At 40.7% G+C, this 72,089-nt stretch overlaps 1 long non-coding RNA gene across 1 annotated transcript; it reads right to left on the bottom strand.

Moving 5' to 3' along the window:
• Positions 1-26,808: 26,808 nt before the first annotated feature.
• LOC130593002 (uncharacterized) lies at positions 26,809-40,986 on the bottom strand. The gene is made up of 3 exons (XR_008970729.1): positions 40,897-40,986; positions 27,831-28,143; positions 26,809-27,061 (listed from the first exon to the last, which is right to left on the bottom strand). It is a non-coding gene; the product is annotated as an uncharacterized LOC130593002 (long non-coding RNA).
• Between the last annotated feature and the right edge of the window lie 31,103 nt (positions 40,987-72,089).

The raw sequence follows: 72,089 nt of genomic DNA, 5'->3' as shown, positions 1-72,089 counted from the left end.
GCTCCTGATTTTGGAGGAACCAGAGCCCTGGGAATGGATGCATTGATGGCAAGTCTGGGAGACAACATGCAAAGTTATTCTGGGATTACATACAGATTTAAATGAAACAAGAAGGCAAATCAACAGCCCATAGGCTTCCTTTTTCAGATTACTTCATTCCTCATTCTTTCTACTCTGTGCAAAGTGGGACGGTTCAAGCCTGAGATGACAATTATAAACAGCAATCAGTGGAGTATGATGCCTGCTAACTTTGTCACAGACTCTGTTATGAAACAAACTCTTCATACATAAGGAAAAACTGTAATGCTTTAGTATCTACTGTGTGTTAGCACTTCTGCAGTAATCCATTTCAGGCACAAAATGTGAAGTGCCATAGAGGGAGGAAAATACCCTGTTATTTCCTTCCAACAAGGCACTGCAAAAGCAGGAGTTACCTTCTATATGTTTAGGTATAACACAAAGCTGTTTCTAATATAAATTTCTGGTTTTTTTTTCGAATCTGTTTTTAAGAATGTGTTCAAATTTGAATTACAGAAAGAATTAGAAATCTGTAATAGAGAAGCTTCATCCTACATCACTCATTGCCCCTTTTTCTCCAATGACTGCCAAAGGAACCAAGATGATTAGCTCAGATGTAGAGATGTTCATTGTAGCTATTTCTGCTTGCTCACAGGCTTTCCACCTCCCAGTGAAATGGAAATGACTGGACTGAGTTTATTGAAAGCAGTCTTCTGCTGTTCACTCCCTTCATGCTGTTCATGTTTTATGTTAAACATACAAAACATAGTAAGACTGTACCAAGACTGTTTCACCATCCCCTTCTCACACTAAGAAATGGTGTGGGTTTGCTAATTCTCTTTCTTCGTGAGAACACCACTCATAAAGTAACTCTCAGTTTGCTTGTAAATGAGTTTATTTCTTTTTGTATTGGTACTTTCTATCAGACTGTATTCCCCTTAGGGAACAGAAATATCCTTCACATTTGTTTTCCAATCTACTGTGCTAAACACACTTTTCCTCTCCTTTACTTGTTCAAGGCCAGGTCTAGATCCAGACATCTGTTTTCAACATCACATATATTGCATGATGCTTCTCAGATTACACTCTGTGGGAGCAACAGTGGGTGGAATGTGAACAGTTCAGAGAGTATTTAGAGAATAGGTGACACCTTTCTTGCTTGTTGTTACAGCCAAGTTCCTAGAAATCTCTCCATTTCCAGCTTTAATACCAGAAACCACTTCCTTTGGAGATATTTGAAAGTATGGATTACTTTGGTGCTTAGCTTTTTATTACAAATGTTTTCCTGATAAAATATCATAGGCTTTCCATGAATGCACACAGACTAATAAACTCCAACGTTGCTCAAGCACAGGAGCTGTATTATCAGGATTGCAGGATGATTTCACACCTGTGGGCTAAAAGCTATGTGATACTGTGTTCACAGGAGATAAATTGCTATGGCTCTTTGTCTGATTATGTTGCGAGACAATATGACATGCATATATTTGGGTGCAAAGATACGGCACGCAAGGCAGAGCATCAGTTTCCTCTTTGCTCCCCTTCTACTGGTAGGTCCAAGAATGACCAGCTAAACCTCATTAATAATAAGGTTTTTACAGTGCTCTGGTGTTTAGGATAGTACTTCAGTGTTCAAATCCCCATCAGAAAGAATGCTAAGCCTTACATTAAAAGTCTGAAAAGGATCTTTACCTGGATAAAGAAATTCATCCCAAATTTTACTTGATTTCTTTGTTAGATGAATTACACCATTTTCTCTTGACCTTCATGTAACTCTACATTTAATGATTTTTCCCACTTCCTACTTTTCATGCTTGTGTATAGAATTAGAAGGCCAACCTTTTGGCACAGTAGCAGCTCCATCTACCATGCGGTAGTGCCTTTTCCAAAAGAGGACTGTGATGGTGGTTTTTGCTGGATAAGGGGAATTCACATATAACCTTTATGACAGAAGTATTTGCTTTTGAAGCCTAGGAAGCTGCCTGAAAGTAAGGAAGAGGAAACAGGAAGCAAAATCACTGTTAAAGGGCAAAATCGCTGTTAGGGCGGCACACTTGAGGTAGGATAGGAACTCCCCTTAGACATACAGTTTTTTCACAGTTCATTATACATAGAATTAAGCTCAGAAGTGCTGGGCACAATCATCGAAAAACTGTAACTGACTTTCCCTTTTCTGTTTCTCCCCAGCCTGGAGACGTGAGCACTCACTGTGCTCCCACCATCACCGCAGTAGCCCTGGCACCAGCAGCAGGATGCTGAGAAGGAACATGGAACCCCTTGCAGGGACACAAAAACAGGTTTCCCATGGACACTTCCCAGTCCATACGGATTTAGTAGGAATGGTCAGATCTGAAGTGAGTGAGAAGTAACAACAGAAGTTTCAAAATAGCAGGAATATTTTTCAGACTGTCCAAGACTTCAGAGCAGCAGCAGCCTGCAGTGCTGCCTCCAGCCTGCCTCCCTGCTCAGTCAGGCTGGGCATGCTGGCCCTAGTGTGATCCCCTAACCATGGCCCTTCTGAAGGGAAGCACTGTGCAGTATCCTGCACTGATTTAGCATTCATGCACCCCAATTCTCCTGATAGGAGAGTCACATCACATTACAGTATTTCTGTACAGAGTGGACAAAGTGCAAAGTGTTTCTTCTAAAGTCTGCTGCACAAAAAAAGGGAAAAGATACAGACTGCAGTGCAGTTCAGCAACACAAATATCCTACCGTGCCTTTGTCAGGACTGAGATAAATCCCACAAGGTAGACACTGACTTCCTGTCCTGCTTTCCCATCTTGACATTTTCAGTTTAGCCAGAATATTCATGAAATTATTATGAAGGGCAATGGGATTCCTGTAAGAGTTGATCTATATTTACATGAAATTCCATTGTGAAAGAGTCTTCTGAGATTAGAAATTAGCTGTCCTCACAGTGAAACAAAATAATTTATTATTTAATCATGAGATTTAACCCTAAGGGCAGAAAGGGGAAAATTATTATTTAGTTCCCAACTAAGAAAAATATTAACTAATCTTACACTTTACTGTCTCCTCTGCTACTGCTTCCCCAATTTGCCTCCTCTTCTGGCAGGCCTGTTTAGATGTTTAGATGTCTTTTCTTTCTGTCCTGTAAAGTTATTAACAGTGACATCAGGAACCCCTAGTTGATACACTATGTACATTAATATGTTACATATATGTTATATATATAATAATATATAATCTATACATATTATGCAGCAATGATTAAGTGGCCTTCAGGGCTTAAAATACCGCCACCTTCCACATTGCTATTGGCTGTAGTATTCTTTGTGTGAAATGTAGGACTCTGTTTTGCAGCATCTCTTCAGTCCTGGGAAGGGAGAACGAAGGGAGGAGAAACCGGAACTTAATGGCTCTTTGGGCAGAGCCTCTAGTTACCAATAATGTAAGACACAATAACTTTTGAGACAGCCATGGTAGCGACATGGGAAGATCCTCTCTATCGTATTTGTGGGCAGCTGTACAGATGCCTGACTGCTCTCTTCTGCTCCACTCTCAGGCTGGTATCTTTCAGACCCTCCATTAATCAATACTAATCGCGTATGCCATCTGCCAGGCACACAGATTACGCAGCAGGACTGGCACTTTCTGCGGGGCTGGCTGAAGTGACACAGATATCCCATGCCTCTGGAAATCGGGCTGCTCAGCACTCAAAGCTTCCTCTGAGCACAATGAGACCCTGAGACTTGGGAACTCACTGCAGTCATAGGAGTGACCTGGTTTAATTACAGCTGAGGTGTCCTGTAATACTGGTCCTTCAAATCTATATACTGTTCAGATAAGCCATCAACAGAAATAGGAGCAGGTATTTCCATGTTGATTCTCTGTTTCCATGTGTAAGGTAAGAGCTCCCTGCAAACACTACGTATGAAGCTCCCAAATCTACAATCTGACCTAAGAATAACCCGGGTGATATTGTCTGTTAGAGAATACCTTACACCTTAAGACAATAATATAATTTATGAATGTATTTGAGAGCAGAATTCAGAAACTAAGGTTTATCTAAATTCCTTTTAACCTTCAGCTTTTCTTTTTTAGCAGTTTTATGAGACATTTATATTCCTGCACATTCTGCAGAGAAGTAAACATTTTTTGTTACATGCTGTAGTTCAAGGGATTATTGTTCAAACGCACCAAAGTGTCCATACATGTGAGAGTCCAGAATTTCTTGTTTAAAGGTTTAATAACTTCATTTACTATAACACTCAAATTTTACAGTGCACATTATATGCAACCTTGAAGCACTGCATAAAATATTTATACCATGCTACATTTCTGATTGCAGTTTTATTCCTGTGTCCTGGGTTCAGCAGTAGTAGTCATGTTTTTCCTTTGTGTTAGCTGGTGCAGTGCTGTGTTTTGACTTCCAGCTTGAGAACAGTGCTGGTGAAGCCAATGTTTTCGGTTGTTGCTAAGTGATGTTTACCCTGACCAAGGACTTTGTGAGGCTCATGCTCTGCCAGGGAGGAGGGGAAGCTGTGAGGAGGCAGAGACGGGGCGCCTGACCCGGGCTGGCCGGGGAGGTATTCCATACCACAGAACGTCATGCCCGGGGTGGGGGGTAACTGGGAGTTACCAGGAAGGACACGGGCTTCCAGGGGGGACTCGTTTTCTTGGCCGGTGGTATCGTATTCTCTTCCCTTGTTATTTTCCCTTATCATTGTTGTAGTTGGTAGTAGCGGTGGTGATTTGTGTACATTGGTTGCTGGACTGTTCTTGTCTCAACCCGTGGGAGTTGCACTCTTTCGATCCTCCTCCCCGTTCCTCTGGGAGCCCTGGGGGGGAGGGGGGGGGAAGGGACGGACCTCGATTGTTGTCAGCTTGACACCACTCACTGGGAATGAGTGAACAAGTTACCTGACTGGGTTTAAACCACGACATCCTGTTAATTATAAATCAAACACACAGGGGTGATTGGTGGGGTTTTTTTTTTTTGTTCCCTTGGTAAGAATATTTGCTATAAAACTGTCTTTGCTCAATATCCTTCTGACAGCTCAACAGGAACATCAAGCTTCAATTAAAAGAAAATTCCCATATAAAATCCAGGTTTTATTCCATGGTAGTTTTCAAGTCTCTTCATCTTCTTCAGGCCCACCACTTGATTTTGGCTTTGCATAAATTGTACAGCTCCATTTGAGTGGAGTTCATGACAGGTAATGGCATCTTAACTCTTTCTTTACTGGTACTCTTCTGGATTGCCTGTTTTTTCTGCTACAGTCTGCCTGCAGCTCAGTCATCAGCAGAACTGTGTTCATCCAGTGAACAGGCAGCACCCATTTAGGTGAAGGCTATAACTGTGTTCCACTGAAAACTAACCTACTTGCTTTGCTAAAAGTAGGGATCGCAAAACCCTCACTTTGAACAGTAATCTTGACTCATTCTACCAACGCCAACAGCTCAAAAATGGCCATTTCATCCCTTTCCATAAGTATCTGAAGGCCATTTTCTGTTCCTATCCTACAAGTTGTACACCTGTGTAACTTTACAGTCTATTCTCTGTTTACAAGTATGACTGTTTCAACCAAACAGAAATGCAAACTGCTCTATAAATTATAGAGAAGGACATCTGTGATAATGCTAATGTACTTGTTATAAGTCAGCTGTACTCTTCTGCACTGGCTTCAGTCCTATTTTAACTTGCTCAAAGTGCACTGGCTCTACAGCTTCACACTTGTACAGCTGCAAAAAAAATTGTTTAGTCAGATTTGATCTTCATAAATATGTACAAATGGACCATCATATACTCACTGCTGCTGAATAGCAAATGCATAATTAGTGTCACAGTGCTAAAAGTCTTCACAGTGCATGTATGTAAGATTGGATATCATTATTTTAATAGCACATGCTGCTTTTAATACAGCACTGAAACTTCAGCTGAATCCCCCATCTCTCAGAGGCTAAGGTAAAACTTTGTGAGGTTGAATGTCCTATTATTACAGGACATAATTCTATTAGAAAGATAACCTCCTAAAATGAACTTTTTAATGAGACTTCTTATTTAATTATATGAATTTTGTTCCTAATTGGAATTTGTTAGTCACTTATGTAATTACTGGCTATATCTCAGTTTGATTTAAAAAAAATCAGTGAATTATTTTGGCACATAAATAATTTCTCAGCACTTCGTTATAGGTATTTGTTACTTCAAAATCAAGATGCCATTTGCTTTGATTAGAAACATGAGCTCTTGTACCTTAGAATTTTTCTGATCCTTGATTGGATAGGCCAGATTCCTAGTACCATGTGTCATATTTGGCTTATTAGCACTTAAGTGAGGCCTTGATAGATATTTTTTCCCCAAAAATGCTATTTTAATTTTACTGTAAGCAAGAGAAAAGGCAGTAAATAGGTACCTGATACAGGCATACTCTTTTCTGTATTCAAATGTATTAAAAAAGATGAAGTTCCATTTTCCATCCTTTTATGGCTAAACAAAAAAGCACTGCACAGCACACATCACTATTTAACTCATTAACACATTAACACATTAACACATTGAGAGTGATTCGGGTAATACAAAGATTAGTCACTAGCGAAACCACCTCATGATGTAATCACAGTCTCCCCACCCCATTATAGAAGTTTTAGGCTGAAATTTCTTGAGTATTAAATAATCGTGCAAGTAGAAACACCCAGCTCATTGCAAGTGTTCGACCAAAATTCTCTAATGCAAATCAATAATCAAGGCTGTGCAGCTTTTCAGCTTGTTTTAGGAACTGGTTTTAGTCAGTCTCTGAAATAACGTGTATTGACATAATTCAATGGGCCAAAGTTGTTGTTCTCCGTCTTGTAGATGAGTTAGCAGTGGATTGTAGATTTATGAGCAAGTAGCTTACGGTAGATATGGCTGCATCAGAGTATAACTATGCATTCCTGCACAAAAAAGAAAAGCAGTCTGTATGGGAAGAAAGTAAGTAATAAATAACCATGAATCAAAATGGTTGTCCCAGAGGAGATAGCTCCATCCTTTAAAAGCATGGTGTATGATAATGTTTGACCATCAATAAAGGCAATAAAAGGCAGCATTAGCACTGCATTTTGAGTTCCCATGCCCAAGTTCAATATGAAAGCTTTATTTTTATAGAGAAATCTGGGTGTAACTTCTTGATTTGCTATGTCAATATTTAGAGACAAAACTTCTACTCAGGAAAAAGAAAAGAGAATAATGAAACCCACATGCCTGAAGGGTTATTTTGACGTGTTAAACCAAAGTAAATTTCAGGTGAGGCTATCTCAGCTACCTGTGCAAGGAATGCACATAACATAATCTTGCTGGTGAAATCAAAATTGAAGGTTTTGTACCTGGCACATGAGGAGACTGAATTTGCTACTCTCCTGCAAGCAAGCCCCCCTGTTATTGTCAGAGGTGATTACACCAGATAAAGAGTGGAGGTCTGAAGGGTGCAGCATTCTGGGCCATGGGGTTAGGAGAAGCAGCAAACATGGTTGTACCCCTCCTGCCTCCAGGCAGTGCTGGGAGCTGCTCCTCCATGGAAGCCCTGGAGAGCCTCAGGGTACAACCTCTGCTTGCTGTTGCCCCCTGGTGATGGGTTTCATACCCATACAGGCTGTCTGGCAGCCCGGCATGTCTTCCCCGGGATTTTCCCCTTCCATCTCCTGCCCCTGCCAATGCTGAGCAGTGCCCTTGTCAAGGAGAGCATCTCCATAATGTGGATTTTAACTGGGGAGAAGGGTACAGAAGTGGTTTAGAACAAAACCAGCATAATCCAGAAGGTATTTCGTAGCTGTTGCATGGACAGAGCTCACCTTCAGTTGTGTAAAACTGCTGTTCCCATGAAGGACAGAGTTATGCCAGTTCAACCCATCTGAAAATCTGATTCAGTCTCTTAAAGCTGCCACCCCAGCTTATATGAAGAGGAATTAACCAAGAATGTGTTCTGTCTTTGGGGACCAGAAAAGATCTTGAAAACTGAATTCACTGCAGTTAAAAAGGACTTTCGCAGCATGGAAATGTCTTTGCATCTATTTCAGCTGGGAGCTGAATTCATACTGCTCAGAAAGGGTGAACCGGTTCTTACACAGCTGAGGGAAGATTGTTAGCTACAGAAAACAAGTCATTTTGCATGCTGGTTGCATGTTATTCTGGGGATTAAGTGCTTGAAGAGAATCTTGTACCCCAGGTGTCTCCGGGTTGGTAGGAAAATGACAACTGCAGTTGTACTGAGTTTCAAGTGCATGTCATTCTGAGAAAAGAGACTTGAATATCATGACAGCTGCACCACTAGAAAGCAAGGAAATCTTACAGTCAGTGAGACAAATTGATCTTCTACTTTCCTTCACAGAGAGGAAAGTCAGTCATTAGGACAATTAATTCCTAGATTTCTAAAAAATAACTATATTATAAAAGAGAGCCAAAAAAGTCTCTTCAATGATTAAGTAACTTAAAGTGTTTAAAGTATCGAGACTAACAATAGAAGAATGGGTTTCTGAGTCAGTTTTTATCATAATTATTCTGGTGGCAGCAGGGGAAAAGGAGAATACTCAGCATTCAGACAAGTTTCGCTGTGATCTGAGCATGACTACTCCCAGTCCTGCCTAATATGCAGCAACAACCACAGCTCTTTCAAATCCTCCAAATCAATGGCAAGTTGGGTTTCACTTTAATCAAAGTTCATAAATTTAAGATTCTTCTATTAGGAAGACAAATTGCACAACCAAAACTGATGTGCTGTCCGGAAAAGAGCTAATTCTCTAAAGCAGGAGACTATCACAAGCATGAATCTGAGCTGTGCCCCAGCCTGGAACCTGCCTGGGTGTTAGCAGCAGGGAGCACCCATCCCCTCAAGTTACATGTGCACAGGAGGACAAAGTGGAGTCTGGCAGAGAAGGATCTGAAGACAGTCTGTTCTGCTGACTTGAAAAAAAAAACAAAACAGCGGAAAACAATCACCAAAATAATCCCAAACTAAAGCAATCCAAATCTCTTGACTTTCTAAGTGTTGCATTAAGGGTAAAGGGAAAAAAGGCGAACCTACTGGTACTTACACCCTAACAATTTATTTGCCAGCACAGTAATTTTGCCAGTGATTCCTAAATTTATCACAAATGTAGACTCCTGGACCAAGTCCCTTTCATGGGGACACTTTACTTTCCCTAGTTCTGGCTGCCAACCAGGTTTTGTCAAAGCTGTTTTTTCTAACTCCCTTTCAGAGATCTAAAGCCCTAGCAACAGCCATTAAAGCCATGTGTGCTTAGCACTTGAGAAAGGGAGGACACATGTGAGCAATTCAGCTTATATTTAGAAACCTCACTTTAGTTTCCAAAAGACTATTGTTACCCCACTCAGTGAGCCTGAACTCCTGCTACACTGGTCAGCACATCGGGTCCTTTTCTCCAGCACGGCCATCCTTTGTTTTACATAAAACAAGCATCAGCAGTGCCAATGCTCTGCAGCACCAAGCACTGTACAGCCAGAGCTGCTCGTCTCTGCCATCCTGCCACGAACCTCTGTGAGTCTGCATTTCAGGCCCATTGAAAAGGAGGGTACAAAGTAAAACAATGCCTGTGAGAACAGGTAGCACATGGAAGCTGATACAATCTGTATGGCTGTAAACACAGGAGACTATTTTTTCACACATTGCACAGAACAAATCATTGAAAGGCAATGAAAGCAAACACCCCCAAATAACATTTTTGTTCTGTATGAAAACATCCCCATTGCAGCTATTTTGAGAAATGAAACCTGCAGCATTTCCCACTTTCCCCCACCCCCCTCTTGCAAGGAAAGACCATTTCAGGACAATGTGGTTTGGTCTCCAAACTTAGAAAAAGGGGACAGACACCTCCTGTTAACTTTTCACCAGCACAGTGTTTAGTGCTTATTAGTAAATCAAACTTTAGTAAAATTAGTAAATCGTATTTGCCCCATGATTTTGCTGTTTCCATTGTTAGACCTCAGAGGAAAGAACCTCCTGGCTCTTCCTGTACCTTGTTTTCCCCCAGCATTGATTGATCAGACAGCAGCGATGAAGGCTAAGAGAAGATAAACTAGCATGACTGTCCTTACCCCATAATGTCCTCCATACCCATAAAATCAGCGTTGTGCTGTACTCCATTTCACCATTATGCTCTTCTGGGTTTTGCATCTGCTGCCCCTTTCTGCTCCTCCAACTGAATAAAATTTGTTTTCCATTGCAAAGCCTGAGGAGCAGGGATGGACAGCAGAGATTTGCAAAAAAGGGAATCTTATTCATAATTGGTCAAGTTATTCAAGCAAATGCTAAGTTAGTGATTGTTGATCTAACTGAAATCATCCAGCCAATACAATTCCTAGTGTCAGCCTATGCAAAACCACAGGCTCTGAGCATCATCAGAAGACCAGCAGCTTAGGGAAGCAACAACCCTCTGATATCCAATGCATAGCACCTCATGACACAGAGAAATAATATTCACTGTATGAAGGAAGTTTATTAGAAAGCTACTAGCTTATTTCAACTGGCCTGTATAAACAAGATGCATTGCTGGAATGGAAAGTACTCACCAACTTCTGCTTCTCTGGAAATTTATCACAGTAAGAATATTCAAGCAACTAGTTTCCTTGATGCTTACCATGAGCTTCCCTTTTGTAGCACGATTTCTTCCTAACAGTGCAAGTTACTGACACCTGTGGAAAAGAAACACACTGGTTTCAGACCTCCACACTGGTTTCAGACCTCCTCCAGGCCTATTACTTTTTAATAAAGAATCAAGACACTAAAAGAGTGTCTCAGCACCGGAATTTTAAAATCCTGTTCTAGCCAGTTTAAAGTTCATTGAAAAAAACCCAGAGAGTGAGGAGAAGCTGGCTGGGTTATTTAATCCTTTACTGTCACTCTCTAGGGTCAAAAATTGCTGTTTGTGTTACCAGAATGTAAAAACAGCTGGAAAAGTAAATGAAATCTCAAAATATATTACTTGGCAAAAGATGTCATGAGAAAATTCAAGAAATCCTATTGACTGCAAAAGTCTCAAAATACAAAACTCTCCTCCATCTAATGAAAAAACATCTATCAGTTGCTTCCTCCCTTTTATATTGTGTGGCTTTAATAAACTCAAGGATACTGGTGGGGAGGGGGAACCATACACATGCGCAAACATGGATACACAGCTTCAAGCTTATCTCTCTGTAAAATAACGAATTACATTAAATCCATCCCCTACAATATGACCCAGCTACCCTCACAAGGTAGGGACAGTGAATGGGTTTCCAGTGCTTGATGGCTTCTTAATCATATTCTGTGCACTAAATGCCTTCAGAAGTCTATTTTACTTTGTATTGTGTTGTCTGTTCAGAATGAGCAATTCATTCAGCACCAAATTAATACCAGTGGGAATAAGAGTCACAAACCCCACTGAATATATCCGTGCAGACATGTAAAGCAAAAAACCAATCAACATATTTTGAATGTTAAGTTGCTTATATGAATCTGGAACACAAAGACATTTGTTATGGTAGCTTGGTAGCACAAGCAGAACGTTATGTTTTCAGATTACTAATTCTGTGAAAAAAAAAAAGAAAAAAGAAAAAGCAAATATATTAGCTCATATATATGCTCTATTTGTATGATTACAGCATTAGCTCTTAATTTGTGTCTTTTCCAGTTATATTTCAAGTACAAAGTATATTTCAAGAACAAAAAATAAGTCAGCTTACTCATTTTGTACAATTATTCTACTTTTGCTCCAATGTTTTACCAAAAATTTGATCAGATTTTCATTGCTTGCATTTAAGATGCTAATAATAGCTCATAGACTGGAAGAACTCAAAAGTGGAGACAAGACTCATGTCAGGCACGCAAAATCAATTCTAAACAGACTGCAGCCCATCCCAGGCTAAGTGGTAGCGTATGGATTATATCACTATCCCATCTTCACTTAAACAGAAAAGTGGAAAGATATGAGCTCTGCCTGGAATCATAAAACTGAGAACTGCACAAGTATATCCTTTAACATTGATTTTGGTCAAAAGTTATATGCTATAGAGAGCAATTCATCTAAGCCAGAGCTATAAGTAGAGTCCTGGGAGTTTTCTTTGCAAAGCCGCTCCATGCCATTGCTTTTCCCACCAGAAATCACACAGGAGCAAGACAAGACAGGTCACCTCTTGCCCCAGGGCTGCTGTTCTCCCTTTAGTATGTCAAATACCTGAAGGCCTTCGATGAACTTCCTGATGGGGCAGTGTTTCAATGACAAGTCATGTTACTCTGCTGAAGGGAGCTCAGAAGATCAAGAGGGTCTAAGAGTTGGAGGAAAGAAGGTAGATTTAGATTAGATATTAGGAAAAAAAATCTTCACTATGAGGATGGTGAGGTACTGGAATAGGTTGCCCAGAGAAGCTGGGTTGTGGATTTCCCATCCCTGGAAGTGTTCAAGGCCAAGCTGGATGGGGCTTTGAGCAACCTGGGCTAGTGGAAGATGTCCCTGCCCAAGGCAAGGGGGTTGGAACTGGATGAGCTTTAAGGTCCCTTCCAACCCAAACCATTTTATGATTCTATGACAGAAGGGAAGAAAAGTTGCCAGGAGGAGAAGTACCTGGCAGTGTGAGGAGGAGAGCAAGGGATGAACTGCTGAAACACTCCTGTACAATGCTGGTTTCGAAGATACTTACCAGCCAGGGAGGGCTGAACATCGCACACAAGCTTTACATGCTTGTATTTCATTTCTTTTAAAGCCAGAATTTATGCAATTGCCAAGTGTCTTTCAGGTTCACAGTATATTTTCTTTATTTTGTCTTTTTTCCCCAGATACTATGAACAGCTCACAGAAGTTTTAAACTGAGTGAAGCTGGATTTAGATGCAGAGAATTTATCAAATTATCCAGAGTAAATAAAATAATTATACTTTAGCTGAAGGATCAAAGTGTCATAAAAATATCTCTGCATGTGTGTGTGGTGCATGTGTGCATATCTATATGTATATATACATACACAACCATATTCCCCTTATAAGCCCTTCAGTGAGCCTGGGAGGTTAACACCATTGTGAACACGTCACAAAAAGCAGTCCTGGAGCTGTGGATGTCATTCGGCCATCCTACTTAATATACACCCAGTGATGCATTCTGTGTTTATCAACGTAAAGTAGTGGTATGTGAGATTAAAAGAAGTGAGATTACAGAAAAAAAGAAACTACCTAAACCACTACATTATCATTTTCTAGAAGGAAAGGAATAAAACATTGCAAGTAGCTCTTGCCCTCATGAGGTTTTCTTCGATGTCTTCAAATTGGCAGGGGGCCAGCCTTGTCCCAGTGCAGTGCAGCACGTTCCGTCCCCAGACAGAACCCACTCCAGGAAAACATGCTGCCTTGGTGGATCTTGCATTTGGCCTCATTGCACTGCTCTGCTGCAGGAGGCCAGCATTACTGGTCAAAAGACATTTTGGTTTCAGGTTTATGGAAGAAGAACTGTTCAGGTGGATAGTTTAAATTCTGAAGTAAGGCCCTGAGGAACCTGCATGGAGCAGGGCTGAGTATAATCAAAACACTTGAGTTGTTTCCCCATGGACTTGGTGTTTGCAGTGTTTGCAACCTCCAATTTCTCATACCAATTTCCTTATTATCCTAAGGAATTCCTGTACATAACTACCCATCTCAAGACATTACTTTGTGTCAGCTGTCTGATCTTACACTTTCAGAAATGCAGTGCCTACACCAATAAGGGTCACTGTATAGAATTTAAATTAAATTGGTCATGTCTAACATCCCAGGGTCATCATGGCAGGTGATCTGAGACCAGTGTACAAGCACCATAGGACTGTGGAGGATAAAGTCAATACCCAGTGTGCTGACAGTGTGTCCACCATCATGCTAACTAGCTTAGAGTGTAGCTCAGAGGGTGGTGGCAACAAAGCCAACTTAAACTTACAAATTCTTGCTATTCATACCCACAGCCACCTCCTTCTGCTCAAATGCTGCAGTTTGCGGTCACTTTGATTATTTGGTTAGAGTCCAGCTCTTCAAACATTCACTTAACACAACAAATGAAATAGGACTTTATAGAAGAATATGGAGTTTATGGAAAGAGATGAGTAATCGCAGATAGGGAGAAGGTAATCTTTGACCTCAAAGGCACTGTGTCTGTATATACATACATATATATATATCTCATGTCTGTATATATATATCTCTCAAACTAAATCTTTTCATGTAACACAGAAAACACGTTAAAACATGTCACTTATTAGCTAAAAAATGCAACACCTGTGCTGAAATGTTCCCTCCTCACACCAGTCTTTAAAAATAAGCATAACTACATACAATACGAAGTGTTCAAAGAAATGCCTAGATTTCTTATTCTTAGAAACGCCACAATACAAAGCACAGAAAATGAAAACTTTATTAGACAGCACATCCTTTACTCCTGTATTACCTAAAAAAGTTAAGGAGATCAGAATGTTGAAATTTAATGAGGTGATAAAAAATATTCAGGCAGTATTAACCATTCCAATATTACAGCACTGAAAACCTAACAACCACCATTAACTTTCATATGATGCAACATTTAACATGTAGCCAAAATGTAGCAGAAGACTACTTTTTAAACTGTTCACACTCAAAGTGAACCCTTGACGAACACTTTAACAGGGTGTCAGCGCCATCAGAAGAAACCAAAGGAATAGTGCTAAAACTTGCATAAAGCTCCACAACATTTTTTCTGCAAGTCTGTATTTACTACAGAAACCATTCCACACTTAACTATTCTAACAGCCCCTTTAAAATATTGGCAACTCCATTGAAATCATACTGGGATCCTTTCTTATAGAGCTTTGCCAATGAGGTAAAACAGCATAGAAGCTTCTGTGGGACACCTGACTGTGTGCTTAAGTTAACAAATAGCTGAACTTGATGTAAATATTCATGTGTGTACAGTAGTGGCTTTGTGTAAATACCTGGCGTTAGGATCAGTTATGTAACTGTGCCTGGTCCTCTTGAAGCAACCACCCATTTACAGACTGCCTCATGGCAGTTCGATCTTGAAGATCAACACTTTGGCTCTGCTGGTGTCTCCAGGATAGTGGAGAAAAAGTAGCGGTTTAAGTCTTCTTTTTCTAACCCTCCATGTTCTAAAACAACAGACTTTCAAACTATAAAATGTTTGTCTGCAAAGAATGTAACCTGCTGTGGCTCTCACAGAGGTATATTATGGGGCAGAAGAGGAGGAGAAATACTTCTTGTATTTGGAGGTGAAAGCCTGCACCTAGTCATCTGCAGCTGCACTTCACAAGACTAGCTTATGTGACAATAACATAAACTCATGGATTGGGGTGCTGAGAACAAAGGTGATGGTGGAAAATCCAGATAAAAGCATGATAATATAAGGACATTTCTGTGTTTTGGATTCAGTATGAGAATAATGCGATAACACGCCAATGTTTTAGTTCTTGCTAAGTAACACCTTTTCAGTGTCTCTTGCTCTGCCAGTGAGGAGGGGCACAGGAGCAGGGAGGGAGCAGAGACAGAACACCTGACCCAAACTAGCCAAAGGGGTATTCCATGCCACAGTGTGTCATGCTCAGTATATAAACTGGGAGCAGTTATCCAGAAGGCCCAGGTTGTTGCTTGGGTCAGGCTGGGTATTGGTCAGCAGGTGGTGAGCAATTTTATTGTGCATCACTTGCGCTTATTGTGTGTTATTCCTCTCTCTTTTTGTTCACTCCCTATTAATTACATTATCATCATTATGATTATTATTAATGTCACTTATTAAACTGTTCTTATCTCAAGCCCTGTGTTTTACCTTTTTTCAGTTTTCCTCCCCTTCCCACTAAGGATGTGTGTGCGAGTGAGGAGTTGGTGGTACTTAGTTACTGGCTGGGGTTAAACCACAACAGCATGGATTTAAAAATCTGAGGAGAGAGTCAGTAAAACAAACTGGAGCATACAGGCTGCACTCAGGCAGCACTAGACCTTTTGTATTCTTAAATCCTATGTAAAATATTATTCTTTAAGGGGCCTGAACACCGCATCAGCCTCTGTCATGCTTTGGCATGCTCATGTGTTAACAACAAGAGCTACACTATTCGACCTAACCACCCTTTTCATTGAAGTGCTGTATAATATATTAAAAATTACAAAGAACCTGCCTCACTGTGAAGGTGGAGGAAGAGCAGATCCTTCAGTAAATGGTAACTGTCCCAGAGAAACTCTTTTTAGTGTCTCAAGGCAGGAAAGTTTATGAGCAGGTATAGTAAAAACTGGCAGGAGGCACTTTATTTCATGTTTCCATCTGCCAGTTGTATTTTGTGAAATGGAAATTGTCCTTTCACCCAATAAATTCACCTTTTTTACTTCAGAAATTTCACATTAAATACTAATAACGTTGTTTCAGGGGATCGACTAGAGGACATAACAGGCAATTAAACAGCTCCAATTACATAATAATATTCTGTGTCGACTTATTTCAACAGATTACTGAATTTCTATTGAAATGGTATTCTGAAGGGGCTTAGCAATGTTTTAAGCATATGTTCCAGGGCTACAGTCCCAGCACCGAATACTAATAACACAGTTTGAGCTGTGTGCTCTCACCTGTCACAGATATCATAGTCTCAGTTCATTTTCCATGAATTATTGAAATGAAGAATTATTTCCTGTTTTCTTTTTCGAATCAACATTTACTACAAGCAGTGCTGGAAGGAGTAAAATCCAGGAAATGTGCTGCAGTAGATAAGAATTGAAAGCAGCGTGTTGGGGATGTTACCTGCATTTACATATTCGTATTTTATTAGGTAATTGAAAGAGTCTGTCCAAGCTGTACAACTCATGCATCAGAAATAAATACAAACCAGACAACTGAAAGCAAAGTGTTACAAGGTAGCAACTTAACTTGTAACTCCTGTCCCTACAGCAATTGCCTGGGCAGTTCTCCACGTTGCCTTGCAAGATTCCGACTACCCAACTCTTTTAAGGATTGTTCCAGCTCCCTGAAAACGCTATACAAGGTCTCCTTGGGGTCAAGAAATAAAAACAAAAGGTTACAAGAACATGCACACACAAAAAAGTTAAAATTTGGTCTTAGAAATCTGATTTGTACACTGCATGGATTTCTGAAGAGTGGGAATGTGAGAAAAAAATGTGAATAATGCCAGTTTAGTGGCCAGTGTAAATTAGAGAGTACACGTCTAGAGGCGTTAAGTATCTATTTTAAGGTATTCATGGTTTTGACTGCAACTTGAAAAGGGAGCCCAAAGCTAAGTGTCTAAAGCAACTCGTAGCCATGTAAATCAGTGCCTTTTCTAGCTTAAGGCGTGCTGGACAACACGGATGTATGTGTGTAGGCCTTGTATATGGATATGCAGAGTTCAGAGAACAAAGAGTTCAGAACAAAACCTTTCACTGCTGTTCTAGGCCACAGCATGGAAGAAGCCAAGAGGGAACAGTTGTTAAGTCATCCAATACTTGTCTGGTACTCCTGTCCAATGTGAAGAGCGTATCATGGCGGTTTAGGTGGAGCTGGTTTTACATCAGCCTGGAGTACTCCATACTTCCCTTCAATATGCACCACAGCTTCTGAGCTCTCTATATTAATAATACTCAGGCAGAATACATCAAAATATGTTTTAAATTAAAAAAAAAATAATTTTTCCTTTAAAAGAGATCTAACGCAAATTAATTTTGATACTACATCTGTGTACACCCTTAGGTATCTATAATAGATTACACATACTTAGAGAAGAGTTGTATTCAAGTTGTAATCTGCTGTTAAAATTTTCAGAGAATATCAAACCAGTGAAAAAGCAAGAACCTGAAAACAAAGCATATTAAGGTGATACAGTGGTTTTCAGCAAAAGCTTATCTTTTGCCACACTTGACCACTAATTGTTTTTATTTCAGTTATTTAGTTTAGGCCAGCGATATAACTACATCATACAACATCCAGAAAACAAAGAAATTTGCTATTCCTCTCTCAATCCATCAATAAGAACAAGATATTGGAAGCTGAGATACACTACCTCTAAAAATCCTGAAAGCCATGGCAACAGGGAAGAAACGGTTCAGTTCAATAAACAGCAGCAAAATTTATTTATTAAACAAAAATCATTAAATGTAAAGCATGGTCTGATACACAGAAAAATGGATTCATGCCATGTTATTTATTGTAGTTAGGTTTAATTAAAAAATGACAGTGTGGTGTTCTCTACATTTAATTAAAATTACTATTAAAAACTTTGCTGTAAGTTAATGAATGCAATAACAATTGCAAATTCATCATGTCACATAAAAATAAAGTGTATGAAAAATGACTCTATACTGGTAAACTGTGCATATGGTATTCTCCTTTTTAGCAAAAGTTACACCAGTTTTTTAGTATATAAGCTCTACTTAATTATAGATCAGCATATTTAAATGGATGTTGCCCCACATGGATCACTATCTCTTACAGAAATTATCATAGAATCATAGAATAGTTAGGGTTGGAAAGGACCTTAAGATCATCTAGTTCCAACCCCCTCCCATGGGCAGGGACACCTCACACTAAACCATCTCACTCAAGGCTCTGTCCAACCTGGCCTTGAGCACTGTCAGGGATAGAGCAGCCACAACTCCCCTGGGCAACCCATTCCAGTGCCTCACCACCCTTACAGTAAAGAACTTCCTCCTTATATCCAATCTAAACTTCCCCTATTTAAGTTTTAACCCATTACCCCTTGTCCTGTCACTATAGTCTCTAATGAAGAGTCCCTCCCCAGCATCCTTATAAGCCCCCTAAAATCAGATACTGGAAGGCTGCTATGAGGCAGCTTTCTCTTCTCTAGACTGAACAGCCCCAAATTTCCCATCCTGTCTTCATACAAGAGGTGCTCCTGATCATCCTTGTGGCCCTCCTCTGGACTTGTTCCAACAGCTCCATGTCCTTTTTATGTTGAGGATGCCAGAACTGCACACAATACTCCAGGTGAGGTCTCACAAAAGCAGAGTAGAGGGGAAGAATGACCTCCTTTTGATGCAGCCCAGGACACAGTTGGCTTTCTGGGCTGCAAGCGCACACTGAAGCCAGCTCATGTTCAGTTTACCATCAACCAGCACCCCCAAGTCCTTCTCCACAGGGTTGCTCTGAATCTCTTCTCTGCCAAACCTGTAGCTGTGCCTGGGGTTGCTCTGACTCAGGTGTAGGACCTTGCACTTGGCATGGTTAAACGTCATGAGGTTGGCATCAGCCCACCTCACAAGTGTGTCAAGGTCCCTCTGGATGGCATTCCTTCCCTCCAGCGTATCAACCCAACCACACAGCTTGGTGTCATCGGCAAACTTGCTGAGGGCGCACTCAATCCCACTCTCCATGTCACCGACAAAGATGTTGAACAAGACCGGTCCCAACACCGATCCCTGGGGGACACCACTCATTACTGGTCTCCAGCCGGACATTGAGCCATTGACCACAACTCTTTGCGTGCAGCCATCCAGCCAATTCTTTATCCACCGAGTGGTCCATCCATCAAATTGATGTCTCTCCAATTTAGAGACAAGGATGTCATGTGGGACAGTGTCGAACGCTTTGCACAAGTCCAGGTAGATGACATCAACTGCTCTACCCCTGTCCATCAGTTCTGTAGCCCCATCATAGAAGGCCACCAAATTGGTCAGGCAGGATTTCCCCTTAGTGAAGCCATGCTGGCTGTCACCAAGCACCTTGTTGTTTTTCATGGGCCTTAGCATGCCTTCCAGGAGAATCTGCTCCAAGATTTTGCCAGGCTCAGAGGTGAGACTGGCTGCTCTGTAATTCCCTGGGTCATCCATTTTCCCCTTCTTGAAAATGGGGGTTATATTTCCCTTTTTCAGGTCATCAGGAACTTCACCTGACTGCCATGATTTCTCAAATATGATGGCCAGTGGCTTCACAACTTCAATTGCCAGCTCCTTCAGGACCCGCGGATGGATCTCATCAGGTCCCATGGACTTGTGTACATTCAGGCTCCTAAGATGGTCTCGAATCTGTTCCTCTCCTACAGTGGGCGCAAGGTCTTCATTCTCACAGTCCCTGCATCTGCCTTCCAAGACTTGGGTGGTGTGGTCAGAGCCTTTGCCAGTGAAGACCGAGGCAAAGAAGTCATTCAGAACCTCAGCCTTCTCCAAATCCAGGGTAGCCAGTTCTCCCAATGGCTTCCTGAGGGGGCCTACGTTCTCCCTAGTCTGTTTTTTATTTGCTATGAACCTATAGAATCCCTTCCTGTTATTCTTGACATCCCTAGCGAAGTTTAATTCTAACTGGGCCTTAGCTTTACTAACCTGGTCACTAGCTTCCCGGACAACATCCCTGTATTCTTTCCAGGCCGCCTGTCCTTGCTTCCACCTTTTAGAAGCCTCTTTTTTCATTTGAATTTTCCTCAGGAGCTCCTTATCCATCCAAGGAGGTCTCCTGGCCCTCCTGCTGCACTTCCTTCTAGTTGGGATGCAACACTCCTGAGCTTGTAGCAGGTGATCCTTGAATATCAACCAACAGTCTTGGGCCCCCCTGCCCTCTAGGGCTGTATCCCATGGAACCGTCCTAAGCAGGTTCCTGAAGAGTCCAAAGTCTTCTCTTTTGAAGTCCAGGGCAGTGAGCTTGCTGCACATTCTTCTCACTGTCCTGAGGATCTCAAATTCAACCACCTCATGATCTCTGCATCCAAGGCGGCCCTGGAGCGTCACATTTCCAACGAGCCCTTCCCTGTTGGTGAGCACGAGGTCAAGCATGGCACCTCTCCTTGTCGGCTCCTCTATTACTTGCAGAAGGAAGTTGTCTTCCACACAATCGAGGAACCTCCTGGATTGCTTGTGCCAGGCCATACCGTCTTTCCAACAGATGTCAGGGTGGTTGAAGACCCCCATGAGAACAAGGGCCTGTGAGCGTGAGGCTGTTCCTATGTGTCTGCAGAGCGTTTCATCTGCAGGTTCTCCTTGATCAGGCGGTCTGTAACAGATCCCCACAGTAATGTCTCCCATAGCTGTTCTCCCTTTGACCCTGACCCACAAACTCTCTGTGGACTTCTCACCTGTCCCCAGACAGAGTTCCATACTCTCCAGCCCATCACTGACATAAATAGCAACTGCCCCTCCCCGCCTGCTGGGCTTGTCTTTTCTAAAGAACCTGTAACCTTCCATTCCAACACTCCAGTCACAGGAGCCATCCCACCATGTTTCTGTGATACCAGCTACATCATATCCCCATAGACGTGCACACATCTCTAATTCCTCTTACTTGTTCTCCATACTATGGGCGTTTGCATAGAGGCACCTGAGCCGAGCTCCAACTGAAGCCGGCTCATTGGCTGGAGCAGCTGGGATACCTCTACATTGCTCCAAGCATTTATTATAGGTTCTGGCAACTGACTGGGTGTGTTGGGAAGGACTGAGGCCCTCCTCCCCCAACACATCTAGTTTAAAGCTTTCTTGACCAGTCTGGCAAGCCTCCTACCAAAACAGCTCTTCATTGTAAGACGAGCTCCACCAGCCCCCAGTAGACCTGTCCTCCCAAATCGAGTCACATGTTCTAAATACCCAACCCCCTGACGATGACACCACCCTTTTAACCATTTATTAACCTGGTCAATCCTCCTAGCTTTTTTTAGGTCCTCCCCTGTATCCTGGAGAATTGATGAAAAGACATCTGAACTCCAGAGCCCCTAACCACCTCTCCCAGGGCTCTGTAGTCCTTCTTTATGTTCCCCAGGCTGCTACTATCTATATCCCTAACACCCACATGTATCACTAGAAGTGGGTAATAGTCAGTAGGACTTACTAGAGCAGGCAGCCTCTCTGCCACATCCCTGATCCATGCCCTGGTAGGCAACACACCTCCCTTGAGACTGGGTGAGGCTAACAGATGAGTGCCTCTGTGTCTTTCAAAGTAGTCCCCTACTACTATAACCTACTGTTTTTTTATGGTAGCACCAATAGTGATCCTCAAATTAACTGGTAAATATAACTATATAGCAAAGTTATTTTGCATATCTAACACAAGTGACAAATAACATATTTACTTAGATGCTCCAATAAATTATCATTAAAATGTGTGATTCTAGCATTTGATTAAAACCATTATACCCTGAACTGGAAGACAGAGTCAACTACTTAGTTATAATTTTAGGAATACTAACTATGCCACTCATTTTCAAATTACAAAACAAAACAGACTTTTATTTTATGAGTATGGACAGCTAAGGATACCAAAAATCATAGTCTTACCCAGCAGAAATGATTTTTAACATCTGTTCCAGGCTGTAAGTAAACTATACATGTTGATAAAACAAATCCATTTCTTAACACTCTCCGCAACAAGGAGTATTTTTTCCAGACTAGCCCACATCAGGATAAGAAAACTCTCTCTCAGATTTCCACAGTTTTCAACAGTTTTTGTAGGCTTGAAATGCATAATCTGTGCTCCGTTCATTTTTTTCTACAGCCAGCATTTTTGAAAGCGGGTTTGCTTTAAATGACTTCTGTGTCTCAGTTTGTTTTCCTCTTTTTCTAAAAATACTATTCCCATTTTTCTCACCCCTCATTTACAAAATCTGACTCACCATCTTCGCACTCACTCATAACGCAGCATGACAAAGAACTGCCAGCAGGAAACAAGGATTAAGGGCTTGCCTTTTCTCAAGTTAGCCAGAAGTGAATATTTCATTCTCTCACACCCAAAAAAAAACCCTAAACATTTACTATACATTTTCTAAGGACACCAGAACATTTCATCAGGTATTTCAGACAGCTATAAATATCTTCTGCTTTCCAAAACCAGTGGATATTTCTCCTCCTAAAGATATTCTGGGCTTTTGGTTAACTCCATATTCAGAAATGGTTCAAAGAACTCTTTTGATTCCCTCTTTCAAAAAAGAAAGACTTATTGTAGAGCAAATGTTTGCCAAAGACTCTATATTTAAGTGAAAATTGGGTCTGAGTGCAAGAATTCATCCTAATTCAACTCAGTGATTTGGGTTTCAGGGGATAGTTTTGAAAGCTTCTTTTATATTTGCATAAAGAAGCTGGGCCAAATTTATAAATCTTGTGGCTTAGAAAGGCAAAAATAAAGGTGACCAGTTGAGACCGAAAACGTCTTTCTCTGGGAATCTAAAGAACACCTAAAGTTTGACTCATAGGCCTCATAATAATGCGGTAACTTCAATTAAACCTCACCCCCTATAGCACAAGGGTGACACTACAGCTAACATTGCACATGGTCTGGTACTACTGACAAAGTTGCTATATGCAGATTATTTAACTGGGTAAAGTCCATGTTATAGCTGTGAACCACAGGGGTTTATGTAGGCTGAGTAGCATCATGTAATATCACACAACAAAACAGCTAAATGAAATGATTACTCAATACATTCATGCACTTCCCCATTTCGTTTCAACAAGAACAAATGAGGCCAGGCTTTTGAAGATGCAAAATCAGTAATAAAAGAACAAATCTCAAAGATATTTTCACAATAGTGCCACTTACCGGAGAGCTTTCTGTGTAAAAAAAAAAAAAAAAGCTATTTATTAATATTCTACAGCAGGGAGTTTGGGGTATTTGCAGTCTTTGCAAACAGAACTCATTTATTTTTCACAGAGTGAAATCTAAAGAAATTCTCCTGTGAATCCATTGGGCTTGGCTGGGAATACAGAATTGACCTAACTGAGTATCTTTCTGGAATAGAACTAAAGATGGCTTCTGAAACTAAACTGGTGCCAAAAAAACAATTTCTGATAGCCTGTAAGTCTTTCCTTGCAAAATCTAATAATTCTCCTGTCACTTTTTTAAACAGCTGTTGAATGTAGTTTCAAACTGCCTCTTGAGCATAAGGAGCAAGGTTCAATTTGTAATATCTGGATATGCACTTCCCCATATCCCAAATGCCTTTACGACTTGAATCTCCATTACTTCTTACAGGGATTCTCTACACCAGAATAAGAGAGGTGCTTTGACAGAGTCTGGGGAGCAATTAGGCACTTGAATATCTTGCACCAGTGCTACCAAGATCTTTGACTTCCTAAGTGCTGAGGTTACACAAAATAATAACACTGCCACTTTATCACTTAGCAGCATCTGCAATGCCATAAATGATGATATCTGTTACCAAAAATAACATTCACACAATAAGCCATGCAGAGGAAATATTTCTGCACCACGTTTCTGACAATCCAATCATGCTTTTGAATTATTTCCCAACCTTGGAACCATGTTTTACTGCACAACCCTCCTTCTGTTTGGCATTGTCACCCTGTGTCATTCCAGAAGTCATTGCTGATCTAGTGTGCTATTAGATTGGTGACATAGGGTGCTTCTGTGCAAACCCTTAAGTTGGGCTACTGCAGTTGACCAGGGTTCCCAGAGATCTTTAGCATACAAAATTACTTCTTTTCTTGACCTGTCATGAGGCAGTTGAATACCCAGGCTATTGCTGCTGGTCCAGCTGGAACGTGCTCCATATCCGCAGCTTTCCTGAGGTCCAAGACTGGTAACAGAGGCACATCTCAGCAGCACAGCAAACACAGACTTGCAGCTTAACAGCATTTTTTTTTTTCCCATTCTCAAGGGTCAAGTTTCAACCTCAGCTGGCTCAGACTCCCAGACCTAACCCACAGTATTAGGATGCTAGCAGGCTTGAAAACAGAGTCAGAATAGGAACCTTGCATTTTTCCCTCATTTCACAGTTCTCACAGATGGACACACTTCATTTGCTTACCCAACAGGTCTTCTTAATCCAGGAAACATTCAGTCATTCCTGCTTCACCTTTGAGATATAGAAGCTTGACAATTTGTTTGGTTTATTTCATTATTTATTTACTCTATGAGCTAACAAATTCTCCAAGTGGTCCTTACAGCATCTTATTACTAGAGGTACACAGAAGTAGTATATGTATAAACACAATTTTTTGTATGTATCATTGAACTACAGGCAGCTTTGCAATGAGTCTTTCTTTTCAAATGAGATGCCAGTGTTACATTGTTAACAGAAAAGAAAATCACTTTCCTTTTTCTATTTTTCTTGGTTTTGAAGAATTAATATATTAGGATGAAGTAAGAGAAACATTTCTCTAGGTAGCTAGTAGGTTGTGGGACAATAAATTATGAAAACATTAGCCTAAGAAAATAATGTTTAGATCACAAGCTGAAAAGATGCTTTAATTTCCTATACCCAGGAATAATACTGCCAGTCCTCATTTTTGGACAGAAAAAAAAAAAAAGAATCACATGACTGATCAGGTTAGAAGGAAAAAAGGACTCTTCCAAAGTCAATATGCATTTCAGTTCTAGCCATATCAAATAATAGTTAGTGATTTATTGTCAGTTTGATTTATGGCATGAGCAACATTCCACCAAATTACCAGTTCCTTGAACTGTACTTTCCATTCCTCTCTTCCATGGTTCAAAGGGATATGTAGCTCAAAGGAAGTGACACGGTGCCTAAAGGGACCTGGTGTAAGAGAAACCAAGAGATAGCAGAGAGAAATCTGCTAAGGAAGAAAAAATGTAGCTTGGCAGGAAATGCCTGGAAAATGTGAAGCAAGGGAAGGCTGAATCAGAGTGGTAGCCAAGGCTGCATTTATGAAATCAAGCCTAAATTACAGTGTAATGTTGTATCTTCCAAACCAAAGGAACAGCAGACAAGGAGGCTTGCTCAAAATAACCTTGTTGCTCTGTTTGTGCCTTCCTCTCCTGAATCACCTACTATCCTGAGCTAGTGGGTAACCTACATATTAGACGTACACTCATGCATGGTAATTTAGAGCTATAGTTACATTCTATTGAAGATTTATCGCTGTTTACTGTGACAAGGATCTGCAATTAAAATCCATGTCAACAAGCAGAAGTCAAATGCAAGGATAAGATCACACAGATAGAGGAAAACATCTATTTGTTCCATAGACTTTACAGAGCACAATGACACAATGTCTTGGAGAGGCAACTGTCGATTTCATTTTAATTTTAGAAAATCAAAGAAGTAGCAGTGACTGAAAAGATGTAGCATGATTTCTAACACAGAGGTGAGAAAGAAGAAATTGTGTCTAAGGCATCACTTAAGACAACACTTTGCCTGAAGCACATGCTTCCATTTCACAAACTTAACTGATGTGAGAAAGTACTTAAAAGTAAACAAAATTTTACATGGTGTTCTGAATCTGTGCAGATCCAAGCTGATAAACAAGGACCATGTTATCAAGATTTAAATCTTGATAAATCCTATAATCAAGATGCTGGGGGTCCTAATTATGAGTAAATGGTGGGGTTCTATTGTAAGTAATTTTAGTTCAACTTCATGTAGCAGCCAGCAATAGATTGCAAGCAAGTCTGTTTTCTATCTGCACAAGCACCTTTTCATCATTATTCTGTATGCAGTCAGCAGTGGTGTTATGAGGACACTTAAGGTGTAAGGGGCATGCTACTGCAAGAGTGAAGAAAGACGGCAGAAGTCAGCACAAGTGACAAACCCTGTAGTGACTCTGCAGCAACAGCAGCAGGTTGGGAACTCAAAGTCAGGAACAAGGCCAGATACAGCTCTCTATGAAAACCTAATAGCCCAGCAAAGACTTGCCCACAGTTTGGTTAGAGCTGAACAAACAGCATTCCCTGGTAGACAATGTAAACTGGCAAAGGACCCAAGAAAAACTGCAGTAGTATCATCTGCCTTCCCATGAACTTTACAAATTGGTTTTCAACTTCCTCACTGTACATATAATTTACAACCCTAACAGCTTTGTCCCTCTTACCCTTCCTTTTTTTCTTACTAGTGAGGAATGAGTTGTCTGTTTCCTCTTTCAGTTTTTGTTCACTCATACCCATCTTGCAACATAATTTGGCAATGATTTATTGTGAGATGGTATGCCAAACAGGTGTCTGTTTTCTGGCTCCTTCTGCAAACTTAGTTCCAGAGACCAGATGGTAATAGTTAGCTGCCTTATGCACCTGCATGGCTGTGAGCAGATCTGAAGAACCTCTCCTGGATGTCGAGTAGCTCAGAGTAATATTTAGATGACTTTGTGGTTAACACATAAGTAGCCAACTGTATCCAGCTTGGCACTGTCACTGTGGTGATCATCAGTGGAGCTGAAATTAAGACAGAAAATGTTTTTTGGAAACTAAGATAAGGCAGGATGATTTGGTTCATCATCAGCCAAAAAAACACCTCAGGAGAACCAGCATGAATGGACAACATCCACCCAGGTATTTTCTGCCATGATTCAGGAATTCTTGCAGCAATGACATTAATACACTCATTTACTGTATTTCAGACCACATCCAGCTCTCAGGATTCAGCTAAGGGTTTGGAGAGTTCTTCATTAAATACATTAAAGCAGAATAAGTTTATACTAAACTTGCATCAGGTTCAATTGGTTACTAGACCAATCTAATCTATAACACTCTGATGCAGGAGAAGGAAGGTGTAGGAGAGATGGTTTTGAAGCCTGATTTTTTTGAAAGTGATAAACAGCCCAAGAATTAGTGAGCTAAAAAGAGAAGGAGTGAGAGATAAGAGAGGTGATGGTTAAAAAGGGAATTAGGGAACACTCTGCAAATCCATGCAGCATGTTACTACAAGTGAACAGTAAGAAAAATCTGGAAATAACTATTAGAAAATTCATTCCAGGGAAAAACTCTATACTCTAGAAAAGATTCATTTATTCAATAGCTCTTTCTAGACATGCTTTGAGATATAAACCGAGGCAGAACATTAGGCTTTGACTCCAGTGCACACAGTAGCAGCTCTGGGCATCAGGTCAGGCATTTGCCTGCAGGGCAGAAGAGTCAGGCTCACAGGTTTGGGTAAATCCCATCTGTAAACCGGATTAACAGAGTTCACATAAAAAACTCTGACCTTCCCAGGCAGACACTTTTTTCTCTGCTGAGGCCTTTGCCAGCTTTTGTGTGCTGAACACAGGGTCTATGAGCCCACTCAGAGGGTTAGCTTGGTGGGATTTCTGCTCCTGGGTGTTTTTCACCACATCGTACAGCTTGTTGGGGGCCAGGTTGGGTACCTCACTGGGTTCTCAAGGTCAGTGCTTTAAGGCTCTGGGTAATTTTCCCAGAGGAATAATAAGACTACAGCAACATCAGCATGTCAGCAGGTCTCTTCACAACATGAAGGACAGCTCTTCTCTGGGACATACTTTTTAATTAGCAGGAGGTATCTAGCAGAAAAACCTGACAAGTAAATAGAAGTGCATAATTATTTGTGTTTCTAAAACACTACAAACCGCCAGTAGCTACACACTGGTAAAAGTACTCACAGATCTATTAATGCAGGGTTGAACTTTATATCTCAAAGGGCAACTCCATAAAAGCAGGTACTTTCTCCTGACTATTACACTTCAGAAATTCACTGTGAAAATAATAACTCTTTAGATATTTGAGACTTGCATTATTCAGTGGGAGAAAATAAATCTCTTTAAGAGTCCTGTTAGCAGAGAGGAATTCTAACTCTTTAGAGGTATTACTGATTTCAATATTAATAACACTATTCTGCAAATCAATTTTTCTAATCAGTTTCTGAATCTGTTCAAAATTTCGTCAGGTATCCTTTTTTCAGACCTCCTAGTTTTCTAATTCCAGAGAGAGAAGACTCTAATAACCCTTCTTCAATTCCCCCTTAAGAATCAACTCACGTACAGAAAAAATAAGTGCCTTGTAAAGACTGATAGGCTTAAAGAGTTTTTCCTCTATTAGAGTTGAACAATTTTTAAAACTTTCTTATCTTAATATTACTCTGTATCATAGAAAACTTAAAAACTCATCACTCTAATACCAATTTAGTAGAAACCAGTAATTTCACTCAGAAGTTTTCTTATACACCCTAAACCATGCATCTTTTTCCTTTTGTTATATGCAAAACTAAAGGTTATTTTTAACCCATCTTTCACTTCATTGACACATCTGCATCATAAGACTCCTGGTTTTGTTTTGGTTTTTTTTTAATGCTCTTTCGATGACAGTAAACACAGCTTGAGAGTAGATACTGCCCAAGAGAGGTTTGATCTTCCTGGAATTTATGCAATATGTTATTGGAAAGGGCTGGATACTAATGTGATGACTGGGCTATAAGAATCTGTACAGACTAGAAATAGAGCTAGCAAATGTGTCAAGTCTCAGACACTTGGGAAAAGACCAAGGATAAAATGATTTATTCATTTTAACTATTAAGAAATTACTTGAAATATTTTTTCTTTCTGCTTTGTGCTTGTGCTGTCAAGAAGACTTGTGCTGTTATGCAATAAACTGGGTCTGAGGATTCTTGGTTTCGTGGGAAACACACAACTATGAGTACGATCACACATTTGGTCATGGGTTAAACCAAAGGGCAATTTTGCCAACTGCTGTTGGGAAACTGTCAGCAGAAGCTTTAAGAAGGACTTTGAGGGGAAGGGAAATAGCCTCTGCATTGTACCTTCAATACCTCCAATCAGCAGGAATCTGGAAATGTCTCTCTGCACTTAAAAGCCACTCCCATGAATCGCCCAATTCATGAACCTTTGAATAGATTTATATACATCAGGCACTATGGGAAATGTTAAATATCAGTATCATACAAGATAATACCTGGTAAATATCTGAGATAGCTCCTCTTATTCTAGCTCTGTATTGATATGCCGTATCTGTGTGAGACCCTGACATAAAGTGCCCAGTGGTAATTTTCTACTTTGCAGCATTTATTTCCATTTTAGATAAACAAGCAATATAAAGGTGTGTGATTGCCTCTCTTTCGCCAGGCTAGTGGTGTAGAAGGAGAACAAGGAGATTATCAATATTTAGTAAAAGAGGTGCAGGGTAGAAGGTAATAAAATTATAATGGAGCTTGGAAGAGTCCTTGCTTTTCAGCCAGGAGCTCCAGGGGAAGGAAATAATCCTTCTTTGGATTTAGTTCACCTTCATGTAGCAGCCAGCAATGGATTGTGAGCTGTGAATAGATTATTTCCTTCTCCTCCCTAAACTTCAGTCACTGTCTTTCACCTCTTCCACATCACATTCATGAAGAGCCAAGGTCCAAGGATTCAGCATTCACAAGTAGGAAGGATAAAGCAGCAAAAGCTATTTATTCCTCCACTTTCAAACTGCAGGGGAGGGTTTGGACCACAAGCCAGAGGTACACCTGCCAGAGTTATCTTTAGGCTAATGCTCTGAAGAGCCAAGGGAGATTAGAGTTGGTGGCACATACCCCTGCCCCTCTCCTTCCTCCTAGCCACTGAGCACTTCCCCACCCATTCCAGGAGAGATCTTACTAGCCATCAGTTGCTTTGTTTCTCCACTGCTATAGCCCCCTTCCTCAGCCAACAGACCCCTTAACCCCAACCATCCCTGCTCACCACCCTGGCTATCACCATGTTTTGGCTACAAGGGAAATCACTCCTCTGAAAAATGAGGCATAAGAGGTGGGGGAGAGCACTTACAATGCTATGAAGTATTTGGATACAACACAGACCAAACTGTACTTTTTTCCGTGGTGATCTGGGGCCAGAGCTTGCTTTTGGCTGAACTAATAATGAATGAGATCAATTCAGTTTATATAAGCAGAGCTGCTCCAGACTGACACTGGTAGGACCAGAAGTAAAAATCAAGGCCATAATGTTTACTTTTCTGGCTGAAATGATTAATTATTCAGAAACAAGTCTATCACAGGCAGAGCATTTCCTTCAATTAATTCAAATTAACATTTTGTTTAGAGCACAGAGTAAGGCTTTTCCTTTTTGGAGTTCAAAGTGAACCCTGGGGGCTCTAAATATGCCTCCTGGTGACTTAATTAAAAGATAAACATGAATTTAAAAAAAAAAGAAAAAGTACAGAAAGAAGGAAAAGCTATAATTAAAAAAGCAGTAGCCATGAGGAAAGGAATCCACTATATAAGAAATGAAGAGGAAGATAGAAGTAATTAACAAAGTGTATGAGTTAAGACAAAAAACGGAACGAAAGAAAACAGCTTCTGAATGCAAAGTGGTATAAAAGAGTAAACAATGCACAGTGAATATACTGTTTTGAATGCAAAAGTTACATGAGTAAAGTACAGGCCAGATTCACAAGGGCTCGTGATTGGTTTTGTAGGAGCAGAGCTGTAGTTCCCAAAATGGCTGCTGCTCCCCAGGATGTAGGACTTCTACATGTAAGTCACACCATATTTCGGGGTAACAAAGCAAGGTTCATGACAAGTAGGGTCTCAGCTGAAGAACATTTGGAAGCCAGTGCCTGACCCTGGGTAAGAGCAAGCAGTAGCTAAGCTGACATACATACTAGGTGCATGAAAGCCCTGTTGCTTGGTGTCAACCATACCCTCATAGCAGTAGAAGTGGAGCAGTGTAGATCACAGAAGATAGGAGATAAAATGGAGAAATGTTATCTGAGGGAAAGCTACAGCGTATGTCCTGATCCCAAAGTCTATCCCTCAGGCACTGCACATGGCATAGGTCAATGATCACCGTAGGGCTTCAAAACCTACTTGCTGAGTTCCATATGGCTGTAAACTACCAGAGACCATGAGTGGCACCAGCCTCACACCAGGGTGCTGAGCCAAGGCCACTGTTGTGCTGCCTGCAGGGCTTGCCCACACCACAACAGCTGTTGCCTGTACCAGCAGAGGGATGTGGGCAAAGTCCCTCTGCCCCTTCTGCCTCTACTCCCTAGAGAGCTCCAGGTGCTCCATCATGAAACATTTGCCTGCTACCATAGCTCTAGTACTGCAGTGATACTGCTGCTGAGCTGGCCAGCTTCCAGTGCTTTCTGGAATGTAATTATAACTGCCTGTAATTTCAAATTACTACAGAGAATTGTGCTTTTGCTGTCGATTCAGGTATGAAGTGTTTTCCTAGCTCACGTTCTTTTAACTGCTTAGTGTAAAGATCTGGAAAAAAAATTCCAAACCCACCAATACTCAGTTCAGGTGTATTTAAAAGCTGAAGTCCTCTTATTTCATATTGACCACTAAGTGTTCACAAAAACCTGTTCCACTTAACAGCTTCCCAAGGGTACAACTCCCTCACGTCCTGTATCTTTTTTACCCAGTCTTCAGGCCCTAAAAAATTGTTTTATCTTTACTTTGCAAGAATGATACTGGTCCAAAATGGACAATTTTCACACTAGTGATAGTAACAACTATAGATTCAGTCTGAGTTCAAGAGGCTATGATGGAAATATGTTTTGTCTTCCTGCATAATATTTTATGCTGGTTGAACTAAACAATGAATTGCAATTTAAAACTAAAAATAGAAGAGAATGGATATACTGTCAATATTAAATTGCAGTGGTGAACCTGGCATGTAAGCCCTTGCCATTGAATTAATCCCTTTAATTACACTCACTAATTTTTAAGGATGGTGGTTTTCCATCCATTCTCATGGCTATTGAAGACATTCACTATATCCAAAGCACAATGTTGAGCTCTGCTGGGAGTGTTCTTTTTTAAGATTAGCTGCCTTAAATACAACATGAGTAAAATAAAGGGGTATTGATGAGAAAGCTGGTGTATTTTTGGTCCTGTTAGCTATCCACTGACTATACAGTCTATAATAGCTTTTGGATTAGGTCATTTAGCAAGATGATTTTCTGATCGTTTCCTATAGTAAGAAATGTTTCTTATAGAAATGCAATAAAACTTAATAATAGGAAAAGCCCACCTAGCTGAACATTCCCTTCTCTAAAACATTCTTCCACAGGGGCACTCATAGCTTCCATTAACACCAAGGGAAGTTAAACACATACGGATACAACTATATGGCCTGAAGAACTGTAACATGCATCTACACCCACACATATACAAGAATATACACTCTTTACACCTCCACCCAGGAAATGGAAATTTAGCAGCACAAGGATATTAAAAATTATAACTGATGTTGTCAGGAACTCCAGACAATATTTAATTCTCCAGCTCTTGGAAGAGAGGATTAGGAAACAGTTTTATAACTTGGGTGGGGAGAAACTGAAGGATTGAAATAAAGATTCTGGGCTGATGAGATAGCTCAGCATTTCTGAGTTCCTGTCTCGCTGGTTATGATGTGGCTCCTCTCACAAGTATCGCAGCTGAAGCTCAGGAAAGCAGCAATAAGTCTTGAAGCCTTGGGGTTGTTGCCAACAAAAGTGAAGTGTTCTTAGCTAGGAAATGAGAGAATGTGTCTGTCTGTAGTATTCATGTCCTTAGTCTCACTGCTGCTGCTCACTGCTGTGACTGCAGTAGTTAGGGATATTTATGGCTCTACCTGAGAAAGTCAAAGGTTGGGGTCCATTTTGAAGAGATGGGATTGGGCATGAGAGACTACTAGAAATGCAGGTCTCAGATTTAACCGATAGAAAATTACTCCCTGAACAGCCTAAAACTGAGTTTTCAACAAAGAAACATTTTTTTTGGGGGGGGGAGGGTCAGGTTTTTTTCACTGAAAGTGTTATTTTTTCATCCAATAAACAAACTCTTAAAACCTGAATATTTCAATAGAAAATTAACTGTAGTTCAAGAAAATGGCCGTTCCAGTGCTTTAAGCTCTCAGATCTTCAGTTGCAATACCTTTCTCAGACATCCTTTGAGATTCTTTTAAAACACATTCCTTTTTCCTAAAAACTAGGCAGTGTTGCATAAAAGAATTCTTTTTTTCTAAAGCTTTGACCTATGGGAGGTAGGGAAGGGTTTTAGGTACCTGAAACAGAACTCTGACAAGAGCCATCAAAATATTTTAGCTTTACACCAGAAGGCTGGAGGAACAGCTACAACACAGTACCACAGAACTGCTCAAAGGCTTTTGCTAACTGATAACATAAAGATCAGAACCAGGCTGCTTACAATCATATTCAAAGGAGAAGATGGTACACATCAAATACAGATAGGCTGAAAAACTCTGTAGGCTGTATAAGTAGAAGCCACAAAGCCTGAAGCAGCTTTTGATATGTTTCACCTCCACAAAATTTTCTTGTCTTCAGAATTCTTAGATGCTGCAGCCTTGTGGAAATATCTATTTTCAAACACATATTTACGTATCTACCCTACCGAAGTTAATATTAGGGTTCAAAAAGAAATGGAAAATTATCCAAGGCTGAATTAATTGCTGGTCTGTTGCAGGCATGAAGAAGTAGATTTCTGGGTTTTGGTGTTGATTATTGTGCTGGTTTTGGCTGGGATAGAGTTAATTTTCTTGACAGCATCTAATATGGGGATATGTTCTGAATTTGTGCTGGAAACAACATTGATAACAGAAGGATGTTCTAGTTCCGGCTGAGCAGTGCTTACACAGAGCCAAGGCCTTTTCCGCTCCTCACAGCGCCCCACCAGGTAGTAGGCTAGGGGTGCACAAGGAGTTGGGAGGGGACACAGCTGGAGCAGCTGACCCCGACTGACCAAAGCTACATTCCAGACCAAATGGTGTCATGCTTAGCATATAAATCTGGGGGAAGAAGAAGTAAGGGGGATGACATTCAGAGTGATGCCGTTTGTCTTCTCAAGTAAGCATTAAGTGTGATGGAGCCCTGCTTTCCTGGAGATGGCTGAACACCTACCTGCCAATGGGAAGTGGTGAATGAATTCCTTGTTCTGCTTTGCTTGCATGTACAGCTTTTGCTTTACCTGTTAAATTGTCTTTATGTCAACCCAGGAGTTTTCTCACTTTTACTCTTTCAATCCTCTCCCCTATCTCACCAGGGAGGAGTGAGCAAGTGGCTGTGTGGGGCTTAGTTGCCAGTTGGGGCTAAACCACCATGACTGTGTAGATCTTTATCAGGAAAATTATATTTTATTTTGAAGAATCAAGGTATCACTAAATACCACCTTTGCCTTTCTTTGAGCTTCCCTTCCCTGAAGAAAAGCTATGGGACTAGAGATAAGAAAAAGTACAAGAAATGTTCATAATATGTCAATGATTTTAATCATTTATGATGTACTTTTGATAGTAGAAATGAATGCTGCTAAAAACTGCATACACATGATGTGTGGGGATACTGTTAAGTTTTGTTCTTGTCTCTGATGGCAATGCAAAGTATTCAAACTGCCTGACTCTTCTCAAAATGATTCATTCTATTTAACCATCTCTGAAAGAAATTGTGTGGCAGTACATGCATAATAGGTATTTGTGCATTCAACAAAATCATACATATACATTACCTAAAATGCAAAAGTGCATCAGCCAAGCAAGACTAAAAATTATTAATCATATTCTAATTTCCATCTATCTTTCAAGTTAATGTGGTGGTGACATTGCTGTTATCTGAAATTGAGCTAAGTCCACAATGCTGCCTGCAGTGATTATTGATGATCCATGGCTTGATAAATTTTTTAGCTGTTTTTAAGGCCTGGCACCACCTGAATTCTAATAGCACTCAACCTTTCTCAAATCTCCTTATCCTCATACAGGCAGGCAACAGCAGTTCACAGCTCTTTTTATGAAATCTGATTCATGAGACAGACACAGCTGAAGTGGCACAGGGCAGAAATCTACTCGGTAGAAATCCCATCACTCTCCTCCATAGGTAATCTAATTGTATATCGCCTTGAAGAGGACTACTTATGATTACTATGTGCAAATCTTTGTCTCAGTGTCCTAAAAACTCTTTAATGCTTTACACTGTCTTCCCAGCACCTGGACAGAAAGAAAGACAATGAAATATTCTGACATTTAACTGGCTGCTATGCTTTCATCCCAGCACAGTGAGACTGTTTCCTTGGTCTCAGTAGCTGTAACACTGTCCTGCTTTTTTGCCTCCTTTGTGAGCTCTCTGGTAGCTTTCTGCAGAAATGCAGTTTAGCAGCCCAAGACCATCAGGTTCCCAGCACCACTGTTGACCTCCTGGACCACTCTGTAGCTTAAGCAAATCCCTTGCTGGAGCTCCACTTCCAGTCATCTCTGCAGAGAGGTACGGGGGTTAAAACAAACAAGCTGAGTAGCTCTGCGGAAGTTTGGAAACATGTTTATGCCTAGTTTCAGCAGATACTGCCAAGTAGGTCTCCTTTCAGGCTTCCACAGCTCTTGAGCAACACATTTTGTGCTGACCACGTAACATGCCGCAGGCGTTTTCTTCCCCTGTGAGCTCCCCCTCAAATTCCCTTGCAAATTTAAGAATTAACTTCTTTATTTCCTGTCTCTGCAAGCAATGTCAGAGGCCATGTAAACAACTTGCCAAGGGTCAGGGACCACAGCTTTATACAGTAAGTACATAGGTAGCCTGCATACCTAGATAAAAAATAACAGGATGCTATATATGTGCCTGAGTTTCATCAGCACAGGGCAGATTTTCAGAGTGGAGAATTGCCCTGAGGCAATTCAGGTTACTTCTGTGACTCAAAGTATTGTGGGAAAGTATTATTTCATTCTTCCCATGCATTTGTATTTTTTCTGAGGCCTTTCTAAGGGACAGGATATCAGACAAATCTGGCCTGATGCAACTGTTCTTCATCCACTACCGTCCTGTAGGCTGGGGGCATATGGTGTCCCCTGGCTCTCCTATGGGAAATAACTAGATGACCATTGCAAGTCCCTTTCAACTGAAATAGTCTAGCCTAGTCTTGTCTAAAAAGGTGTCTGGGCTGCAAACTAATGCTTGCCCCTGTCTGCAATTCTCCTGGCTGATTTTCTTGTAGTCCCTCAACCCCCAGACCTTGTCACCACAGAGCAGGGCATTGTTAACACCTCTTATTTCTCCTTGACAGAGAACCTGTTCTCCAAATTCATATGCTTTGGGGCCAAATGCCCTCAGTTTCAGACATTAGGCTACCTCCATCAAAAATGAAAATGTAGACATGAAATGATGCTGTGTAGCATGCAGTCCCAAAGTCAGATGGCAGCTTCAAACAGTCATTTATGGCATATCATTTTCATATCAGCCAGAACTCATAAGGCACTTTCCAAACTCTCATAATTCCTTCTTTTTTTGCCAAGGGAGTTTAAGAGTTACACCCCACTATAAAGCTTAGCTCGTAATACTATGAAGCATTTCATCTCCCCCGCCTTATAAGAACAAATTGAGAATGCCACATTTCCCAGCAATAGAAGCTAACTCCAGCCAGCAAAATGAAGTATGTCTTTAGTAAAAATAGTAATTTCCTTTTGCTCTTCATTAACTATCTGAATCCTAACCAACCCTCCAAAGAATCCAGTGGTTTGTGTAAAATGGGGCAGTGATTGTGATTTGAACTCTGTTTCTACACAGCTGGAGAACATCTCCTTTTTCCTCATCCAGAAAAAGACAAGAAAAATATCAGAAATGTCATCTCTGTTCTCCCACTATTTCTTTCATTTGTGATAACGCTGGCTGACTTCTTCACTGAAGTTAAACAACACAGCGATTGGCTGATTTCATTATTTACAATGAAGATTGCACTTCACTCAGATGACAGGATGAGGTTGATACAAAGTATTTATTTAGCCTTCTAACATCTATAATGCCATGATGGTGTAGGACCAGCATGGATAAGTCTATGTGACCCCAGTTCTTGGAACAAGAGTAAAAACTGTCAGGGGATGGAAAAAAGTGTTGCCAGGATGCACTCCTCTCCAATAAAGAGATCTTGCCAGCATGGGGGTTTTTAAAGTGGCTCTGAAAAGAAAATATGTTTCTGAAAATGACTGGAGGGAAGAGGTAATATTGATTTTTCTATAACAGTTTGATCTACTACTCTTTATAAGAAAGCATTTAGTTCCTAAGTTTTCATTTGTGATCAGCATTAAGATCCCATCAAAATTAGCCTGTATCTATGTGAGCTACTGTGGTATATAACAGGGGTGGCAATCTTGATCCCCTTGTACTCCCTGTGTGCAGTGAGCACAGTGTTCAGTGAAGGAACTGTCCAGATTTCATGGTGCATAGGCGAAGAAAAGAGCATGAAGAGCCTGCACTACAGTTCCTCTGCAAATATTTACAAAATGGACCAAGCTCAAAGCAAATATTTAAATATATTTTAGAAATATTTTTTTATAATCACTGCCTTTTTAGGATAATTTTTCTTCCAGAATTTGTCATTCCAGTAACATTTTTAAAGAGTATTTTTGCATTTTTTCCCACAATTTAGGGTTAATACATATCATAAGTTATGAGGGCTTTTTGCTGAGCTGAGAACCTCAGCTTCCTTATAGCCACTAATGAGGATTGTATTTTGCTTAAGTCACAAACTGTATACTTTCAACCACTGCTGAAATTAGGAGAATGTCTAATTGAGGTAAAGGTATCCTCCTAAGGTAACTTTTCTCTACTGAGAAGCACTGAACTGAATTTTAATGCTGAGTGCAACGTAAAATGAAAAAAGATTTATTCTAATGATTTTTTTTTCCCAAAACAAAAATATATGCATCCACGAGTGGCACATTTCTCCCAGTCTAGATATTTTCCAAAAATAAATAAACTGTTTCACACAGAATCTGCTCTGAATTTCAAAGACAGTTATGGAGAAGAGAACAGAGGACTAGATACTATATGCTTTTGCATAGGGCTGGTTAAACACTCTCAAAAAAAGAAATCTATGTCATAAAGGATTTCTTATACATTGAAAAAGGTATCAGTTTCTGACCATTTTTTATTCTTTTTTTTTGGTCTGTCCCAGAACATTAATAACCTTAATATGTTGATTTTGCTGGATGGGTGTTTTTTTTTATCTTAAACATATTTTAACAATGCCATTCAGCATTCTGATAGGCAAATAAAGCTCTAGGAACAAAATGATAGAGTGAGATAATGCAACGGATACAGTATCAGTTGCTCATCCCCTTAAAGACAGTTTTGTACCTGAGTAAACATTTCTCCAAAGCCAAATCATTTAGCTCACCAGAATTCAAATTTTCCCCATCTCCAGAACAGCTAATAATGTGGCTAATTCAAAATCATTTTCACTAACCACACAATCAATTCAATTTGGCTTCAGAATAAGCTGAGATAGTTATGTCTAAGCTTCCAAAAATTGCTATTTATTACTATAAAACAATATTTGCATGGCATGAGGCAATTGCCTTAAATTGAACTGGATACAATTATCATATGTGGCTATTAGAAACACAACTGCAAGTGATGATGTTAATATGAACCAAGACAATAAACTCTATGTTTGACAGTCACTGTGCTATTTCAAAATATTTTCTTTTCTGCAAGACAGCAATGGCACAAGAGGGTGCAAGGTCTTTTCACTGTGGTGACATTAGTGTGATGCGGCAGTTCAGATTCCAGACTTCTCATCACCACCTTCCTAGAGTTATTTATGATCACAGGAAAAATCAGGACCTCTAGAGCTCATCTAGTCCAATTTTCTCCAGGTCATTCAGGGGTTTATCATTATTTTGTCCTACATTGGCTAAATGGAGTGTATATAAACTTAAAGAAGAAATTTACCTAATTGAAAAATCAGTCTCCAGTAAACTAGAAAACCAAACCCAAACACAGCAAATCCTGCCAAAAAAAAAATTAAAAAAAATCAATTCATATTAGAAAAATATTTTTTTTCATGGCTGCTGCCTGTGAAATAGTTTGGTGGTGATGCCAATTGCTGTTACCTCACTGGCAGCAATGGCAGGTCCTTTGCTGTCTAGGATCTGAGGTGAAAATTTCAACTATTTTTCCTAGTCCGTCCTGGATAAGGTGCAGTTTAACAGTGTGTTTCTTGAGAAAACAACTTGAATGAAGCTTATGAAAGGAGAAAATTACATCAAAATTGCAGCCCTTTGAAAACTTCTAACAGCATGAATTCAGTGTATGGCAGTCCTGATACTATTCAAGCTCATGCAGACTAGGGATGGACCAGATTCAAAACATAGAATCCCCACCATGCTTATTTTGTGGTTCTGAAATGTGTTTCATGGGGTTTTGAAATACGGACCTGTGCAGATTCGGGGATAGAGGGGTATATAGGAGATGTCCCCTTTCCTACCTTGGCCAGAACTGACCAGGATTGGCCAATCTTTCAAAGTCAGCAACAGAAAGGTTTAATTTCTGGTGCTGTGAACTGAGAACTTAGCAGGCTCGGTTATGGCTATCAGCAACCTAATTCAAACCCTGAATTTGTACTTCTGTCTCTCATTTGCCCTCAGCTTTAAAGCCAAACGCTTTTACAGCTCTAATCCAACTGAAAATTGTAGCTCTCTTCTAAACTTTTCCGTATTTTATCCCCTCCTGAAATCCACTCTTCAAAGCTGTACCTTCCTAAATTTGCAGCAATGCCACTGCTTAAAATGTGTGTTAGCTATCTGCATTAAGTCCTTCAGGGAAAGCAGACTACAGCATTCACCCTGGGGTTTACAAACACAGCCTTCTTTTGTCTGCCATTAATGCAGTCCCACAGCTATGCTCAGCTCATGCAAGGATGCAGCATGTGCCAGCTAACAGTTTCCCCTTTCCTCCATTTCACTGCATGAGGTAAATATGTAAGTCTCCTTACTGAGAGAGGCGGGTTCTGTATTGTAACGGGACATAAAAGTAAGTCAAGTCTTACTTCAGCCTGAAGCACCTTTCAGGACCAATATTGCATCCCAAAGGCAAGCTTTCAGAGCCTGGTAAAAAGCATCTTTGTGGTTATCACAGTTTCCTTGCAGTACCTACAGATACACAGTTGGTCCTGATTGTCCACACACTAGGTTTTAAAATGCTACCCTGTGTGCAAATGCTGTGTGCATCACCTGACCTGTATTCTGCTGGTGTGTCTGACCACTCTGATACGGGAGAACCACCCACATCACCACTGAGTCAAAAGATAAAATCCCCTGCTGCCCCCCTTTCCCTTTGTTCCCCCAAGGGCAAAGGCACCCAGGCACAGAAAGCTCTGCAAAAGCTCTTGGCAGAAATGGTAACATTAGCAGAGAGCAGCTCTTGGGCCCTCCAGCTATGCGCTTTCTGAAGCATCAAGCATTCCTCTGGTGAGAAGTGGGAAGAACGGTGCCACACTTTTCTCCTCAGCACAACCATATAATGGAGGAAGAGATTTTCCTGTTAGCTCTCACTTCACTTACTTGACAGGCTGCAGCTGTGGTAATAAGTTGTTTCCAAGGTGAAAGAGGTGCCTAAGAGCTTTTGAAAATCTCTGTGAGTGTTTATCTGCACACCCTTGGCCACCAAGCTAGGAGACTTCCTCTGGAGGTCACCTTTGAACCACACTCATCAAGCGCCTTTTCTGGGGAGGTATATGAATGAGTGCCATGCGCTGTTAGGGTGAAACCATGGGGATCCTGGAAAAAGCTCTGTCCTACAGCAACCGCCAGCTCCCCATTTCATTTTGTGTTAGAAAACACATATTCTTATAGCTGGGGAAAATAGAAAGTAGTGCGGTAGTAGAAATGAGAAATAAATTGTGTGCATTTGTCAAAAAGTGGAGCTTTCTGTTTCCTTGGAAACTGAAAGTTTTGTGGGTTTATGGTATTGTACTCAGCAGAGAGTGCCTGAGACCTGTGTATGTACGTACATGGCCACAAAGGCCAGGCTCTCTTGGCTGAAGGTTTCAGTATCCACCACATGTTTGGTAAAACACAGCTAAAAGGATTTCTCTGACTGGGCAATTCAGAGACCATAATGGTGGGAAATATTTTTTTCAGCAAAAATAAATGCAGCTACAGGAAGAGAAAAAGAGTTGAAATCTTCTCCACTTAGTCACCTGTGAACTTTGTCTTTCTTTTATTGCAGAATGGAACTATGGCCAGAATCCAGTTTTGGCAGTTTTGTGATCCTCCTCTAAGTGGTCAAAATACCAGCGAAACCTTCTCCTTTCATCTCTGGACAGAAACAAAACCTAAGACTTAGTAATTACAGCATAACCATACTGCACATAAGTAAGACAAAAAGTTAACCTCATTAAAGCAATATTTAAGAAACCAGCAAATTGTAAAATCCTTAGAGTCAGGGACAGAACCACCAAGGCTCACAGAAATAACATCCTGCCACCCTTTGGCTCCTCAGGGCTTTCAAACTCATAGCACTTTTCTTATAAAACCCCTCCACTTCCAGTTATCAGACAAGACAAATCTAGTCTATGGATTAAGCATTTGCTCAGAACTACTTCTCCCTCTAAGGCCATAACACCTCAAAGCTGTCAGCAACACTTGTCACCAAATATTCACTACACTCAGAGATAGAAATACATTCAGCTTTAACAAGGGCCAGCAGCAGTTTGGGAACGTTTCTCCTGGCGCAAGAGCACTTTTCCCCAGCAGCTGTACAGCCCAAGGTGTCAAATAGTTTTTCCAGGCACCGTGTTAAAGCCTGAAAAATACAATTTTGATTTCCATTCGTTTTGGTGCATCGCTTCACCACTCAGTGTTTCAGCTCGGTCTGCAGGAAGACTGTGAGCAGGTTTCAGTAAAATTAAGATTTAAAGCCTTAGGGGCAAAGCATATAGTTAAAGGATGCAACAAGGGAACCGCATACTCAGTATGGAGGAAAAAAGCCAAAACAAAATTAATATATGTTCTCCTTTTCACCAAGATATGCATGTCCCAATCCTTAGCACATTATTTCTGGCCAATAGGTTTGTCACCGCTCCCCCAGGGGCAGAAGGGATGTCTGTTCACAATAGCCACGATAGCCCGGGTGTAAAGATTTTAGGGGAAAAATAATGAAAATTGTTTCAGACCCAATCCAAACATACCTGACACCTTTTACACTACATGTAGGAGAGAGTAGGACGCCAGCTTCCAGCTGCAAAACTGGAGAACAGATGTTTCAGCTGTATCATGGACACAGGTGTGAGGACTTAAAACTGGAAAACAATAAAGGGAACATTCATCCAAGTAAATTGGGGGTAAGGGGGGAAGGGTTGGTAGGCAACAGACTTCTGACATCCTGGAAAATTCTTGAAACAACACTGTGTCTATCGGGGCTTAAAAATTAGTTACTACATTTTCACAATCGATTTACCACCAATTTGAAGGAGCTCTACAATTGCTAATTTATGGTAGCTAACTTAAAGAAGCTAACCTAACATGATTTATCGAAAGCTGGGGCCAGCGGCAGTGCTCTGGGATTACCACACAGCTCTGCCTGTTTAGCCAGACCAGCCAATGCTTCATGTAGTCACAGTTCCCCTCCTTTTGGACAGTTGTCACCTGAGTGGCCTGTCAGGAGCTACGTGAGAGGGAGGACTTGGTGACAGCTCTAATGCCTGGGAATGAGAAATCTATGAAGCTTTTCACACCCTCTCCCACCAAAACCCAGCCAGACCACAGCTAGGAGGAACTGTGACTTTATTTAATCAATGGCTTTCAGCTGGGTTTCATTTCTAAGGCTGGCTTCTCAAGGGGGCTAACTAGAAACGTGTTTGCAAACCAAAATGAAGAGTCCTGAGTAGGTCCCTGTAATGACAGGGAAGGTGATTGTCACCAAACCCCAGAGGTGAGCAGTGTTTGGAGGTGCTCGTCACACAAGAGGAGCAGTAATACCACTAATAGTACACACCCAAAACCATGAACACTGCTTTTCTAGTCCTTCTCTCACCACCAAATGTTGCCAGAGCAAGACAGGTTCTACCATGGTCCACCACAGCAGAGGAAGAGACTTCTCTGGGCATTTGATAGTGCGTCAAACTGGAAAAGACATTAAAAAAAATATGCAAAAATTCCTGCAAAGAGTTTTTGACCAGAAAAAAACAACCAAACAAAACAAAACAAACAAAAAACAACAACAACAACAACAAAAAACAGAACAAAAAAAACCAAACAAATGAATCTACCAGCATCTAACAAAAAGATGGGTTTGCTGTTTTCCTCCAGAAGGGCATTCAAAAGACTCACTGGGCCAGTTAACAAAATTTCCCTCTCCTCTAAATGCAGGATTGAATTGCACAATATAAAGCTTCACATTTTTCCTTTTTGTGGATAACTCTGTATGGCATTAAGTTGTTTGACAGCCCTGACAGCAATCCTTGCATTGCAGGTAGCACAGAAACATCAATTTTAATTCAGCATTTTATATGCAATAAAATTCGAAGCTCCTGTACAGGAGGATCTTCTAGAAGCCTTTCCTGAGGAAAGAATCAGCAGAACTTGTATGTGAAGGGATAGTGTCAAGGTGTGTGATATTGCCCTGGAAATCAGTCTCTGATGTGTATGTTTATTATGTACGTATAAATATTACATATGTTTATACACGTAAACACACACATTTATTTCCAACATTAAGGTCATTACGTTACAGACATTTACACTTCCAAAGCTGATTTAATCCTCTTTATGCTATTCTTGTCAAGCCTCACAATGTCTTTCCAGAAGTTGTCAGTGCCGGCTGAACTATGTCGTTGAACTAGTTTCCAAGATGAATTCAAATATTCATGCAGGAGAGGAAAACAGATTCAAAGTCAGCTTCTAAATTGCAAGATGACAGATATTTCTTTTCATATATAGTCAAACATATCAGCCAAGGGAAAAACAGAAGGGGACTGGTAACCTATGCTAACATTTTGGACCTTCCCCTGATGCCACATTTGGCTGAGGATAACCATCAAAATTGCGAGGTGGATTGAGTCAGGTTTCCACTATGTAAGCATTCTGTTTTCTAAAGTGCTGCAGTTCAGAAGTCTCTTTAGTAGGTGGGTTTAGGCCAACTCAGCTGTACTGCAGAGTGCTATAGAAAATCTGTCTCAGCACGATCTCAGGAATCCAAACCTAGGTGATCCTCATCACAGTAGCTAGCGCTACTGTGAAATGAATAACAGAAACCTTGCTCATTACTTCTTTGATGCACAGAACAGGACTTTTCCTGTCGGGTTAAGTGGTCTATTCATGTGCATAAGACATTGTGTCAACCAATGCTATAAAAACCAATAGCAATGAAGAGTGGTGCCTGTTGTGTGAGATGATGTGGTTTGAGGCTTGCCTGCCACCACATGCTTACCAGAACTCTGGGCTGCCTGGAGCACCTCTTCCAGTTCTGCATCTTCTATTCCTGGCATTTGATTTTCTTTTACCAGCTTTTCTAGAACATCACGTGGGTTTTCTTCCTCTTTATACTGCTTCTTACTACTTGATGTCTCCTCCTCTCCTGCCTCAAAGTCCTCCCATGAGTGCTGACAGCAGTTTCCATCCCATAGCGACTATTGTCCCAACTCTTCAGCCTCTCATTCTTAGTGGCTGCAGCAGCCAGGATGACTGGGTGCTGTAAACAGTACAGCCCCAGTATGGAGAGTAAATCTCCAAGATGCACATTTTCCCTCTTTTGCTGGGCAAAGACAGCGTCTCCAGTCCTGCTTTTAGCTTCACTTGACTGAGTATCACAACCCCAGCCCTGGAAGTGTTCAAGGCCAGGTTGGATAGGGCTTTGAGCAACCAGGTCTAGTGGAAGGTGTCCTCCATGGAACAGGGATAGGAACTAGATGATCTTTGAGGTCTCTTTCAACCCAAACCATTCTATGATTCTGAGTGAAGGCTTTTGTCAGTTTTGCAGATATCTTTCATTCTCCTTCCAGGTATAAATCCAAGATGTCATACTTTGAAGTATCTTTCTTTTCAGCAGTGTATTTACACAAGCTCTTTTCTTTTTCCTGACAGTTACTCAGCTCTAGGGAAAGAAAGCACTGCAAGTAGACTTTGAAAATTATTTTTCAAAGGTCCATAAAACCATGATGTGCAGCAGATTTTTGGCATTTTTTATTGTTGTTTGTATGCTTTATTCTCTTTACAGGGTGAAAGACTTGGTTTGCAAGAGAGATACATGTCTGCAAACTTAGCATGCTCAGATGGGAAACTCCCAAATATGAGTTTGGGGGCTACTTCAGGAAGTCCATTTCTGAATAGACTGCTCAGCTTGGAGAACTTGGTAGCATGCCAGTAACACTAAGTAATGAAGAGCTCTTGTGTGCCTTGCTGAAGGCATCTCTGCTTTACAATCCAGAGAGTGAGGGTGGCAGAATTTATTGAGTCTTTGTGTAAGTGTATTGGCCTTCTGTTTTAGCTTTTCTGTTTGGTTGCTTCTGAATGGGTACAACAAATCAGATGGACTAGGAAGTGGAAAAATAAATACATCACACACCCTTATGCAATTTAAGTGGAAGCAGCATCTGATAATAAAGACTGCAGCTTAACGAGTTGCATCTAACATGCACTTATGTCTGTGAGTGCCTCAGCTTCAGGCTACAGTACCAAACTAGTAACTCAAAATCATGCAAACAAACAGACCGTATGTAGACACAGTTTATAATCCCATTGTGCAAAGTGATTACTACGTTACACAGATGACCAGATGCATTCACGAGTGAGCATCCCACTCTGGACAATTCAACTCCCTACAGTGTAATCTGACAGGCCAAATAGTGACCTCACACTGGTTTAATTAGATTTTTTTCAGTGCATGTCCTGATTCACATCAGCAACAGCAGAATGAAACTCTAGATCCACTATTTCTTTCCTAGTGCTTTTAAAAGATTTGTGTGAGGTGTTTGTAGAGCAAGCAGGCAAGGAATGCTCTGGGACCCATTGAAAACCTGCACCTCACTTCTGCATCTCCAGGGAGATAGAGCATGGACCACCAAGTTTACCTTGGTTTGTAACTGGCTGTGAAACAGGATGAGTGGTCATAGGAAGAAACAACCAGCTTCCACTCCTGGGTTCACTGTATTTAAAAGTGCAGCAAGACCTAGAAGGCCTGCTTGTCAAAAGCCACACCAGGATGTCTGTTTGCCAGCTGGTACATTTCAAGATCGAGGCACTTCACCACTGAACAAAGGAACTCTGCAGCAGCCTGAACTCTTCCAAATACATTATTGGGTGCCTGTGGAGATATGTTCATTCCCTGCTGGTATAAGCTGGTCTAACCCTAGCAAAGAAGCAAACAGGAAAAGGGGAAAATATTTACCTCTCTGAAATTTCAGCCTAAACAACAAAGAAAAATGCAGTTGGAGGCAAAGCTCTGAGGAAAATGGGCTTTACCTGGACTGCAACAAAAATTCTTCTTGCCTGCAACAAAATGAATATCAGAAAACTAGCAACCATAATCTCTTTAAAGATTTTACCCTACTTACAGACCAGGAAAGTCAGCTGGTAAAACTTCTGTGCTAGCCTGACTTCTGCCATCCTTTAGATAGTATTGTGTCTGAGAAGACTGTTAACAAAAGCAGCAGTGAAGAGATTCGGGTAGCTGCATGGAGCAGATTTTCATAAACTGGACAATAAAAGGTGCAAGTGGTGTGGCATTACATTTAGTATTTATGCTTTATATGCTTTATTTTAACATTGCTGTATGTTTTACAAACACAACGTTGATTCTGCTACTTCACCACGCAGAGCCGTCCGGTTGCAGCAGCACAGGACTGCCTGCACAGTAAATCGTCTCGGGTGGATGCCTCCTGGGTCTCTGAGGCAAATAGGTAACGACGATTAGAAACAAGTTGCTCGGCGCAGACACTGAGGTAGCGTCCTGAGGTAGCTGAGGGGCGGAGGGGTGGTGCATACCCGAGCCCGGCCGTGAGCATCCCTCGAGCTCCTCCCCGCGGGTGCCGCCGTGCTGCAGCCCTCCAGCTCCTGGCCGGTTTTCCCTCCGCTCGCCCGGGGGTGCTGCGGCCCCAGACCCTCCATCCCGCGGCTAATACACCCCCTCGGGGGGCAGGCTCCTAATTATCACCTCCACCCCTGCAAGGATGGGTAGGGGAGTGCCTTGTGCTGAACTCCTACCTTTTGCCCACGTTTTCTGCTTAGAGCTTTAGTAAGGGCTGGAGCTAAAGAGTTGCTAGCCAGCAAATCTGTGTTTGTCATAGATTTGCACCACTGCTGCGCTGACAAGGACTCGGGGGTCAACTTGACCCCTTACAGCTTTGCTGTACAGGCATAAACAAGGAGGGGAACAGAAGGTGGGTAGGTTGTAGGCATGGCTGGTCTGCCCAGGGGGACTGTGCTAGGGGGCTGCAGCACTGGGGTGTCCTTCATGGGTTGTGGTGCACTGACCTGATGTCCCACGAGAAACAGGTATCCACAGGCAGCACCTTCTCCACACAGGCACCCTCTGCTTCGTCAGCCATTGTCTTAGCAAAATAGTTATCTTTCTGTGCTACTCAGCCCAAAAGGGGCTCATCCTCCCTGTTGCCAAGCAGCCTTTAAAGGACTCACAGTGATTCACATAGATACTTAAATGCCTTGATCATTGAGTGTGTCCTGAGCTGATTTGCCTGCAGAGGTGGCAGGCAGCACAGAAAAGAGTTGTAGACCACTCTTTGCAAACTGCCCTTTCAGTCATATCCCTCTAGCATAAATAAGATAAAATTAGGCTAAAACTAATACATCTGCAAGGACAGCAAGCTTTATCTGAGATTTTTAGGTCAGGCGAGGCTGGTTCAGTGGTGACCAGAAAAGAAATGAAAGATTTCAAAAAGCATAGACACAGGCATTTAAAATTTAAAGTTGCCTTTAACTCTTTTAGGCAACGTTCTTGGAAGATTTGGATAAGGATGTGAGATTCAAGCATTGGAAATAGGAGATACACTGATTTCTTCAGAGGAGAAAGGTTCAAAGACAGACTTTAGGGAGGTTTACTGACAACTCTGGCAACTCTGCCCATGCTGCACATATATGCAGAATAAATAGGTGACCTACACCACTGGAATGAACCACCTCCATGTGCACTGCTGAATGCAGGATCTCTGGTCCTGTGTTTGAAAGGGGACTTGCCTTTTTAACTTGTAACTCTTATTGAAACACAATATTCTTCCCCCCCTCCCTGCACTTCTTGACTTGTTTATACTTCTGGGCTATCTCAGCTACCAGAACACTGATACTATAAATATCAAATAAGTAACCAGTCCATCTAAACGCACTGGATCCCCAAACCTTATGCTGTGACAGATCTTTACGCTTCTGGCTAATTAATCACTTGAATTCAACAGCAGTACTCAGACTCCATGACACCAAGCTTAAGTACAAGTCTTTATTAGAGCAGGACCTTGGATGGCCAGGCATATTATATAAATGTACTAAATAACCCTTTAGCCCACTAAGAAAAATGTTTAACACCACTGTTTCCCTGAACATGTTCTGAGCTCTTTGCAATAGAAAGGTGACAGTAGTATACTGGTGAAAAAGACAGAGACATTGACCTTAAGTGTCTGTGAGAATCTGAAGATAAATCCATGACCTACAGCTTCTGAAGAACAGTATTGCAAACACAGGGCAAAATAAGATGAACTGTGGCATCGGCAAAACAGAGATTAAGCATTTGAAAAGACAGAAAGCCTGTGCTGGCAGTACAAAGGGAATAAGCTGGACAATAATAAAAATTCAGCTTGGTCAAATACAGAAAAGCATTGCTGCAGTCTGGTACCACCTGCAGGAGAAATTTTCAAATTTCCTTTTTTAATAATTAGAGGGATTCAGGAGTCAAATTATCAGAATTTTTTTTTAGGTTAGGCCAACAGAGAAATATTCACATTCATGTTGTTTGCAGCTTCGTAGCTAAGTGAATAGTTAATGCGCTATGGAACTGCAAATTCAAGCTGCTGTGCACCACCATGATAAATAGATAATATTTTCCAAATTGCTTGAACTACATGAATGTCTCCAAAACAAGCTTCTGGTAAAGAGCATCACCTGGAATAATTTTCCTTTCATGGACCTTAAATAAGTGTTAGACATATCACATTAATTCACTTAGTGATGCTCACTTAGTCACAGAATCGTACAATCACGGAACATCAGGTTGGAAGGGACCTCAATGATCATCTGGTCCAACCTTTGGTGGCAAAAACACAGTCTAGACAAGATAAACCAGCATCCTGTCCAGCTGAATCTTGAAAGTGCCCAACACTGGGGTGTCCACCACTTCCCTGAAGAGGTTATTTCCAGTGGCTGATTGTTCTCATGATGAAACATTTTCCTCTTGTGTCCAGTCAGAATCTCCCCAGGAGTAACTCGTGCCCATTGCCTCATCTTTTCCATTTGATGCCTTGTGACTCCCTACAAAAAGCAAGCCTCCATCTTTTTTGTAGCCACCCTTTAAATACTGGAACATGGTGGTAAGGCCTCCCCTGAGTATCTCATTCCTCTTGCATGAGCAATGTCCTTGGCCCAAACGGCATGTGTGCGCTCTGTGAGACCAGACTTATGTAACTGCAGACAAAAACTCTTCTTCATCAGAGTTGCCGCAGACTAAAATAAAGTTGTGCACCATCAGCACAAAGTGATAAGCACTAACAAGTGAAAGGAGACAGCTCAGAGGAGGAATAGTATTTAAAAAGGGAAGAAGACCAGAGTCATCAAATAGATGATCATGAAAAAACAGATTGAATCAGCAAGGCAAAGGACATCTCTGCAGTTATAGACCGCAGGGCATTTATTTAGATGAGAGCAGAAATCACCCAAGGCAGCCCCTGACAGCCTTAAGCCAAGATGCTTGCGGTCTATTTCACAATGCAACACAGTTATGCTAATTAAATAAGCCAAATAGACATAAATATTTCTGATCTGTTAAAGGAATTTACAGTTCTAAAGATCTTTCTCTCCCTCAGATAGACACCCTTCACTCTCTCCCTCACACTGGCTGCTTTCTTTCTCTGGTTAGAACAGGCAGGAAAACAGTGTTTCTGGGTATGATTTTAAGGATTATGGTAGCCTCATTATCGTAACTACTAAAATCTAATCTCAGATACGTGATTAACAATAGCTGTTCAAACAGTACATGCTAGTATAACAACAGCAAGAAGAAAAGAAATTTCCCCCAGGAGTAGTGAGAACTGAACCCTCTAGATGGGTCACCAAAGCTACAGCCAGCTGAAAGTTTCACCTAAGGGTGAATGTAGATAGAAATAAATAAAATACAAATAAAATGGAGATATATGCATGTGCCACACTTAACAGATGAAGTAAGCCTTGCTTTGTATTGGGACAGAAAGGTCAGTGTCATGTCTGAATTATGCACACTCTGATTTCACACAGCAAACTCTAGTAATTTTCACTGAAATACACGCTACCTGCCTTCTACAATGTTCCCCGTAATGGGAACAGTCCTACTAACTAATGAAAAGAAACAGGCTTTTAATACTATTTATACTGTAACTCTATCTATAGCTATTTATAATTTGCTAGGACCAGGTATAGCCCACTGCTTTCCACTTCTAGGCACAGAATGTGGTTACGCTGAGTGCTATGAAGTGAGCCATTGGTCAGGCCTTCTGCAGCTGGAGAACAGATTATCAGAGACTGAGCATTTGGTGAGGATTTCCTGAAAGCATAACAATGATGAATAAATGTTACTTAATGGCTGTCTCATTCCTTGGCACTCTTCTTTTCAAGTCTACTGGTCAAAGAAACGTGCTAGCCTAATCCTGTTGGCAGGTGGAAGTGGGAGGGAAGATGGAGACCAGAACTGAATAAAAGAAAAATACAGCAGAATATCTTCTTTCCTTTTTAATTTTCACATAGCAAAAGGAAAACAACAAAACCCAACCCCAAATAAAATTTTTTAGGTCAGCCTTCAAGGTTTTTCTCAGACAAAAGAAAAATCAATGTTTCAGTTGTGCTACTCCTGTTACTGTTTCTTTTAGACACAGATCAATTTTGAATGAAAACAGTGCTCCCTGAAATGAAAATGAAGAACATTTTATCTAGAAAATGTCAAACTAAATAGGCTGACATTTTTCATTATTAAAATACCTAAATGAATTGTTCTGGGTTTTTGGTACCTTCCCCCATTCTTTTATTTTCCAGCTAAAATACTTAAAATTTCAGAAATAATTGGTGTCTTCAATATCTGTGCTACTTTTCTTCAGGATAAAAAGGGTACATGTCAGAGCCTGAGGGCCTAAAGAGCCCCATAGCCAGCTGCTGAAGCCACCCCCAGCTCATGGGGAGCTGCCCACAAGCAGACATCTGTGCACAACAAGCCACTGTGACCCTCAGGTCTGGTGAGCAAAAAGGCAACGAGAAGAGAAAACACAACATGGCTGCTTTTGAATATTCCTTTATCTCTGCAAAGCTACCTGCAAATGGAAGGAACATAAAAATCCCTACCTTAAGTCTAACTCCAGAGTTGCCAAAATAACCTTGCTTTGGCTAATGAGCTGTTGTTAGGGTCAGGATTAACAGCTCATCAGTTTTTAGTTTTAGTGTGTCTCTCCTACCCATGCATAACCCTTCATTTCAGCTTCCAAAAGACCCGTAGGAAGATTTTCTCTTAGTGTCAGACCAATAGTGACCCTCATCCTTGCATGCTGAGGAGGCACTAAACTCTTGAAGCTCCATTTGCCACTTTTCTTGCTGCCTAAATAGCACCTCAAACTCTTTCTCTTTCTACTGACTTCAGTAGGAAAGGCTCCATTTTGCAGAAGTAAGGGATGAATACTCTGGATCTCCATGTTGTCTTATGGACCATGCACAACACTTGTGAATGTGTGCAACTCTATTCAGAGTGAAAAAAAGAAAGTTAATATCATGGACTTGCACATGATGGGAGCACTGCAACTGCCTTTAGTTCTGACATTTATCTAACACTGACAAATTAGTTGAGTTCTTGCAATTTACATGAGGTTACATCAGAATATATTCCAATATTCCATTAAGATCCTTTCAGGGGGTGGCACTGTGATCAATATATTAAGAGATGAGGGAGTCTTTGAAGCTGAGCTGCTCTAATTAATCTACTTTATTTTGCATTTTGCTTGTCTCAGAAAAATATTATTTCATTTCCCATCTGGATTTTGCACCAACCTGCAAACAAAACCAGATTGTATTTGCCTCTTTTGCATCCTGATTATTCTAGTCTTATAGGCATAAGCAAAAATTATATAAATGTACTAAATAACCTACTAACTAAATAAATGTACTAAATCTGCTTTCCTTAAAGCACTTACTTACTGATGTTGTACCAGCCAAGCCTTGGTCTACTGCAACATGCCAGACTGGGAGTCCATTACAACTCTTACACTATATATATGCTATAAGGAGTAGCAGATATGCCCAGTGGCTTGGGAAATGTAGACGTTATGTTTAATTATGTGACATAGTTAAAAAGGAAGCAGAAAAATATCACGTATGCAATAATGAAGGGCAGGAAGTCTCATTAGCTTTAAGTACATAGTATTATGCAACTGTTTTCCTCAGATAAGACAATTTGCTGAATTCAAATCACTGTTAAATCTGAACAGTCTGTCTGGATCCTACACTTCATAATACTTAGAATCAGAGTTTAGATCATCAGGGTCAGAGTGTCTGAAACCAGATTTAAATATCTCCTGAGTGGAGTACAAATAAATGGTTTAAACTTGCAGCCATCTGTGGTGAGGATTATCATCCATTGACTCAAAAGAGAGCAACAGAACCCCTTGGCAACTTTGAAATACAGGATGGTGTTACTTTACCGTTGCAGACTTCATTTACCACTAAATACACATACATGGCACTACAGTTATGGGATTTCCAAATTGTGTCATATATTATACTTGCAGCCCTCAAACTCTTTCCATGCAGCCTGCAATTGTTTGCCAGCCTACGAGAAGTGGAAGGAAGAGAGCACAAACAGCTGCAGCCCCAGCACTACCCAAAAGCTCTCATCTCCCCTTCTCTTCCCCCTCCATTTAGGGGCTGGGCGCTCCAACAACGCTTAGATTAGCAGTCTGAGGACATGAAATGGAGGCCTGTCCACAAATATAAGGGTTGTCACGGGCTTCTGTGTATAAGGGCTAAGGGATGTTTCTCTAGGGCATCAGTTAGCTCAGACAGTGCACTGAAGAGTGTGGACTAAGTGAAACTGGTAGACCAGCATTTTTGCCTCAGCACTACCACAGATGGTGGAGGGTTTGTCGTGGCTGAAATGCTGCAGGGGCATATTCTGCTTACCGTGGGCCCTAGCATACACATGAAATGGTACTCCCCATACAACTCTCTCACTATTTTTCCCATATTTCCCAGATTTTCCCTGGTCTGCACAGGCTTGAGAGCTGTGCAACTGGCTATTCAACAAGGGGGATAAAAATGACTGTTGGGTACCAGTTGGTCACTAAGCACAATCATCTTTGTCCTTCTTGATAAGACTAGGTGCTCTGAGAGGAAACTAGTGCGTGACTATGCCATTATTTGGAGGACCATTCTGGCCTCTCAAATGCAAAGTGCAAAGCTTTGATTGTACAGGCAAACTTACTTTTGATGCTACAGACTATCAAGTGCTTTATCTTGCAGCCCTACCAACGGAGGTTTTAATGGAATCTTATTAAACATGAAAAGTTATTGGCACCTGAGGACAGATACCTCAACAACCGTTAATAAAAGTAAGTAAATAAGGAGAGATGTTAGTAAGAATAATACTCTGAAGCACATTGCCCTTCTCCTGTCTGGAGTTTAGGGGGTCATTAGATATTGTATTTGCAGACATGCACTTAATTGCAAGATTTTGCTAGTAATTGTCAACAGTCAATACAATGAAAAATTCATCTGATGGATCTGTAACATTTATGGAGACTGTAAAGCTTAAAAAGGAAGAGAAGTCATCTTGAACTGATGCAAAATTCCCAGGACAACAGAGCAAGCCATGGTTATAGTGTAATTTTAACTAGCTCTCTCTGTATTTTTAAGACATACACAGAAATTAATACTGTATATTCTATGATAATAATTTACTTTTAGAGATATCTATCACTAACTAATTGGCCAGGAGCACTGCAATGTATCAGTAATGAATTATCTTTAAGCAGCACTTTGCATCTAAATGATGCCAATGTGCTTTATAGGCTAAATACTTGGCTGTTGTAACTTCATTGCAGTTGGAGTGATTTCAGAGGATCTACACTAGCATACATGAGTGAAGGATGTGTGATTTTTTTTTTTCATGCACATTGACATTCAGCCATGGATGAACAGCTGTCTACTAACTAACCACACTGTTTCATGTGGCTTCTGATAATACTTGTCTGATTGAAACCTAGAGGGAAATGAGATAGACCTGAATCATGCACTGAGAGGTTTGAGCCTGTATGAAGCTGCCTGGGACCAATTAGTAGCATGATTATTGAGTCACATACTGGAGCATAAGACAATTATTTACCTCTTGATTTTCCCCCTATTAATCTGTCCAAGACTAGACTTTTTTTTGTGTACAGACTTCTTGCTGTGTTCTTTCGACACCTAATTACTACTAGCCCCATCACCAAACACTTTATAGGGGTAGTGAAATTGCCTCATGTATTTTCTTTGCATGTCACAGTCCTGATATTCATCTCACATGTGGCAGAAATCTCGTAGAAGTTCAGGTAAAAAAATAACAAAGTGATTCAGAACCTTGTGATTAATCTTCAAGCATTTTATCCAGGCTGGGGCAGCTAGCTCGAGTCAATTATTAATTACTTACATCTGCTTCTGCGATAGGTGGGCCTGCCAGAGCTCTCCAATGCTTCGATCCAGAAGGCAATTTTCCCATGTTCATGGGTGCTTGGCTCCAGTGTTTTGGTTGGGTTTATGCCATCTCTCTTTTCTCTGACAGCATGTTGTTGTATTTAAAAATAGAAAACTCCATCTGCCGTATAGGAAACTGAATTGCAGCTAATGCCATTGTATTTCTCTTGTCCATGATCAGGATATCACTGCCCTACAGAAAGTACTGTCACAGACCTATGAAGATCCAGACAGGCTATTTGTTTCTGAGTCCTTTCCACTAAAATGTAGTAACAACAGAAGAAAAGCAGCTGATTCTGTTACAAGCTCCATGAAAGTGGAATCGTTTCCACCTGGGACCCATATTGCCTCAGGAGTGCATGGACAGGCAGACCTATGGAGTGACTCCCATTAACTTCAGGAGGCTCTGGATGAAGCCCAAGAGCTCTGCGCAGCTTTTCCAATGGCCCCAGTTTTCCACAGTGGTGGACTCAGCCCCAGTGCTCCCACAGATCTGTTGGTGTGCTCACACCCTGCAGCAGGCTCCTGTAAAGCCCAGAGCAGGGGATGGGCTATTCCCTGCAAGAAGTCATGGGACTCCTGAGCAGTGGCCACAGAAGGTAACCAGACACTGCTGAAAAACATAAAGCTGTTTAAGCGATGGCATTTCAAAGGTTAGAGATTTGCACTTCAAACACTCAGTTCCCTGGTGAAATACAGGTTCTGTCCCACGACAGAGTTCACACTTTGCTGACTCACAGCAACTACTCATCCATTTGTCTAAATATTTTCCATTTTATGCATGTTATGATGTCGCTGTGAGCTGGGGAGGCTGATGGTGAGGAGATAGGTGGCTGTGACCATGAGGCAGAGTGGGACAGCCTCTCCCCAGCCCCAGGCAGGTAGTGGTCCCTGGCACGGGGACAAGGAGCTGGAAGGAGGTGACACACTGGGATAACCTGGGATGTCAGCAGTGTGCTGGGGCATCAGGAAAAAAGCCTGATGTCGCAAGGGTAATATCCCCTCAACAAATCTGGTAAGAAAAGAAAAGAAAACAAAATGAACAAACGAAAAACCACGACTAAAAATTCTGTTATTATATTACAGAACTACAGAAAGACCCCGCAGGAGTAGTTCCAGATGAAACTAAACAAACCAGTAATTCTGGTTGAGATCAGCTGGGAAGAAGACCTTAAGCAAACATAGAATGAAGAGGGAGTCTGAAGCTCACAACTTATTCTTTTGCCATATAGTTTCAGAAACCTACCTGACATTTGGAACATGCAGAAGATTTTGTATAAACCAGCAAAACACAATCAGTGAACTTTATCCATTTGTCAAAATGTCAAAGTTGCTTTTCAATGAATTCCCAACACTGTAGCATTTGTCTGGACATTCCAGTGGGTCAATATGTGATGTTTTTCTTCTGGTGCATATCAGGGAAGGGATGAGGAAAACTGTACTTGTGTCACTGGGCTTTAAATGTTCTGATGCTAAGTTAAAAAGCTTTGTCACTGCATGAGTTATCTTACTGAGTTCATAAAGGCTGTTCTTATATTTCACATATTTCTGAATGTTCTGATTTAATGTCAGAGCACACAGCCCTTAGTCTAATCCAATTCATTATAGGAGTCACAGTACAACACTCAGAGCAATCCCGGTAACCCAGCGCGTCACTGTGTATTCACTACTTTCAAAAGCTTACCTAAATATCTAGCTACAAGACCATGAGATACACTTATAATACACTTATTATTTTTCTGGGGCAGTAGCTTGCTGAAATTCCACTGAAGCTGTATTGCTTTCTCCTTGGTCACTGTTCCGGAATTCATTGTCACGAGAGAGCATTTGAGGATTCGGAGTTTTCAAAGATTTATGAAGTTACCTGGGAAAGAGCCAACAGAGCTAACTAATAAAAATAAAACCCTTTAAAGTAAATCCTAGGGAAAAAAAAATTTCTGCCCTGCTGCAAGAATAACATCTCCAAATATTTTTAAGCACAGGACCCATACTCACCAATTAGACTGTGTTTGATAATTTGAAGAATAAAATTGTTTTGCGATTCTTTAAGATTAATGTCTTTTTCACAGATGAATGAGCTATATTCTTATGTCTGTTCTCATGTCAAGCTGCCAGATAAAGTGCTAAAGTAGAAATAAAACAAATACCAGGTTTCCTTTTTTTGTCTGGCTTTAAGAACAGTATACGGAGTGCCCCAAATAAATCCTCATTATGTTACTTTTCTTAAAATAAGATTAGTGAGAAAATAGCTTGGCAAATGAAAAATTCCTCTTCCACCATAGATTAGTTGGCAGGCCCTGACAGAGAGACTGGAGACATTCCTTTTATCTGATGAAAAAAATCTTTCTTCCTGGATTGAGCTATGGCAGCTTTATTCATTAGTATTTTCTTTTTCTGTTGAAAAATGCCAGTGGGTGAAGGAAGCAGACTGTCTTTGGTAGGACATTATTAACCTAGACTTTGGGAAGCTGCACTTTGCTGCTTCCCACAGGCTGGGAAAATCAATGAAATCCACAGCTGCGCTGAAATAATTTCCCTGAAGAAGCTTGGGCATCATCTCTCTGTGCCACAGTTCACAACCTGGAAAATAAGGGTCAACTATTTTGTCTCTTTAAAGGAAGCTTGAAAGAATGACGCTAATTTACTTATCCAGGTGAAATACAGATATTCATTAATGAATTATAGCATTTATGTCTCTGAATTGCATCTCTTCAGCCAAATGAAAGTGTAGCTTGCAGTAAGTAGAACATATGCCACCTTGTACTGAAAAATATTTTATCACATGCATAGTGAGAAACTAGGAGACAGAAACTAGGAGACAGAAATCCATGCTTGGAGTTCACCCCAGGGTGAAAGGAGGTCGGTGCCTTTAATGATCTACAGGATTGGAAGTCACCAGTCACTTCTCAGTTTGGTACCTGTACAGTCATCAGTACTGTATTATGACAGGCACACAGGGGCTTCAAAGTACTACACAAACCTGCAGATTCAGAGAGGTCAGATTTTTAGGGATACACTCATAATATATTGCAGGGTTTAGATCTCTTTTCAAAATGCAAGGTTAGGCAATGTCAGTCTCCAAGCCTTTAAAAGTGTGAGTCAAAATAAGCAAACAGAGAAGAGGAAAGCAGCACATTTGTCAAGTAAAGTGGGATACCAGGATGTAGCTGGGAAGGCATTTACATCAATTGTGGCAGTTTTCTGAACATTGGTGGTACAATTTCATTAGAAACATCATCATTTATAAGAGAAAACAATACTTAAAACTACTGTCAAAAATTATGAACTGAACAAGAATCTTCTAAAAGCCAAGCAGCACAGATTTATCCATTGCCCAGCAAGGATGATTCACAAATCAAGGCATCAAAAATTATCTAATGTTGTAGCACAATGTTACTTCTGACTAATGTGTTGAGAAACTGTTGATAAAGAGTTTTCTTTGACCAGGCAAACCAATGCACAGTTTCAGCCTACCTTAGTGGTAGATGATAGATGTTACCACCTTCTCCTTTTGGTTTCTTCACTAGCAGTAAGCAATATCCCACACTAAGTAGTTCTCACTAACAACACCTTCCCACCAAGAGCAAGACTGTGGCAGGTTCTTCAAACAGTCATTCCTTGTGCTGTCATCATAACATTGTCAATAGCTTTCCATTGAAACAGCCTGAGAGATGATAAGACTCAAGACACACTGCAAGTTAATGCACACATACCTTGAAAAGCAATTGTGGCATTGCTCTGCCATCACTGTGCTAACTATTAAGCATCCAGCCCGGGACACACACATGTGAAATCTCCAAATGTGCAAAGCGGTGCTCTGATGAGCTTCATGATGAGAACCACAAAATTAACACCCCATTAACGATTTAGTCTCACAGGCATTTGCACAGTAAACTGAAATTGCATGGCTTATTAGGACAACTAGATCAAGACTAATGTCTTATTTAGGGAAACCTTCCAAAAGTTTCCAGAGGATATGTTGGAATTTTCTTCTTTTTCATATAAGAATAGGCTGCTTGAGCTGGGACTTCTCAGCTCAGAGAAGATACAACTCAGGTGCATCTTATCAATGTATCTAAATACCTGATGGGAGTGAATAAAGATGAGGGAGCCAGACTATTCTCTGTAGTGAGAATAGTCTACTGACAGGACAAGAGGTAACAGACACAAATTAGAACACATGATATTCCAACTACACACAAGAAAACAATATTTTACTGTAAGAGTGATCAAACACTTCCACAGGTTGCAAAAATAAGTTGTCGAGTCTCTTGGGGGTATTCAAAATACGATCGGACATGGTCCCAGGCAACCTGCTCTAGGTGACCCTGCTTGAATTGGAGTGTTGAACTAGCTGGCCTCCACAAGTCTCTTCCAACCCCAACCATTCTGCAAATCTCTGATACTGTTTTACCCATAAAGCATCTTAACTCAGCACTGACACACACTGGAAAGGTTCCTGGGACAATGGATGATCCCAAATTGCTCTACTGTAATTCATCAGAAAACAAAACCTGTGTATTCCAGACTATCATATGGCAGTCACAGACAGTCATCTACTGAACTTCTGAAATGCAAGAGAAAAATAGAGTGCTTCTGTGGACATTTTACAAGTGGTGGATTCTGCAAATTGGTATTTATTGCACCTGCAGATGGAAACATTTTACATTTATCGCAGGGTTATGGGAGTTGTCCTTGGAAATGTCTCTTTGGAATCTCATAATTGGCATACCGGGAAATTACTCTGTACCTCAGGCCCAGAAAGAGTTGTGGGTGTCCCTTAGAAATCAGGAAACAAGGATGTAATAGAGTACTGCAAGATCTATGACAGGACTGGGCTCCAGATACTCTGATGGATCATGCTTCACATGAGATTCATGCTAAAAGCTAGAAATTCATACTAAGAAAATAAAACCATGGATTTTTCTGACCCCTTATTTTCATTGCTGAAAATGATTCAATGTTTTAAGTCAAAATGAATGAAGAAGGCTGAATATTCAACACAGGTGAGGTAACTAAGTAACATATCTAAGCATTTTGGGCTCTGTTCCCACAAACACTTCAACTGGCAATTAGTTTTCTTCTAATGGTTTCAGTACCAGTGGACATATTAATTATCTGCATGACTGGAAACATAAGTCAAGATACAGTCTATTAGTAAGGTGACCCTGAAGGCCCAGACTCACTAAATAGGGATAGGGACCAAGGTGGAATTTGGTTAATGTGATTTGAATCTTCATGATGTAATTCAATTAAATGAATCATGACTATATCTTTATGATAGAGTTCACATTAAAATGTGAAACTACAGCAATACATGTAGTTTATTTGAAAATTTATGTCCTATCAAGTCTGATTCTAGAGTAAGGCTAAGTCAGCATCTTCTTACTGTCCTTTCCATCACACCTCAAATCCACAGATATCTCTTTTTTCTCATTAGAAAAACAACATGGGTCACATTCTTGGCTGACTTACTCCAGTAATATGATGCAGAGTTACAACCACCAGTTCTCTGACCCAGAAATTCATCTTCAGAAGAGAATATATATATTTTATGAGGAAAATGAAGTGGAAACAGGTTAAATTACCAAAAAAATAAAATTCCCACAATCAGTGCTTCTTTGTTTTTACTGATTCATTTATGTCATCTGCATAAAAGATTTGCAAATGGTAAGTGAAACGCGGCATCTGGCTGGGAGCTAAACAGTGTTTTTAATCTCAGAAACATGTTTTTTACAAAGCAAGACATTCAGCTCTCTTAACTTACACTGAATAATTAGCCTCAGTAGTGATGAACTGCTTCCAAATGAATAAGCTTTTGATAGGAAACTCTATCAATTTAAATGGAAATCTGATCATGGGAAAATTTCTCATACAAAGAAATGCCTCAACACTTGATAGATCCCTTAAAAAAAAAGGATACCTTGGTATTATTTAATAATGAAGTTATAAAGATAGACCCCCCAAATGTTACTCGTACTAAGCAGTTTTGATTACTGTGGTTTTCGTCTGATTAAAATATACTAAAATTGTCATACAGGTATTTATCTAGAGTTAGAACTGTATTCTAGTTTATGTTTTTTGTATTGAATCTCATTTTGCACTTCAAATTTGTACTTCAATTTATGCTAGACAGTAAATGACATGCCTAGGAAACACTGAAAACTGATAATTTTTTAGTTTTGTTTTGCATGACACATCTGTCTTTTTAAATTTTCCTCATTATGGAATTTATTTCTTCTCCCATCTTAATCATAGGTAGTAATGATGGGCCATTTTCTATGCAGGCAACCAGCAGAGGTTGCATCATTTTGCAATAAACAGCAGCTACCGTCGCTATTAACAGGTTAGAGTTAGGGTTAAACACTTTTGCTACTTTGGTAATTTCCTTTAGCTGCCTAATTGGAAAGAGAACTCTTTGGAAAGGCATGCACTTCTCAGACTGAGTGGAAAAGGACTTATTGATGAAATGTTAGGAGTATAGATGGGATGCATGAAGGCAGCTGAAAAGGAAATGCCTTCTAATTAAATATCTTCAAGTTATTTAGGATTTGAAAATGTACATTGTCCTAGGCAGGCCATCGATCTGAGAAGATTGTTCCTACAGAGTACTGCAGGAGATGCTCTTGGGACAGCAAAGAAATCATTTATCCATTAGGAATTTCAAATTGCCAGGCTATAAGGAATCCTTTCCCCATTCTCCTCTGTCTTCAATGCCCATCTCCCCCTACATAAAAACTTCCCATATTAAAGAACAAGCTTAATAGATCAAAATCCCCTGATAACTCCCCAAAAACATAGGAAAAATCTCTAAGTATATTTCATACTTCATCTGAAATGGATGACATTACCCTTGTTGACCTCCTTCCCTTCTTACCAACAGAAGACACCCCACTTCACTAATAAGAAACCCTCAGGCTCCGGGCTCTGTCTGTCAGGCTCAGGGCTTGGCAGTTGCCTTTTTGACAGGCTGGAGGGGAGCACATCAGATGGGAGAAAATTTCCCTGGGAAAATTGCCTTGTTTCTGCTGAGCTGATCCACAAACTGACATCATTCCACAGGATGTTTTGATTTCTTCCATACTGACTTTTCCTAACAGGGGAAAAAAAAAAAAAAACAAAACCAAAAAGAAATAAGAAAAAAGAAAAAAAAATGTTTCCTCTGAAAATTTCCATGTGATTTCATTCCAGATCTTATGCAGCAGCATGTTTCTTGTCAAATCCTAAGAGTTAACGGGAAAAGATCTAAACATCCTAGCAATCAATAGTTTATGTTGGGCTGATGTTAAAATGGGTTCTAGAGATCTCTTGACAGTTTTGCTCAAAGCATACAGTGAATTGCTATAAATACCCTGACATAAGGCAATGTTATTCCAGTGTGGGAACTTAAAGTAAACCCTCTGTCCTTAGAAAGCTTGCCCTTTAACCACAAGCATCGGGGCAACTGCCACATCATCAGCCTCTCTGAATGGTTTCTTTCTATAGGAGGGCAAGCACTCTCCAGCAAGCACAGGTTACCTGTACATGTCATTTATCTGGAGCTGAGCATATGAAAAAAGGTTTTATCCAGGATCTGCCACATTCACTAAATAATTCAACAAACTAAGTTTTTTTTAGGCTGCTGCCTGAAGATACTTGCATTCTGAGTTTCAGCACAGCACTGTGTATTTGGCTTCCTTAAGCTCCTACTGCTCAGCTGAACTTGTTTTGGGGTTTTTGTTGCCGTTTTGGGGGGGGGGGGTTTGCTGTTCTTGTAGTTTTGTTTGTTGTTTTGATTTTGCTTTTTTACCATAAGCAGCATGGTGACTTATTTTTTTTTCCTTCAATTAACATAAAGAAACTCAAACGTTTAAATACGGGCCTGTTCCATCAAGAGTGCTTTGAGGAAATTAGCTGTTGTTTGATTTCCTGGTGGGATTAGTTCCTGTCAAATACATTTTTAATGCACTGCTGGTATCTAATGAATTATGTAGCATGCCCCTTTTCCTTCTGTCAAATGAGGTTTGGAAGAAATCAGGTCAAGTCCAATGGCAAAAAGTGATATAGTATTCTGAAATAACCCCTAGTCTTACTGAAAGAACCATTCTGATGGAAACTAGTCCCTGATGAAACAAAGGGCAATATTACAAATGGGCCAGGCTTCCCTAATTTTGTGGCCACCACTACCAAAATTTCCTCCACAAGGCAGTGGCCAAGTACAATTTTTACAGGCCTTACAGGAAGCTAGTGAAAGCCCGGTTTGAAACAACCAAAAGAAAGTTATTCATCCCTCAGTGTATTAGCAGGCTTGTGGCACTTCTAGACAAGGAATGCTAAGGAGGTGAGAAGCTTATGTGGGTATAAGTAGAGCTTAGACACCAACTTTGAAGAGAGATCCATTAGCAGTTACTAAATAGAAAAATCAGGGATTGTTCAGGAAATTCCCCCACCTCAAAATGCCCCAAAATGCTTGCCCTGTTCCTCCTCCTCCCTGGCTACCCATCACCATCACTGTGAAGCACAAAAAGAAACTTAACTTAGATGGTTTTCTGGTCTAGACCACCATGGCTATTCTTGTATTCTCTTCATTATTAGATGGTAAAATCCTAGAATAAAAGAAAAATTGCCAGTTACTTTTGTTGTTTGGTTGTATGCCCAAACCCCAAAACAAGTTTTCTTGTTGACTGTCTCTGTGGAATAGGACTGTTAATGCAGGGGGCCCTATGTTGCTCAACATGAAATGTGGGTATGACTTCTAATACCTCCCTTCCAATAGGTTTGCTTTTGTGCTTTTGCAGTGCTGACAGTGATTCACTTCAGGATGAGTGACAGATGCTCTGCCTAGAACTGAGATTAAAAATGTGTCTTCAGAAAAGCCATTCTACTTAGGTTATACTTTCTGAGGCTTATCAGTTCTGTTTTTTTCTTCCTCTATTTTTTCTGTTACAGAACTATAACATTTTGGATCTTGCCATTAAAAACTGAGCAGGTAGATAATTTTAATTAAACTTTGACCACCATCACATTTGTTTCATTTTAAAAAACATGCTTATTGCAATTTTCCTGACAACAATCAAATTAACAGTTTTGAAATGCCCTGAGCTAATACCATTCTCTAAGTCCTGTACACGTAAGTGCTCTATTTTGATTGTGATAACTGGCCTTTGCAGATCAGACTTGGAACATTATTTGCCCAATAATGTGGGGTTTGCATTTAATTAAATATCGCATACATTGCTTTTTGATTGAAGCAATTTGAGCTCAAATATTCCCTGAGGGGTTCTGGAGAAGAAAATTTTTCTACCTCCTGTTTCTGATACATTGATTTTTCCAACATTTCAGTTCTGAAGCTAGACAAAGATGCCACACACACCTTAAAGGAAATAAAAAAAGGACAAGTTCTTTCAGCCATGGGACTTTCTTTTTTTTAACCCACCAACACTATTGCTTTTCAGTTTTATTTTTCTTTTTTCCTGAAGAGTTGTCATTAGTCACTGACTAATGAGAAAGGCTTTAGTTAATGAAAACCTATCCTGACACAACGCCTGAAATTTGCCTGTTAATATATTATCACCTACAGTTACTTTGCTCTTCTTCCAGTCCAGTCATGCTCATCTATTCAAATCCCTTCTCTGTGACTCAGAACCAGAACATGAACCTGGCTTACTCACCTCTAAGGAAAGTACCTTCATCAGAGCAGTTTAGACTGTCTGGAAATAGGTTTCTCTTAATTTTTTCTTTGGAGCTCTCCCCTTGGATACACTCAGTTAAATATTAATTGTCCCCAGAGAAAAAAACATTGGGAGAGGGTGACTTCTACTGGCTGAAAGTGGGAAAGTCATGTTCCAGTCCCTGCTTGGACGAGCATATGATCACATACGCAAAACACAGGGAAAGTAGACCCTTCTGGGGCACCCTAAGTGCAACAATTCAGCTTTTCCCCACTTTGTCTCCCACTGGAAATGTTTTCCCTAATGATAAAACTGGAAGGTACAGACAGAGCATTAATAGTGTGCCTCCCTGGGCATTATCTGCAGCACTAAGCATATTCTGAGTTGTTTGTCTTTAGTCAGGCCTTCTACACAAGACGTACAGGCAGAGGTGTGTGCTAAGCCACAAGCTATGAAAACTTGATATTTGTGCTTGATGATACATGTACTTTATTGCATGCACAGAATTTGTTAGCAGCCCATTCAAGGTCCCAGGCACACACAGCTTTATCTCCCTGTGTGAGTAACAGCCCTTTGCCACCACTAAGTAAAGGACACTCACTGCTGGTGCACTGTGCCTATGGAAATTAGACAGGGAAGCTCATGTGTGACAAATGAGATAGGGTTTCCTCACCAGCACTACAAGCAAAGCTATGGATGTCTTTATCAGAACTGACCTTAGTCTCTTAGAAGAGGCAATGAGAACTGCAAGACATCTGGACAACAGATGTGAAATACAATCCACCCTTGTCTACCACATTTGTACCGTTATAAACTGTGCAAAGCCCAGGGGCATATATCATCACTGCAAATGACTACAGAAAGTGAAGGATAACTGGGACTCAGGCAATCCACCTCCAGATGGGCAAGGAGACATACAGGGTCAGAATAATCAGACAAACCAGAGGATGTAGGAGTGAAATCTGAATAAATGAAGGAAAATAATGTTACTGTAATAAGGAGTAAATTGGGATTAGTACTATCTATTTTAGTACCTTTGGACAAACCTTGTGAAAGTGATAATCCACGCTGTTTGTACTCTGGTGTGTTTCTTGGCTTCTTGCTTCCCCTGGTGGCATAGGCGCAAAACTCTTGTGACATGAGCTCTCTCTGGAGATGCTCAGAAACTCATGCAGTGACATGGGCGGGAGGAAGAATTGCTGCCTCTCACATGGGAGGTGCTGGGAGTGAGGAGAAATTCAGCATGGGGAATTGCAGCAATTCAGCAAACTAAACTCAACACAGAGTAAAAATCAGGACCTGAAATAGGTGGGCATTTCTAACCTCACTGGGTTGGAAATCTCAGCCCTTTGTTTCTTTTAGGTAGGCACACAAACCACAGTAACAGAACAACAGCCCATCTTTCTAGCTGCTATCTAACCATGCATAGAGGGCTCTGCTTCAAAGAGATAACAATGGAAACAGGAGATAAATGATAGATAACAGAAAATGCACCAATGAACTCCAAGCTGACTCAAACTTTCCATAGAGTGCTTTTTTCACGCTGAAAAGTGTATGGAAATACTGATTTAGTACACTTTTATTTTGAATTTATCAGATTGGCTTGGCCTCCCAAGAACTGAAACAGAACTTCAAAACAAGGTTAAATGCTTGTTTGACATTTTGAATTATTCCTTCTTATTTCATTCTGAAATACTTTGTTTAAAATTTCTTTTTCTTAGACAACAAGATAATTTTAGGAAACACAAACCCTTCTTATCCCTTAAATGACCTAAAACCTCTTCTTTAGACAGAAATGAGTTTTGTTCTAGCTGCGGTGAGAACACTTTAAAAGCCTTGGGTTTAGCTAACTTCACTTTCTTTAATCTCTTATAAGCTAAGGTACAAAACTGAAAACTCAGTTGCTTGCAGAGCTGCAAACCAAGATGACTGTGCTTTAGTACCCCACAAATCAGCAGTAGCAGCCCATCAATGCTGATTGCTTTGCAGACATCACAGAAGAAATTAGCTTTCAAGAGAGCTTAGGAGGAGAGCAGTGCAGTGACTACTGGGATTCTGGCATGCAAAAGCATGAGAGAACTGGGTGAGGGTTTGATAGAGGGAAAGATCATCAGGAAAGCAGAGAAAAGGGTGTTTATTTTCACTCTGAAGAAAGGGACTGCATCAAGCTGAGCTGTCACGGGTTTGCCAAGGCAGCCAGTGGACAGGTGCCTCAAAGTGCCCTTTATTGATCTGGCTCACATATGCACAAAATGAAATCAGTCAGAAAGAGCAGCAAGTGATGGGTGCTTCTCCTCTTCTCCCCTTGCCTTGCCTCCACCAAGAAGATGCCAGGGCTGCATCACACCCCTGGTAGCCCAGCAGTCACGGCTCAGCCATGGTCAAGACCATGCTGCTGCTTATAGGTTGCTGCTCACTTTTTGCAGGATAGATGCAAGCCTGAAATTTCCTTTTTAGCATACAGTTGAATTTTTGTTGATATCCTGAAATATTATTATCACCCTTTCCAAGAAGAAAAATCTCTTAATGAAACCATTTCACCTGTAGTTGGCACCATGTTAATAACCCTCTCCAAATTCTCCTGGAGAAGTGCATTACAGGTAAAAGTATGTGGCGGGCAAAAAGTAGTTCCTGGGATGGGGATATGGATTACAGGAAGAACGGTGCATGAGTCTGTGTGGGAATAAGTGGGCAAAAGAGCTGCACTGCAGCTCAAGGAGGTACGTACTGAAGTTAAATTCAGCTGGTAACTCAAAGGCTTGTTTGACAAGACAGCTCTATATATGTTCCTCACTTCAGGGCTAATCACTGCAGAGAGTCTGGCAAGGTTTGCAGCATACCCTGTAAGTACCTATTTACAAAACTTTACAAGTAAAAGTTTTATGGGCAGGTTTACAGATGCCATTACTCCTTCCTTAGCACTAACACAGAGCGTGCTCCCCATGCTTTAGGGAAGGAGTAGCCATGATCCTCTGCGCACTTGTTCATTCCCATTTTGTGGCTATTCACCCAGTCCTGCACCCCTGATAAAGCTTCAGGGCAAATGATCACACAGAGAAACTGCTGGAAAAGAGAATCCAGGACCAATACCACAATCTGGACTTGGACCAGATCCTGGTCTAGTGATGTTCATGCAGTAATTTCATGAAGGAAGAGAATTTCCTGGAGGTGTGCAGTTGCACTGTTAGCTGCAAACTGGACAACACATACAGTGATCTCTCAGATAGAAGTATCTTGCGTAAACATGTCGGATCCTGAAAGGTACTCTACCCTGTACGGAGGGTAGAGTGAGGAGGGCAGAGTGAGGAGGAAAAGAGACAGAAGAAATGGCAACAAATGTTAATTCATTAGTAGTTTATTTATTAAGCTTGCCAAGCAGGAACATGTTTCTGTTGTCATGCTTTAATTTACAAACCTATTACTGAACAGATTCTATTTTAAAGAGGTGCCATATTAAAAATATTACATTTACATGAAGTTTTCAAGGTAAGTCTGTTGTGTTTTGGATGTCAGAGTATGGTAGTCAGCAAACTCTGCAACTGCTGTAGCTAGAAATGTATGCAATTGAAACAATTATTGGATTTTATTGCTGTAACAGCTTAGACTTTTTTTAGGAGGCATATTTTCATATTCAATTTTCATTAGTCTGGAAAAATTATCATAAGTTTAGTACAATTTCATGCTCTTTATTAAATGCAAATTATCATGTATACAGAAAGAATCTGTTCCTTTTTACAATGCTAAAATGATGAGCAAATCTAAAATGCAAGTTAAGTAAGGTCCTAATGCACAAAAGCCTAGGCTGCAAAGTTCTGCTTCTCAGAGAATGATTTACAGCATTTTCTCCTCCTTGTCACATGCAGTTCCATATTTCTGTTGTCTTTAACCAGTGAGCCAGACTATAGAAGCTCTTCCATGTGCAAGCGAATGTTTACACTCATTGCTAATCAGAAAAGCAACTCAACATGTTCCAAGATCCCACAGAAGAGATGATGTTTCAAGGTCCATACATCTGCAGAGACCAACACATTAGAAACAAATTCTGAATCAGTTTGGTGCGTATCCTCTGGAACGGCTGTATGTATTTATTGTACAGAAAAACCTTTGACTGACCCAAGCTATGGACACAACTACAAGGAAGGTAGAAGCGATCGATTCAGACAGAGTACCAAATACATTAACAAATATATCTTTGATGACCTGGACAAGAAAGGTTGTTTCAACTCTTGTTTTTTGAAGCTATAGAAACAACAAAACCATGGCTAAAATCAATTCTGAAACCCTTGTTTTGAAGGATGCTAACAAATAATTTGTAAAATGTGATCCAGCACTGAAGAACTGAACTCGCCAATGCTCTCCATGGGCCAGATGGTGGGCACGTACTCCTGGGGCTGATGAAACAGGCAGCAAAGCCTCCTGCCAGGGTGGAAGCCTCTTGCACCAGCTGCTCACCTGTGCAAGATGGAGGACCAGCAGCACAGAATTCAGTGCTGCCCTCACACCCGAGGTGACTTCTGAGAGACTTTTTCCCTTTTGCAGAGGGTGGGTCTTAGGGTGATGCAGGGATGCTCTGGAGTGTGGGAGTAGCAGAAATACTTGGCCCTGGCACCCGGTGGGTAGATGCCCCATGATACCCTTTTTTCATCCATCTCAGTCCTGTCTAAATGGAATCCACTGGCAAAAGCAGCAGGGCACAGGCTCTTCTCAGCTCATCTTCCCACACCTCAACTCTACTATGATGGCACTGGGGCTCTATTGCAGCCCTGGTTGCCCAGGAGCACAGCTCAGCTGCCCACTGGTCCTACACTAATAGGGTCAGAAAGGACTGATGGGATTGTAAAGGCAGGAACAGATGTGATTTTGTTCCCTTTTAGTGGGAAATACAACGTAAAAGTAATTGCTCATAGCACAGAAGTGAGAACTGTTGCTGGCAGTGATGACAGTATTGCTGGATTGCTTTGATCCCCTCTAAACACATGCAATAACCTGAGAGAACTGCAGGTTTACCCAGACTCACAGGGCCCCTATGCATGGCTTGAGAGGCAGCTCCAGGGTAGGTATCATGTAGCCATTTCCAAAACCTGAGCAGCAGCATCCCCCACTGTCTCTTTCTGGCAACCCAGGTTTAGAGGCAAAACACTATCCCTTGGGCAGAAACGCTGAGCTGGCAGGACTGTGCTGCATTCAGGAGCCAACAGGCGGAGCGGTCTGATTTCATCCCTTCGCACTGAGCCATCCTGGACTGCTTTGCTCTCTAGTGGACAGTGCAGAGAAAAAACACAAAGGCACCAGAATAAATCACTTCTGCACAAGGCCTAGATGCTTTGGATTTTTTTTTCTTTTTTTTTTCTTTTGTCTACTCTTTCTAAATTATCTCAAGGGAAATATGACATTTTTTAAGAAGTGTCAATATCTTAATGTCTAAAGCTACTTGGAAAAAATCCTTGCTGCATACCTGGGATTTACTTAATACAAACCAGCGTTAGGATTGCCAACTGACATGAACAAAAAAGGGGGGCTTTGCTTCTTTATTAAGGAAGCAGGTCACAGAGCTAAAAACTGGGATTTTTATGATCTCACCAGAGTGTATGCTTACCTTTGAAGAAGCAGAGCTTCAATGAGTGCAAATGACCACAAAATTTGGAGTAGTATTTTTCTCTGGACACGCATTTTCTCCCAAATACAGGTGCATGTTTCCTATCTGGGGCCATGCTTGCACATCACAGGAACATTTCATATGGTCAGAATAGCATTCTAAAAGTTGAAAGACTGGCAAGCAGGGATGTGCTGGAAACATGGGGTGTGCCCAGCGGTCCACAACTCCCCAGTATGTCCATGTCTTTCATACGGAGGCTAAAGCATTGTTTAGTCTGATCCTGTTGTACCTGATCGAACCTGACCCTCTACCACTTAGGGTACATCTTTGCTCCAGACTTTCCCCCCGGTATCCAGGGTGTGGGAATTCTGAAGGCTGTCTTGCTAGGACCATCATTCCCCATGATAACTGGCAGCATCTAGATCAGCCTGAAGTACTAGCATAGCCTCATGAAGGCCAAGAGAGTTTTAAGCTGGAGCAAAAGCAGTTCACAAATGACGGGTTCTTGTGGCAGTGGGGAACTGTGCAGTGTAGCTGTTTTGAGTTGTCTTGCCCTATGTTCGGTCCTGTTTTCCAGTGTTCAGTAAGGAGGGTCTTTCACAAAATACTGGAAAGCAAACTAACAAAGTAATGAGTTTTGATGTCATGAGTTGTACTGTCATGTTCTATCGACTTCCAAAGGTCAACGGATTTAGCTGAACTTTCACATAGACCATACTTGGAGATAAAGGCCAGAACTTTTATATGACAATTGCTTGCCACGGAAGTTTTAAGAATGTAGGGGCAAAATCCATATTTTTAATTACATATACCACACTTCCGTACAAGCTATTAAAAGGAGTTCAAACAGTCTCATTTTTCATCTGAATGTCACACCTTTTCACACTTCTGATGTTACATGTAACATCAGATCAGGTTTTACTCTCACACAAGTTATTAGATAGTAGTACTCTCTAATAGATTATCAGAGAGTAGATAGATTATCTGCATTATCTGTGTTAATATCAGGAAAGGAGCCTCCATTTAGCACCTCAATGAAAGTATAAAGATAAATCTATTGAACTCAGTGGATTATTGATTAACAGATTTTATTCACCAGGTTAAAAAAAAGTTATCAGAAAGGCATATTCTATCTTGTCTACTACAATACATGTTCTAGGAGGTGAAAAGTTAAAGAATTCACACCTCCCCCAAAAAACCCTGCGTCACAACCTCCTCAAAAAAAAACACAAATAAAAAATTAGACAAAAAAGATTCAATTTCTAGAGCAACAGGGATTTTATTCAGCAAGCAAATTTCCCTATATTATCCCCATTCAATAAACTACATTTTCTGACATTCTGCCTCTAGCCAGTACTAATATGTGACTCTTCCAGGAAAAAGTTACACAAACCGAAAGCCTGTACAGCTTGTTTCCCATGCTGTGCTATGGAAGATGTAGAAATTCTCCCTAATCCAGATTTTTTCACTTACATCCAAAAGCATATGGTGTATTTTTACTTGACAATCTACAGGAGCTTCTCTCATGCACAGAAAAACCTGTGATGACAGAGTGGTTGACAACTCTGCTTCAGAGTCAAGAAAGGCTATGATTAAGATTCCTTGTGCAGCCT

This window comes from Pezoporus wallicus, unplaced genomic scaffold (genome assembly GCF_028554395.1).
Source record: "Pezoporus wallicus isolate ANWC-B61680 ecotype Strahan unplaced genomic scaffold, APGP_CSIRO_Pwel_v1 contig_227, whole genome shotgun sequence".
In the NCBI taxonomy this organism is placed as follows: Eukaryota; Metazoa; Chordata; class Aves; order Psittaciformes; family Psittacidae; genus Pezoporus; species Pezoporus wallicus.
This window is presented reverse-complemented; position numbering and strand designations above follow the sequence as displayed.